Raw genomic sequence first — 72089 nt, 5'->3', positions numbered from 1 at the left:
TTGATATAAAAATGTGGTATAGATGTATACCACAGCTTGGGAATTTATGAGGGAGTGATGACAGGTGCTGGGACACCGAGGAATTCACAGGAAAGACAGGTTGATAAGTTAGATTCTCACACATTTGTAATTGATAGTCTGTGTTGTACTAATAAATAATGAACGCTCAGTGTATTGCGTATAAAAATTTTACAAACCCACCCCCTGGCATGAGTATGCCATGATGAACCATTGCATACAAACCTGGTATCCATTCCAGGAAGCACTACATGTTTACTCCAGTAACTATTAAACTTTAATAGAGCTTATTATTAGCTTTCGGTTCATCTTTCTTGGAAATCTCTCATTATTAGTGATCCTGAGGGCATTTGCCTTGACATTTAACAATCATATAATTGTGTTTGTTTTAATGCTTTGTGGTTTTTTTGGCTTGATTATTTATTTGCTGTTGTTTTATACCACCAGAGGCAACCTTGTTTGAGCGGGGCAGCCTTACAATTATTAAACAAATTATAATAGGCTATGTCTGTAAATTTAAACACATACACACGGACAGGATTGCAACTCTGTTAATGACTAAAGATCCGTAGTGGTATACTAAATCTGCCAAAATCCAAATATTGACTTACTGTTTGCTGAATAGCCAAAGAAATTCATTTTGTTAAATGAACATTTTGGGCCACCCTTTAAAACATCACAGCAATGAGTCTGCATCAAGAGAATCACACACACAATAACGTATTTTATCAGTATTAGAGATTTGAAATTATTTATTTATTAGATTAAAAAAAAAATCATGGAAAGAAGCTGCATTCTACTTTTCCAGAGAAATACAAAATGATTCCAAACAGAGGTCACAGCAATGTGAGAATAAAATACTATTTTTGTTAACAGACTCCTATCAAACCCTTTGAATGGTATCTATGGTATTCAGCTTCTTCTCACTTTTGCTCCCAGTGGCACCTTTTGACTTGTCACTTTTAGTTCTTCTTAATGAACTCAGAGGTATTTTATAGTGGCAATTAAATTAACCTGGCATAGGGCTGGGTTACTTACGGGACCGTCTGCTGCCACCGAATGCCTCCCACCGACCCGTGCGCTCCCACAGGGAGGGACTCCTCAGGGTGCCGTCAGCTAGGCAGTGCCGACTGGCGACGCCCAGGGGAAGGGCCTTTTCTGTGGGGGCTCCCACCCTCTGGAACGAGCTTCCCCCAGGACTTCGTCAACTTCCCGACCTTCGGACCTTCCGCCGCGAGCTCAAGACACATCTATTTATTTGCGCAGGACTGGACTAGATTTTTTAAATTTTAATTGTTTAAATTTTAGATTTGGTTTTAAATTGGGGTTTTATTATTTATATGTCTATTTTAAATATTCGGCCTATTTAATAAGTTTTTTAGACTAATGTTTTACTTTGTATATTTATGTTGTTTTTAGATGGCTGTACACCGCCCTGAGTCCCTAGGGAGATAGGGCGGTATAAAAATATGAATAAATAAATAAATAAATAAATAAATAAATAAATAAATAAATAAATAAATAAATAAAAGGGGCAATATCTGAGGAGACATTGGAAAAGAATGATTTCCCCCCCTAAGAAATCAAATATTTTCATAATCTTACATAGTTATTAACAGCATTTGCAATTACAGTCTTGCTATCCATGTAGTTTTGTTCTGGTGATGACTTTCTGGGGTAAGTTTGTTGCTAAAATCACAGCTTTATTAATGCTCAACTAGACATTAATCTGAAACTCAACTATGTTAATAAATAATCATTCAGTTGAAAGCCCCGCTATTTAATTTAACTTAACCCCAAGAGTGAATTACATACCTCTACAATAACCTCTAAGATTTCTGGGTTTTTTCTCTTAGATTCTCCAAATGATCTCACGTTGAAAGAGCAGATTCTTAGGCTCTGAACAACCTGGCCAAAAAAGAGCAGGAAAAGAAAAAAACGCAGCATCTTTTAAGCTTTGCCAAAAGAGAATGCAGTGTGATGAACTTCTCTTTCATTAGCACTCACACTGCCCAAAAAAGTAGAATTTATAACTATGCTCCTTTGTGACCGCTATGCAAATTAGTGGTCACAAAGCCTCCCAGCTTCGCTTACACTTCATTCACTTCTCTGTTTTCACTTTAAGGTTAACCTCAGTAGAGGAACTTAACTTTCTGCCCTGTGAGGATTGCCTGAAATGGAAGTTACCCTCACATGACTTGGACTACAGGTGACAATGATAGACATCGCCTTTTCAGTCTCATATCAGGACAAAATGGTCCCGGTTTTTAGAGGAAAGGGAGCCTAAGAAGGACTCTTTTAGATCTTCATGTTTTTGGTTGCAAGTTTCCACATGGGGTTGCAGCCACCATCTTGACTGGCTTGACCTCCATGGACTGCACTAAATGGGATCATGTGCATCCTGCATCTGGGCATTGCTGGAAAGCAAGCCTGCTGCTAATGAAATCCCAGGGCCTCCTCACTTCTTCTTTGCTGGTTGTTTTTGTACAAGAGATTGGACAACCATTTGGCTCAAATTGTATAGGGTCTCCTGTTTGAGCAGGGGGTTGGATTAGATAACCTCCAACGTACCTTCTGTAACTCTGTTCTTCTATGATTCTATTTCCTTCTCCTTTTCCTGCACCACACTCTTTTGCTATTGGGGAATTCACCCAATGAATCCTGTTTGTTCAGCTCTTTCAAGAGATGGAATTGGAAATTTTCTAGAAGTGGCTGGGTTACCATTCCCTGAATCCCACTTAACCATTGGCCCGTAGGGCTAATTCAACAGTATCTGGAGAGATCTATATTCCCCTTCTATTTAATGGTGAGCATTTACAACACTTATCTAATATTGTTCATTCTCAGTGACAGGGACTTTATAGGATTTAAAACATTATTTCTTTTTCATGTGAGCAGAGACTTTGGGATATTGTACATGTTCCCTATTATTTTCATACCCACTTCCACCTTTCCACGTGTGCAACTCCTTTTCTTGTCTCTAGTTTGCTAACAAAAGGTCAACTGGAATTTACAAAGGTGAAGGAGTCAGGGCTGTAGTTCCCCTATCACCTGCAAAATTTATTCAAGTGTAATATAGGAAACATTCTCAGTGAGAAATCTGATTCCTTCTAGTTAAAATCTAAGTTTGCTCATGAGACTAAAACAATTGAAAACCCAGGTTTTTTTCACATTGGTCTGTAGGACTTCATATTATATTCTCACAAAAGAACTCATGCATACCACCATCCCTATCCATTCTATTCCCTTCCAAGGTGCACAACAAAAAGAGAAAGAAGTCCTACAATCGGTAAAATTAATTAGAGGCAGGAGGCAAAATGAAAAGAAGTCTACATGCATATAGTTTATACCAGGGGTCTCCAAACTTGAGCTGGCTGAGGAACTCTGGGAGTTGAAGTCCACAAGTCTTAAAGTGACCAAGGTTGGAGACTCCTGATTTATCCTATTCACTATATTGATTGTGTAATAGTGATAGTGATAGTGTGTGTTAGATTGGAAGAGACAGGACTCAGTGCTAACAGTAGCAACAGCTCTTTATTAGTAGATCAATACAACCCAGCAGCTGCCTGGTCTGACTGCTCACCCTTTTATAGGGACCTGTCAGATGGGTCGGCCAATGAGGTTTGAGTATTTTCCCGCCGGATTGGTGGACCTGAGTGAAGCCTGTGCTCACTCAATTTCAATATGTAACAGTGTGGTAATGGTGGGGAGGGAAAGATTAAATCCCATTACTAAGTATACAAGCAAAAAATGAGAACGGAGGAAAATGAAGAGGAAGATCAGGCTTTAGAAAGTGAGAACAAAGACAACATTTTGTATTGGTCAGGTCATAATGACATTTCCTGCTTGAATAGCAGTTGCTAGGCTCTTGTTCCCCTTTCTGATAGGTGTAGCCCTTAGCTCTAATGTTCCTACAAATTGTTTCAACTTTGACTGATGGATGGGACTGGTCTGATTAATTCCCTTTGTCTTGATGATATTACTGGTGTGGGAGATAATTTATGAGAGCCAGTCACATGTACCTGGAGTCTCTTGCCACTAAAGCTAAGCAGGTTTAGACATAAACTGGGAAGCCGGAGGGGTCCAGGAGAGGAGCCTTTTCTGCTGTTGCGCCTGCCCTTTGGACTAAGTGACCAGATTTCAGCGATGGCAACGCGGGACACCATTGACCGGGGGGGGGAGGGGGGCTGTGCATGTGCGCTGAGTCTCGCCACCTGGCTGAAGGAGGAGGAGCGGCTGCTGCTTCTTGGCTCTTCCAGGCAGGCTCGGCTCTCCTCGGCTCTCCTCTTGGCTCTTCCAGGCAGCCTCCAGCAGGTGAAGTCAAGCAGGCAATCTCGCGCCCCCTTCTCCGCCACTCCCCCTTCTCCTCCTCCTCCTCCTCCTCCTCCTCCTCCTCCTCCTCTTGCGTTGCCACCTCCCATTTTCAGAATGGGAGTGAATGGAGTCTGCGTCTGAAGGTGGGACTTTTTAAAAAAAAATTTTTTTAAAAAAAATCGGGACTTTTTTGAAATGCCGCGGGATGCGGGACAATTAAAAAGCAGGACTGTCCCACCAAAAGCGGGACGTCTGGTCACTATACCTTTGGAACATCTCCACCCTCTACCTCCACCCCCGAGTGAGGTTGGTTCCAACCCTCCTGATATTCCCTAAAGACCTGGATCTGCCGGTTAGCTTGGGGCTCCAATGGGGGAGCATCACAGGGGAGGTGGTTGATAGAAGAAGAGATCCCACCTCTCCCTCATCCTGCTGTGCCCTCCCCATATTTTAACTGAGTTGCAGAATTTGGTTTTTCATAGTATTTTATTTATGTCTTTTATCTTGTGTATAGTTTTTATTTTTAGTTTAAGTTTAATCCTGTTTTTTATATAATAATAGAGAATCCTCTGGGTGAAAAGGGGTAAATAGGTTCTTTTTAGGGGATTTGAAGGAGAGTGGGGCATGAACTTATTACATTTAATTGGAAAACAATCTCACCTGGCTTTTTTGGGGAAGATATATTAATTTTAGAGACTGGTCTTATTGCATTTAATCTGTCAGCAACTGATAAGAGATGGCATTAAGAAACAAACATGGATATTTGATCCGGGACCAATTAGAGTTAATTTTGGGGATAATCTGGGATTGAAGCCATGGTAAATTTTCTATGAGTTTATTTCAATAACACTTCATTAAAAGAGGGTTTTGGAATTTCAATCTTGTCTCTCTTTTATTATTAATACTAATTTTTATTACTTTTATATATTTTTATTATTATTGTTTTTCCCATTAACTATATTGTTATTAATATAGTATATAGATGGCAGTCTAACCATTTGTAAACTGATTTAGTATTTTAGTCAGTAGTTTAAAATTATTTTGGCCTGTTTTGCAAGGGATAGGAAACTAATATTGTTGTATTATATTAACCAGCATTTAAGTAGGGAGGCTTCTATGTGTATATGTGTTAATCTTTTTTTTTTCAAAGACACCTTTTCTTTTTAATGTCTTATTTGTTGTGTTTTTTTCTTTTGTTTTTATATATTTTGGTGTTTTGCATTTTAATTTTCTTTGAATAAACTAAATATTATAAATGAATGAATGAATAAATGAATGAATGAATGAATAAATAAATAAATAAATCCTCCTGAATGTTGTTTGAGAAGTTTATCCTGGTTGACGGGGCATGTATATACAGTAGCTTGTGACACAACATCATGGCTAAAGCATTTGTTATGTGATACAAAAGCAAAGACCAAAGACTGAGATTGGGAGACTGCCAGAATGGAAAGAATACAGATGAGTCAGAAAGTAATAGTTAGTGAACTTCACTGACATATTAAATTGAGGAAAAGAGTTATCATGGAAATGCAGACACCAATTATCATGTCACCACCTAGTTGACTAGCATACAAATAAAAGCACACCCCATCCCCACCCCACATTCATGCGAGAAAGGTACATATGCGAAACTCTCAAGCAGAACAGTTCTCACGTGAAACACAAATGACCAGGCTATTTGGCCTACTTTAAACACTATATAGAAAGACCCAGTTCTCTGGGAGAGGACAACCAGCAACAAGGTGGATGGACTCAGGTCAGATTAAAAGGTAGATTGTCATGGAGAAAGTTTATGTGGCCACTAGGAATCAAAAATAACTTGATGGCAATTACCGGTAATAGTCAATCAGTTATGGACTTAATAACCAATGCAAATGGACTTCTCCATGAATGTGTCTGGTTTGTACCTACATCAGTGGCCATCACCAACTCTCATGGTATCAAAATGCAGTTTAACTACAGTAAGCACCGAGTACAGAATTACTTCATTTTAGCCATCTTGCATTTAATTTTTAATAGATGGTCCTGAATCAATATGCACATGAGGGACAAATATTTCTTTTTCTTCACGTTTTCCATACTGAGCATCATTTTACACACATGGGCCCAGTGTCTTGTTAGTGACTTTCTGTTTAGAAGTCCTAAAATCCTATTGGTTTTCCTTGTAACCCTCTATAATTTTAGTAGCTCAAGTGCTTATCTGAAAAAGTATAAAAATTGGGGGAAAGAGATGACCCAATCTGAAGTGATGCTAAACGGATTCTACTTTCCAAATAAACATTCTTAATATCACATGGCTCTACAAATACTTTTGCCTGTGCTTTTTAGAGACATTTATGCGTTGCTCTTAACATCTCCAGGCAAGAAGGAGAAATTCAAGGCCACATGGGGAACTGACACCAAAACAGGGAAGTTATAAAAAAAAGTTTCCAAGGAGAAGAGATGCAGTTATGTTACCACCTGGCAATTATTTTCATCCCCCAGAGGAAGTCTGAGTTTACAGATAAAGGAATAGCCATTTGGTTCTCTAGCATGGGAATGTAAGAAGAATGGATGCAGATTTGAGGGGAAATGTGGAAAGAATGACCATCCTGTGCTTTCAACCTAGCAGGTTTCCCTTGTTAAAATCAGATCCATTTTTTATATTTTCCTATTAAAACTGTACGAAAATAAAGTTGGTTTTGTTTTTAAAATCTGTAATTGAGATTTACAATTCTATACTAGATGTAGGAGGGTCAAGAAGCAGCTATACAGAAGGCATGAAGGCTGTTCCAAAAATAGACTAAAAGCAAAATATGAATAGAAGCAAGCTGAGTGTTATTTTTGACATAAGAAAAAAAACAACGAGCAATAGTTAAAACAAAAATGAACAATAAAACTGGTTTCAGAAGAATTAGAAACGATAATTGTGGAAACTAGAAAATGTTACATTCAGTACAATATTTTAAATTCATATCTTGCCCTTAGATATTAATGATTATTATTGCAGGGTTTTAGTTGCTAATTTGATTTATATTACTGCTTTATAAGTCAACAGGTATTGTGGAGTTGTGAACAAATGACTTCTCATTTTTTTTCTTCCAAAGGGGTGGGTGGAAAATACATTGTTAGTAAGAATAGTAACAAATTCTGTTTCTTAGATAGCTGTATCTAACATTTTACACTACCTGGAGTGCCTCAGGACCTATTTGTATTCAGTAATATTGTGGGAAAGCTAGCAGCTGTTTAAAAACAAACAAACAGTGGAGGGAAAATCTCAGAAATGGTCTCAGAAAAATGTATTGTGAGAAATGTTGCTTCAGATTTACCTGTGACTGAAATAATTGTCTTCATTTAGAGAAAATCTATGCAGATGAACCCTTAGCCATGTTACCTGGAGCTGCTGACAGCCTCTGAGGCTCAGGCTGCTAATGCAGTCTGTTATTAACAGCAGCTGCCTGCAATTACTGCAGGTTCTAGTCCCACCAGGCCCAAGGTTGACTCAGCCTTCCATCCTTTATAAGGTAGGTAAAATGAGGACCCAGATTGTTGGGGGCAATAAGTTGACTTTGTATATAAATATACAAATAGAATGAAGACTATTGCTAACATAGTGTAAGCCGCCCTGAGTCTTCGGAGAAGGGCGGGATATAAATGCAAATAAAAAAAAATTCACAATGGATTCAGGGAACTCCTCAACTTTTATATGTGGGCCATACCTTATAGGAATAACAGGAGTGGTCCGGTGGCCTAGAGGTGGAATTCTTGCCTAACCATCAGGAGCCTGTGACTTTGATCCTAGGTAGAGTCATATCCTGCCAACAAAAGTGTGTATAGTCAAGGCTATGGTTTTCCCAGTTGCAATGTATGGTTGTATAAATTGGACCATAAGGAAGGCTGAGCATCAAAGAATTGAGGCCTTTGAACTCTGGTGCTGGAAAAGACTCCTGCGAGTCCCTTGGACTGCAAGGTGATCAAGCCAGTCAGTCCTAAAGGAGATAAACCCTGACTGCTTTTTAGAAGGCCAGATCCTGAAGATGAAACTCAAATACTTTGGACACTTAATGAGAAGGAAGGACTCACTGGAGAAGAGCCTAATGCTGGAAATGATTGAGGGCAAAAGAAGAACAGGACGACAGAGAATGAGATGGCTGAATGGAGTCACTGAAGCAGTCGGCATGAGCTTAAATGGTCTCCAGGGGATGGTAGAGGACAGGAAGGCCTGGAGGAAAGTTGTCCATGGGGTCGTGATGGGTTGGACATGACTTTGCAACTAACAACAACAACAAAGAGGCAGATATTTCTCTCTCTGGACATGATGAGCATAGATCTGCCGCATATAACTCCGCATTGGCGATAGGAAGGGCATCCGGCCAATAAACATTCAGCTTCATTCAGTTGCCGAGACTTCAGTTGCAAGGGATTATGAGGTCATTAAATGAAGATGATACCTTATATGAATAACAGGAATATCAGAAAGTTTAGGGACCAAAAATATTTAAAGATCTGAAGCGGAGGAGTTGGTTAGTGAGATTTGGAGATGTTCTCAGCTGTAAAAGAAAAAGGAAAGAAAGTAAATTTGATGTTTATTTCTTTACAAAGAAAACTATTCTTGAGGATTAATTTTAAGGACCTAAAGGATTGGATCTGTTAAACCAGAAACACAGATTTAAAATAACACCTGCTTGTCTTCTGGCATGAGTTATAACTTTCATCCTTTATAGCAGGGGTCTCCAACCTTGGTCCCTTTAAGACTTGTGGACTTCAACAGCAAAGCTGGCTGAGGAACTCTGGGAGTTGAAGTCCACAAGTCTTAAAGGGACCAAGGTTGGAGACCCCTGCTTTATAGGCAGGTTGACTGTTGTTGCAGTGCAGCACAGCTAGAAGATTCCCAGTTTAAGGAAAACTGATTTGGAATAGGGTTGCTAAATTGGGGTTAAGAACTCCTCTTTTTTTCCTTAATCATGTCTGATTCATAGAGACTCCCTGGATAAGTCCCTGCAGATTTCCTGGTGAGATTTTTCAAAAGTGATTTTCCATTTGCTTCCTTTCTAGACTGAGAGAATGTGACTGGCTCAACATCACTCTGCCTAAGGCAGGACTAAAATTCAAGGTCTGCCCAAACTAGCTCTCTAGGCAATTATTAGGGATTGCTGCCATCTAGTGGTATCACTGCCCTGATTATCACAATTTAAGGGCACTGGATGGTACAGTGCTTCTGTACCATTGAAAAAAGTAATCTAAGATTAAGGTGCACTTTAGCAGGGCTTGTACAAGATGCTGAACCCTACATCTGGATTAATAAAAGACGGCAGCTTAACATGATGACATAGAACAGGAGTCTCCAAACTTGTCAATTTTGAGACTTGTGGACTTCAGCTCCCAGATTTCCCCAACCAGCATGGCTGAGTGAGGAATTTTGGGAGTTGAAGTCCACAGGTCTTAAAGTTGCCAAATTTGAAAACCCATCATAGAACATTCTTGGAAAATGACTAGAGTCTCAAAGAGTGCAGTATCACACCATTTCATTTTGATCAGGTTGGTACATACAAAAATGTACAGAAAGTACTAAGATCAGGAAGGAAATGTATGAAAAAGAGAGTGACTTGAACCCAAATATGAATGCGTATTTTATCCTGTGGAGAATAATTCCCTATTTTTCTTTTAATTTCTCATCTGCAGTCAAAACTCTTTTATGTCAACATGCTGAAAAGCATTCACTTTATATTCACTCTGGGTGCAGGGACACTATGTGTGGACTTCAACTCTCAGAATTCCCTAGCTAACACATAAAATTCAGAGTTGTCACTTTTTGCTAAATACCATTTAGACCTTAAGGCAGCAAAATGGATAAGACACTTAACTCCCACTTCCCTTAGGGGTTCTGCTATATTAGTGGAAAACATTTTTAAGAAGTATGCACATAGTCCATCAGGTCCTATAGATAGGGATGGTTTCAGTTTGCGAAGAGCTTTTCAACATTTTCTTCAGTGAAATCTATATGTGTTAGGTGGTTGTTGGTGCGGTTGGGGAATGTCGGGTATGAGTCATTACTGTTAACAAAGACTGAGCCGAAGAATGTGTTAAAGAGGTTTGCTTTAACTGTTTCATCATTATTTTCTTTGCCGTTAGATTCTTTTAGTGGTGGGATGGCTCTTGAATCATTAAGTTTGTTATTCACAAAATTATAAAAAGCACGATTGGAATTTGTGTGCAGAAGATCTTCTTCTTGCTTGGTGTGGTAATTGATGCATTCAATTTTATTTGGTTGCTTATATCTCTGTAGCGGTTTTTGAAATTAGCTACATGTCCTTTTTTGTTTTTTCTCCAAAGGGATTTTTTTTTTGATTGAAGCTTTTTTATTGATATGGATAATTTGTTTTTCTTGATTTTTGTGGTGGTTTGTGGTACGTAGAGTTTAATGACTCTATTGACTTAGAGTAGGAAAACTCTGTAGTGGTCTTCAGCAGTGATACAGGATGAGAATAGATTTTGCCAGTCAAGAAATGAGAGATAGGTGTTTGTAAGGTCATAGCTGGCTTTTTTTGAAATTGTAGTTTGGAATGCTATTATTATGTCAATTTTTGTAAGGGCGTATATTGAGACAAAAGTCTATCATGCTATGGTCACTGTTGGAAAAGGGTTCTTTTATTTGTAGACCATAAATCGAGTTTGTGTTGTTGCAGAAGATGAGGTCAAGGCAGTTGTTGATTCTTGTATTGTTAGTTACTAGTTGTTCAAGACCTAGATTTGTGACAGCGTTGCATAGGGTAGTATGGATAGGTTCAGTTGTACATTCGTTTATTATCCAGTTAATATGAGGTAGATTGAGGTCACCCAGGAAGATGAGAGGATATGGGCAAGAGGTAGCCCAAGTTAGTAGTGAGGTTAACATGTTTGCATGTGCGATATCGTAGTCATGGGCTCTGTAGCATAGTAGGAATCGAAGTGTGGTGTTAAGGAACAGGTCGCATACAATAGTTTCAGGGATAGCATGTTTATGTGCAACTTGAACATTTTTTAGATTCAGTGACTTTTTATGAAAGATAGCTACTCCACCTCTTCTGCGGGTTTCACAATCTGATCTAAAGACATGGTACTCTTTGTCTGAAATAATGGAGTCAGGGATGGATGAGTTCAGCCATGTTTCGCATACAAATATAATATCAAATGTACCATTGTTTAACATGAGGATACAAAGACCTTGGAGTTTTTATACCCAATGATCTAAATGCCAAAGCCCATTGCAACTACATCGCAAAAAAGGCTTTAAGAGTTGTAAACCTAATCTTACGTAGTTCTTCTCCAGAAACACTACACTACTAACCAGAGCTTATAAAACATTTGCTAGACCAATTCTTGAATACAGCTCGCCTGTCTGGAACCCATACCACATTTCAGACATCAATACAATTGAACGTGTCCAGAAATATTTTACAAGAAGAGTTCTCCACTCCTCTGAATATAACAAAATACCTTATGCCACCAGACTTGAAATCTTGGGTTTAGAAAACTTAGAACTCCGCCGCCTTCGACATGACCTGAGTTTAACTCATAGAATCATCTATTGCAATGTCCTTCCTGTTGAAGACTACTTCAGCTTCAATTGCAACAATACAAGAGCAAACAATAGATTTAAGCTTAATGTTAACTGCTTCAATCTTGATTGCAGAAAATATGACTTCTGTAACAGAATTGTTAATACTTGGAACTCACTACCTGACTCTGTGGTCTCTTCTCAAAATCCCCAAAGCATCAACCAAAAACTGTCTACTATTGACCTCATCCCATTCCTAAGAGGTCTGTAAGGGGCGTGCATAAGAGCACAAAAGTGCCTACGGTTCCTGTCCTATTGTTTCCTTTCATTATATCCAATTAATATCGTTATTACATACTTACGCTTATATATCTGCTTATATATTGTATAGTTATTTCATGTTTATGCTTATATATACCGTGTGACAAAATAAATAAATAAAAATAAAAAACAGAGGCGGGAGTTGGTTTCGAGATCGCCATAATTAACTATCGCGCCGATGCCCGACGCGCTACCGCAGCACGTCCATCTCTGTCTTTAGCCAACCCACTCGCCTTTTTCTGTCGGAGGGTAAGGAAACCGCGCGCCGGCCTTGCCTTTAACGCACTGCGAAGCCGAAAAAGACCGGCCGAAGGAGGTGGCGGGGAGCAGGTTATTCGTGGAGCTGAAGTCGCTGCAGCGTCCAGGTAGATTGCCGGAGCGTGGTGGGCGGGCACGGCGGGCAGCCCCTCTAACGGAGGTCTCCGCAATGCAAAATAGGGAGCAGGGAGGCTGGCTTGGCTATGGTCAGGGACGGGAGTCACAAAGCAGCGAAGGGAGGAAGCAAATGGATGAGACCAGAGAATGCGCTTTGGCGGCGAGGGATGCCGGAGCGGGCGTTACGCCAGTGGCTAGGCGGATTCTCAGTGTGTGGGTTTTCCCCGGGGCATAAAGGACCCTGGGACCCCCGAGGCCCGGCAGCCACCGGCAACCCTCCTTTGGAAGCCGGGCCGTGGCGGGGGAGCTTCCTCGCCGGAGCCGATTCCCGGTTTCCTGAGCTTTTTTTTCCCACCCACCCCCCGGGTGGCCCCGCCGACCATGTCTCCCCTGTTTGGCAGCGAGTCCATCGCGAGGCAGGGTTTGGCGGCGCTGCCGGATGGATTGGCGGAGACTGTTTAGGCCCTTTTCAGATTCATCCCAAGGCCTTCAAGGGTTAAAGATGCCGAAGCTGGCGCGCAACCTGGTCCGCCCTACTTAAGGAAGCGATCCTGTCGCGCGAAGGATGGGGGTGAGGGGAACCTAATTCCCCCTAAACGTCGCTCGTTAAAGTCTGGCTGGGACTAGTAGCAGGCGCTGCTTTCCTTCTGAAGGCGCAACCGTGTATGCAGGCGAGGCCTCTGCTTAAATTGTGTTAAATTTGTACCCCATGACTATCATTAAGTGTTGTAAATGTTGTTCCTTGATGAAGGTATTTTTTCCTTTATGTACCTTGAGAGCCTATGCACCAAGACAAATTCCTTGTGTGTCCAATCAAACTTGGCCAATAAAAAATTCTATTCTATATTCTATTCTAAAGTTGCCAAACTACTTGGAGATTTGAGGGAACAAAGTCCTACGCAAATCAGGTATAATAAAAAAATCCGGTAAAAAGGTCATGGAGGGATCGTCTACCAAACCTGTGTCGGTACCTAACTTGCTGGGAAGATTTTTATAAAAAGAGCCCTCAAAGTCTGTTCCCACTTAACACAGCCATACTGCATTAAAAACTTCCAATAGAAGAAAATATATGAGTTCAGGGTTGAACTGTGGAGTCCTTGGTGCTCTCTGGGCTTGGTTGTTCATTTACAGAGGTTTCCTTACACAACTAGGAAACCATCCCTATGGTGCTGATGATCTTATCTATTTGGGTATGAAATGTCTGACACAAATAAACCAGGCTCAGAAAGCCTGGAGGATTTCTCATTACATCATCTCCTTACCTTACTTGGAAGGCATTGATTCATGAAGGCTGTTGTGTTTCAGAAAGAAAAAAAAGTCACATAACTCTGTTAACAGACTTAATACCTACGTACAGGTAAGTTAATGGACCTGTATATATTGTGTATCAGACACAATTGGCAGAAAGAATTATAATACCTAACTTATGTTATTCTTAGAACAGCGGATTGTTCTTCCATTGAGAAATGAGTGTAAAGTCCTAAGTATCTCATTTTCTTTTTATGGTAACCTTCCCCAAGTTGGTTGAGATCAGCTGAGCTCTGCAGAAGTCTTGGCAGTTGGAAATAGTTCCAGCTTGCTTTTTAAAGATATTGCTGCCTGATATTATTTTGCATTTAATATAGTTTCAAAAACCAAACATGCTCTGGGTTGTAGGGTTCAGAGATGGTGACCTTTCTTGAAGTCCTCACATGACTATTTATGTGGGAAGGGAAGTTTTTCTTGCTACTGAGACGCACACAGTTCCAAGTAATTAAAAAAACTTTAAAGAGGAAGAAATTAGCTTAATAGTGTAGAGTATTCAGTATAATAATCTTTTGTTTTCCATGTTGCCTCTCTTTTTAAAGTTGTTTCGCTCAGTGCAAAAATTATAGTTGTGCTGTGTTGGTGCTGCCTGTAGTTAACCTGCAAAAATGTGAATACCCAGTGTGTAAACTAATCACATAGCTGTCATATACAGTACTAAAAATTTGATCTAACGAGGTAATGTAATGTAAATGTAATCTCCCCTTGAAGAGCACCCGGAGGCTCCAGTTGGTTCAGAATGCAGCTGTGCGGGTGATATGTGACACCACTCCTGCGCAGGCTGCACTGGCTACCTGTGGTCTTTCGGGTGCACTTCAAGGTGCTGGCTACTACCTTTAAAGTGCTCCATGGCTTAGGGCCAGGTTATCTGCGGGACCGCCTACTGTTACCGATTGCCTCCCACCGACCCGTGCGCTCTCACAGAGAGGGACTCCTCAGGGTGCCGTCCGCCAAGCAATGTCGGCTGGCGGCCCCCAGGGGAAGGGCCTTCTCTGTGGGGGCTCCTACCCTCTGGAATGAACTTCCCACAGGACTTCGCCAACTTCCTGACCTTTGAACCTTTCGCCGCGAGCTGAAAACATATTTGTTCATTCGTGCAGGACTGGCATAGGATTTTAGATTTTATATAGTTTTAATTTTAATGGGTTTTATTGTTTTAAATTTATCTTAATTAGAGCCAAATTGAATAAGTTTTTTAAATAGTATTTTATCTTGTATTTATCTTGTTGTTTGTTTTATCTGGCTGTAAACCGCCCTGAGTCCCTTGGGAGAAGGGCGGTATAAAAATCTAATTAATTAAATAAATAAATAGTGTGTTGGAAGAAATGTCCATCTGGGTTCAGTTCCAAGTGGGGACACTGGAAACATGGAAAGATGGTTTAATGGTGGTCAGGATCACATGGCTTGAATTCCTGAACAGAAAAGAGCTTTGAATTTCCTGGGGCACAGGAAGAGTATCCTGACTGGTTGTCAGACACCCAGGGAGTGGGGGTCTTAGCTAGTCTTACTGGCTGATGTATTCTTCCCAGGAGCCATGTGGTGAGTTTCTGTTGCTAGATGGGTCCTATTGTGTTGCAGATGATGGTTCCATTGACAAAGGTGGGGAGAATGAGTTTCTGCCTCAGACCCATTGACAAAGGTGGGGGGAGGCAGGGAGCTGCTTTGTCCTTAAAACATGTTCTCCATTTCTCATCCAGGGAAATATGTTCTGCCTTTTTAATATTTTCTAAAATATTTCATTTTTCTAGGAGTGGGGTGGGTGCTAACTTCCTTGTAGTGTAAAACTACAATTTTCTGCATAGATTGCTGGATGCACTTGCTATGATACTGTAGGAATTTAGCACCCACCCCCCACCTAGAAGAATGAAATATTTTAGAAAATATTTAAAAAGGCAGAATATATTTCCCTGGATGAGAAATGGAGAAACATGTTTTAAAGACAAAGCAGCTTCCTGACTCCCCCCCACCTTTGTCAATGGGCCATTAAAGCCTCAGCCAAGCTCACTCATTTCCCCCCACCTTTGTCAATGGGTCAGAGGTAGAAACTCATTCTCACCACCTTTGTCAATGGGCCATCATCATCTGCAACATAATAGGACCCATCTAGCAACAGAAACTCACCACATGGCAAGGCTTAGGCAAGCTTGAGGGACAACCTACAATGTTAGCTAAGACCCCTAGACCATCTGGGAGTTTGACAACCAATCAGGATACTCTTCCTGTGCCCCAGAAAGTTCAAAGCTCAGAAAAAGCATAAAGCCAGGGAGCACACAGGATCTCAGCCCCTTTTCTGTTCAGGAACTCAAGCCATGTGATCCTGACCACCATTAAACCATCTTTCCAAGCAGTCTCCATGTTTCCAGTGTCTTTGTCCCCACTTGGAACTGAACCCAGATGGATATTTCTTCCAACAATACGATGGCTTCAATGGTAACAAAATAGTAATGGTTGCTAACTAATGGTTTAGGGTCAGAGGAAGCATGATCTAGAACAGGGGTGTCAAACTCATGTAATCACGGTGTTGTCACGTGACGTATCGGGACTCCCCCCCCCTTGACTAAACTGGGCGTGGGCAGCACGTGATGCATCTGGCCTGCCGGCCGGGAGTTTGACATCCCTGATTTAGAATATCCCTGCAATTGGAGGAGCAGAGGAAGAAGGCTGTTGCTATATTTCTTCCTTGTAGGTTTTCTGAATATTCAAAAACATGAATAATTTGTTTTTGAAACAAGGTTCAAGGTTACACTCACATTTGGGAGTAACCAGGAATTGCGAGATCTAAGAGATAGTTCTGTGTTTTAGTTAAGAATATCTAAGAAGACTTTCCTCAGGCCATTAAAATTATCAAAATTGAGTGATTATTCAGTGTGGCTCTTCCTTCTCCTCTGCTTGCTATTTACATTGGTTATTTTTAATTTTTGTGGTTTTTGTAAAACATCTTTAGAATATGTCAATGGAATTTAAGGATAAAAACCCTGAAACAAAATACAGATAGTCTTCGACTTACAGCAGTTCATTTAGTGACTGTTCAAAGTTACAACAGTACTGAAAAAGGTGACGTGACTGTTTTTTTATACTTACAACCATTGCAGCATGCCCATGGTCATCTGATCAAAATTGAGATGCCTGACAACATTCCACAGATAAATCTGATGATTTAATCAGTTTGTTTTTGGAAATCCCACACTATTTTAACTTCATTTTCAGCTACATTTTCATCTTTATATTCCCACCAATTTTTCATTATTGGTCATGACTGGCCAAAATCAAGCCTTCAGTTTCTTTTTTTAATGTTCCAGTTGTAAGCCATTGCCAAGTTTTGTCCTAATCTATTTTCCCGTCTTTTGTTGAAATTGACCATGTAATGTTTTTCCTTGTCTGCATTCTATTCTTGTTTTTATTGCATAATTTTGATATCGTTTTGTTTCCTGAAAATTTAGTAAGTTCCAATTTTTAATTTGCATCAAATGCTTGTTCTTGGCTGGCTTTTATGTAAACAGCCAATGCATGCTTTTTTGACTTGAAGTAAACCTTTGCTGCGTTTTTGCAGGGCAGGTATAATCTATTTATATTACCACAGAAATGTAATATGTAGTGAATAGTCATCAGTTTTCTTGTTTTTTGGTTTAAACATGCTGGTTCAGTTTGTATCAAGTTAATAATTCCAGCAGTGTATTGTATTACAGATATACCTCAGATATAGTTTTTCCCTGTACTTTTTCTTAAAGTCATGTTCAGGCGCTTTTATCCATGCAGCATTTTCATTATAGTCTTTTTGAATTTTCCATAGACCTTTCCAAACCTGGATTGGTTTCTTTGTGTTTAGTTCTCCATATTGCCATTTATACTTAAGTAGAATTGTCTTATTGAAATAGCTGGTTTTGCTTAAATTGGATTATTTGTACTTCATAGTATTTAATTTTCCCCACTATTATTATTATTTTTTTGTAGTATGATTTCCAAAGGTTCTTCCATTTTTCTAGTGAATCTGCCTGAATATTTTATTTCTGGAATGAATTTTCTTTGATTTGCTAATTCAGTGGTACTTGAGTCTGGATAAATTCTTTTTCAATACTCAAACATTCACTTTAAGTATCCCTGCTTTGGTGGTTTTGATTTATAATTGCCCCGTAATGGTGTGATTTTAAAACACAGTATCCTTTTGTCTTGCTGTGATCGTTGTTCTTCCGATAATCCTACAGAGCTAGAGGCTGTGGTTGTGAGTCCTGTTGCTCACTTGTTGACAGGTGCTCAGGAACTCTTAACATCTGACACAGTCCTTGTTTACTTTGGCAATATTTCATCTGGTATAGGACTCTTTTTCTGTTTTCTTACCATATTAAATGATTGTTGGATATGCTTAGTCTGACTTTTCCATTAAGACCTGTCTGACATGAATACAAATTGATGAAATCTTGGCTCATAACACATCAGATTCAACAGTGGTTGTAAAGAAGAAAGGGTGGATAAAAGATGTGGCAATACCAGAGGACAATAGAAGAGTAGACAAAGAATTGGAGATCACAGAGTATGAAGATCTGAAAATCGAAATTGAAAGATTATGGCATAAAATAGCTGTAGTGGTGTCAGTGGTTAATGGTGCATAATTATACCACCTGTTGCCTAACACCCCAGGCTTAACAATTGTCCATAAAAAAAAATAGTCTGGATAATGGATATGGCAGTACCTGCAGACAGCAGAAGGGAAGAGAAAGAACTGGAGAAAATAACAAAGCAAAGACATTAATTTCCTTAAGAAAGGAAAAGGATTGTGTGACCAACCACAATAATAACATAAAATAGACAAAGTAATAGAAGATGAAGAAGCCAAAGTGCTCTGGGATTTTAGAATTCAACCTGACATATAACACCCTGGATTTAACATTATTGATATGAAAGACAAAAAAGTTTGGAGAGTGGATGTGGCAGTACCTAGAGCAATGATGGCTAACCTTTTTGCCATTGGGTGCCAAAAGCGTGGGAAGTGTGCGGGGTGGTGGTGTTGCGCACGCACGTGCCCACACCCATAATTTTATAAGCCACTAGTAATATAAACATTCCGGTCCCACCGGAAGTTGGCAAACGGGCCATTTCCAGCCTCCGGAGGACCTCCAGGGTGGTGGGGAAGGCCGTTTTCATCCTCCCCAGGCTCCTAGAGAGGCTCTGTAGCCTGGGGAGAGCAAAAAAGAGCTTATAGAAAACTTTCCGGCTGGGAAAGCCATGCTTTACATCAGTTGCATCAGCTAGCAGCTGAATCTGCCTTCCTGAAATCCATCTCCTCAGTCAGCAACCCAATTTGCCTGCTTTGCTGGCTGAGGAACTCTGGGAATTGAAGTCCACAAACCTTAAAGTTACTAAGTTTGGAGACCCCTGATCTAAAAAATATAAATAAAATAAAATAATAAAGTAAAATATTTGTGCAGCTTTCTGAGATTTGGTGTGTTTCTGTAGTGTTTCACTCTTAACTACACAAACACAAAATCTCACAAAGTTGTATGTGGCATTTTGTGTGTATGTGTGAGTCAGTTGTGTTGTGTGTGTGTAAAGTGTGAAAGTTGGTTTTTGAGCTTTTTGTGGCTGTGTGAGGTTCATCCATGTTGCAGGGGCCATTTTGGGTGAAGTGCAGCTGCTTTTACATTGTGTATGAGTCAGTTGAGTTGTGTTGTGTGTGTGTAAAGTGTGAAAGTTGGTTTTTGGTACCTCTTACTGTTTTTTATACTTCATTTATTATTTTTATTATTTATTGTGATTGGCCATGCCCACCCAGTCATTTGACCACCAAGCCATGCCCACCAATTAAGCCACACCCATAGAACCGGTAGGGAAAATTTTTTAGATTTCACCCCTGCCCCAGGCCCTCCGGAGGCAGGAAACAGCCTGTTTCCCTACTTTTGTTGGGACCAGAACGCCCGAAAATCAGCTGACCGACATGCACATGCATGCTGGAGCTGAGCTTGCATGCCAACCGATATGGCTCCACGTGCCACGTGTGGCACGCATGCCATAGGTTCGCCGTTATGGCTCTAGGTGGTTACTGGATGTAGTACCAGAAGCAAAATGAGATGGTTTTGCTTCCCTAAGACTTTCATTCCCATTTTACACTCTTCATCCCTGAAAATGAGTGCCCCCAAATTGTCCCTCCATTTTTTTTTATTTTTTTTTGTAAAAAGTTTTATTTTCATTTTCCAACAACCTATTCAATATACAGTCTCTTATTCAACATTAATCATTAACTTTCATTAGTTACTTATTCGGACCTGCCCAGCTACCACTTCCTTCCTTAACAAACCTTCCTCCTCCCTTCTCTACTTTCTTCTACTTTCTTCATCCTTCCTCTCCTTCGCTTTTCTACATCCTCTCCTCTTTCCCTACTCTTCTCTTCCACCCTTTCTAACCCTCTCTCTTTCCCCTTTCTTCTTGCTCTCCTTTCCCTTTTCTACCTCTCTTCCTACCTGCTTTCTTCCTTCACTCCTCCTCTCCTCTCCATTCCTTCTGAAATGGCAGCTGAGCAGCCCGCTTTCATTTCAAATTATTTCTATTTCTTAATTACATATCTTCAATCATTCCTTTACATTGATCCTTCATCTCCCCTCCCCTCCCCCTTCTCACCCCCCGAGACTTCCCAGAACAAAGTACAGGGTATAAAATTAACAATCATAAATTAAAATACAACATAAGTCAAGACCTTAACTCCCCTTCCAAAAACAAAAAAAAAAACTCTTCCAGTCCATTATATATCAGTCCATTCCACTCCTAAAATCTTCAGAATCTTCCAATTAAGTTAGTATTTTCAGTTCATCAATAAAATATCTTCATCAATTAAGACCAAATATATATCCAATCTTCATCGATCAAGACCAAAACGATATTCCATCTTCCAGTGTTCATCAAAAATTCTTCTATAATATACCTTTCTTCCTTAACAGTGTCCCAAACATAATTCATATTTCCAGCTTAAATTCTTAAATTTTTATCCAATCTCCAAAAGTAAACAATATTCTATCTTCTCATATCTTTAATATCACTTACCTAAATCAAATAACATTGCTAATATTAATATTTCTTCAATTTACCTTACAATTAAACCCTATATATATATATATATATATATAAAAGATACCATCAAAATCACATCTTAAACATTCTCCTTCCCCTTGTCTTCTATCTTACACATTTCCTTACACATTTTCAATCTCCAAAAATATCACTTACATAAATCAAATAACATTACAAATATTAATATTTCTTCAATTTACCTTACATCTAACAAATAACATTATTAAAATTATAACTTATATCCAAAATATATCAATTATAACAATTAAATTCTATTTAACCAAATACCAACATTACATCCATAAATTTTTCTATCTGTCCTCCAAAAGTTAAACAATATTCCATCTTCCCATTCCTTTATACCTCACATATATCAAATAGTGATATACCCAAAATAAGTCAGTTGTAAAAATTAAACCCTATGTATATATATTAAAAAAAGAAAATACCATCAAAATCACATCTTAAGCATTCTCCTTCCCTTGTCTTCTATCTTACACATTTCACACATTTCCTTACACATTTCCTCCATCTACTCACCCAATCAGCTTAACATCTAACAATAAAGACTTTCCAATCTTAATATATTGGTGTAAAATCTCTTATTTAAAAACTTAATAAGAAAAGATAAGCCTCCAAAAGTTCCTATTAAAAGAAAAAAGAAGAGAATAAAAAAAAAGATCCATATTTAAAATAAAGAAGTTTGCAAGATTTTAATAGTTAGTTCTGTTTGCTTAAGAGCCATTCATAAACTGTAAAATCTACCAAAAGAGAAAAAGAAAAATTTCAATAAACTTTTCTTCTTGAACATTGTGATAAAGAAAAAAGTAAAAAGAGAAAAAAATCATTAACAGTTCTTGTTCATTTCATTTTAAAAAGTAGCTTGTTATACTCTTCTTCTTTATAGCTTCGCTTTCCTTTGTATATTGCAAACGCCATTTTAAATCCACTCAAGTTGAAAGTTAATTCAAAGGAAAGTTATTTAAGAGCTGAAGTTAAGATTTATTACTTGCAAATTCTCTATTAAGAAAAAAAAAAAAGTAAAAAATAAAAAATAAAAGTTTCCGTATTTAAAATGAAAAAGTTTGCAAGATTTTAATAGTTAGTTCTGTTTGCTTAAAAGCCATTCATAAACTGTAAAATCTACCAAAAGAGAAAAAGAAACTTTTCTTCTTAAACATTGTGATAAAGAAAAAGGTAAAAGGAGAAAAAAATCATTAACAGTTCTTGTAAAAGTAGCTTGTTATATTCTTCTTCTTTATAGTTTCGTTTTCCTTTGTTTATTGCAAACGCCATTTTAAATCCACTCAAGTTGAAAGTTAGTTCAAAGGAAAGCTATTTATGAGCTGAAGTTAAGATTTATTACTTGCAAATTCTTGCTAGTCCTCCTGCTTTGCTCTGTCTGTGTTGAATTCTCTTTAGGAATAAATCTTGACACAGAGATGGTCGCGGCTTCTCGTTCTGTATAAACAGAAGCACCCTGGGCACGGAGCTTCGTCAGGCTAAAGGGGAGCTCTCACCCTTCGATCCCCTGGTTAAATTCCAGGGGATCCCGGGGAGCTCTACCCAAATCCTGACCACTCTTCCCTCCCCCTTCATCCGGGGGAGGGAATCCCAAACCGTTTGACAGCCCATGTACGCTGTCAGGGACGGTTTGACGAAACCCAGGGCAGACGATCCCAAAGGAACGTCCGCGAAGCCTGCGTTGCCACCGGAAGCCTATCCCTCCATTTTTTTTATGGTGCCAATATAATGATTTTGGGAGACCTTCTAAATCTATGGCCTTTAGAAGATCATAGAAGCCAAGACAATTCCCAGCCTTTTAGAAATTGCCCATGTCTGTCTAAGGAAACACTTTTGAAAGGCTTGCATTAATCTAGAAAACAATCTTTTTTTTTAAATTTCTTTTTGTCACAACAGTATACATAAACAATTGTCATAGATAAAACAACATATCTTGAAGAAAAAATATATATATATATATATAAGTAAAAAAAATATGCATCAACTATATTAATTTGATATAATGAAGAGAACAATAGGACAGGAACGGTAGATTGATTGCAATTGAATTGCAATCAATCTCTTGAAATTGAGTGAATCAAGTTAAGGTTATATGTCTTTTGGATAACCTTTCCTCTTTTCCTGTTTCTCGGTTAGCTTTTGAAGATACTTCTCTAGAGAAGCAATTTTGTTTGCCTCTGTCTTTGCAGCCAAGAAGAGGCTCTCCCAAAACCAAGGATCTGGCCATTTCCCTCTCCTTTTCCAAGAGAAACCCAACCCATTGTTTCTGTGAATGCTTTTGTGGCATCAGTGAGATATGGTTCCAATGTACAGTACCTGTGTTTGTCAATTCAACTGTCCCTCTTTATTCATTCATCTCCTTTATTTTTGATCCTGAAATTTAACTGAAGGAAAATATGGTTATCCTGGAACATTTGAAAAAGAGAACAGATAGATTAGCTCAAAAGTGTTGCCTGAGATCCTGTACAATATCTATTCTACATCTTTGCTTTCAGGCTTTTGTTGTTTGGCTACTTTCAGACTTACATTTCTACTTCTTTTACCCATGCAGGTGAAGAAAGCAGAACTGTGAAGAAGGCAAGATGGATCTTGATGTGTTAAACATGTTTGTAATAGCGGGAGGCACTTTGGCCATTCCCATTTTGGCATTTGTGGCCTCCTTCCTCCTGTGGCCTTCAGCACTGATCAGAATATATTACTGGTAAGCTTTTTATTTTGCTTGGCATCGGTTTCTGTTGCTTTTATAGAAAAATATACAGCTGCTGGTATTTGCTTAATTAAAATGACGAAAGCTACATTTCTTTCAAAGAGGGTTCTTGCTTTCCACCTTGTTATAGCTGCTTTCTTGGCATCGCAAATTCTAAAAACTGGAGGTTTCTGGTGCCAGATGTAACATGATGTTCCTGTGGTGGGAAGATAGTGTAAATATTACTTTGGGAACATGATATCCTTTATCCTCCAATCTGTTCATCAAAGAATATTGAAAAATGTTATTTCACAACTGTAGGATGTGTAAAGCTCATGGTGGTTGGGGAGTTCTGTGGATTGAATTGAATAGATTTCAAATTGCTGAGATTGAGAAACAATGTTGTAAGATACCAATTATCTGGCTGTTGAAACTAACCTAATTAGGCAGTGTTTTTGAAAGTCTGATACATAGATTCACTTAAAGGCAGTTTCCTCAGGGCATGATGAGAAAATACAACCTTATGCCTAACATCAACTGGGCCGGTCACTCTCATTCCAACCCACATCATATGGTTATTGTTGTGGGGAAAATGGGAGGTGGAAGGAATAATAAGTATGTTCTTTGCCTTGAGTTATTTATAAAAATAATAAAGATGGACTATAAATAAACTATTGTGTAGTGAGCTTCAGTAGGCAAGAAGCAGACCAGCATAGCTACAACAGCATTTATTGACTCAAAACTGGAACTGAGGAACAGCGGGCAAATGCCTGTAATTTATACCTTGGGCCCACAGGGCCTTAACCAATCATAATCCTTTAAAAAGGCTGGCCAAATACGAATGTTCTAAGTTTCCCTCCAAACCAGTTGGAGTTAACAGTTAGGGTCATCTAAAGGTTAATTTCACTTTAGCAGGGTGTATCTAATTTTGGAGGGAAAATTAAGAGGGAAAAAGCTCGACGATTATTGGCCAGCACCCTGGCTAAGAGACTATATAGGGAGAGCTTCTCCTTCTGTACATTTGCTGGATTCTCACTGTGAAATAAAGAGCTGTTGTTCATATAGACCTTTCTCCTGTCTCCTCACTCACCCAACTTAACACAGGGCTTAACACAACTATATATAGTCAATACATAACATAAACAACATAACATAATCAGTGACATGCATCCACTGCTCTTTGGAGAGTTGATCCCTGTGTAAAATACCATCGCAGGAAGATGTCTTATATGAGATTGGGTATTGTGATCATTTAATGGTCCATATTATTGTGATAAGCCAGTAATATTCAAGGATTTCAGACAGGGGTCTCCTCTACCATCTGACTCTAAAATTCTTTTATCTCAAGTTGTTCAGGATTGAATGGAGCACCCTTGCCAAGCAGAATAGCATTCTTCCACTCAGCTGTGGCTTATCTGAGGTCGGGTTGGACAATTATTTTACAACTAGGTCTGTATGCATGCATAATAGACAACAGGGTGTTAGAATATTTTAATCTGTAAAGTTATTGTTACTGTTAATGCTCAGTTAGTATAATACAGAATTCTCTTAACAGCATGTATCTCTAAGTAGCAAAGCATGTATTTAGTTTTGGTTGCTAGGCAGTAGATTATTACCTAGGTTACTTTGCCTGATTTAGGAAACTAGATCCCCATGAGTAAAGATGACGGGAGCTTATTTCCTTGAATGGGGACAGATTCTTTACCAAATGGAGCCATCCACAAGCTACTTTAAATGGTTAAGTATAAATAAAAGTTAGGTGGGATAAGAATATCGTCTTTGATGACCTTACCACAAGGAGAATTATTGACGAGGGAAAGTGAAGGAAATGTCCCCATGGACAAGGGGAAAAAGGCAATCTTAACTGTGAACCATGGAATAGAAACAAGGGAATTGGTTTTCCTTCTCACATATGTAACACTCATCAGCATAAATGCTGCTTTGACCATTATGGGTTTCTCTCGTGCCTGGTTGAATCTTCCCTTTGGAACAATTCCTGCTGAATTGTATATCATCAGTAGCTGATTTTTGACTTTTCCCCCCCTTCATTGTTGGTTGGTGCACAGATTTTCTGCTCTTCCATCAGAAAAGAACAAACAGCTCAAAACTAAAACATTCTCTGGAATATGGCTATCTGGGAAATTGGTTAGCTTCGCTGTAAATGCATTACTAACCCCCAGTACAGGTTGGATCCAGACTTAATAATATCTAGATAGATTTACTGAAATTAATAGGCTTAAGGTGGGCAAGATTAATCTGTATCTCTCCAATTTCAGTGGGCCTATTTTTAGAACACCAAGTCTGCATTCAGTCCAGGGTAATGCAATATATTGTCTTGCCTTTTTTGTCAAAATTATGTCCATTATGTCAAAAGAAATCTAAACGACTGCTTTGTTTTCGCCATGATTCTCTGGAAATACATATGGTAGCAAAGTGCTGATTCTTCTGCTTTATCCCCACAAATTCAAGGGCATTGAAATTCCCATTTTAGTCAGATTTGAAACATTTTCCTAACTGGATTATAGATTTCTTTATCTTAGTCACTTCATCTGGAGATTGGGTGAAAGTGAAAGCATGTGTCTATTCTTTGGGCTGGAAGAATTCAATTCCTGGACTGATTGTCCTGGTTTCGGTGCCCTTCGACAATCAAATGAAATTTGAGGCAGAAATGTTCAGTGACAATACCATCATCCTTTTCCTTATCCTACAAAGGCAGATGTGTTTGTGTCCTATCAAAATTTAATTGGTGGCTTCCAGATATGCGGGGAAAACTCTTGGGAGTTTCCAGCCAGGAAATCTGAGAATTGTAATCTGTTATTCTTGGAAGCACTAGGTTAGGGAAAACCTGTTGCAGTGTAGGACCTGCACCAGGGGTGAAATCTAATTTTTTTTTGCTACCGGTTTGGTGAGCGTGGTTTGGTGGGGGGCATGTGACTCGGTGGGCGTGGCTATGTGACTGGGGGATCAGAAGACAGAAACTCACTAGCAAGGTCCTGCTGGAGCAGGGTTGAACTAGATGACCTCCAGGTCCCTTCCAGCCCTGGATTATCCTCTGAAACTGACTCTAATGCCAGGTTTGTACTCCTCCCTCCCTCCCTCCCTCCCTTCCTTCCTTCCCTGCCTCCTTTCTCTCTCTCCCTCTCCCTCCCTCTCTCTCTCTCTCTCTCTCTCTCTCAAATGAACCCCCCACACCCCATTTTTCCTCCCAGCAGGCTCTGCTAGGCAAACCAAAAAATGGGGGGGGGAGTCCATTTTTTCCCCCAGCAGGCTTCCCTGAAGTTTCCCTGAAGCCTGCTGGGAGGAAAAACGGACTCCCCCTTCCCCATTTTTTGGCTAGCACCCAGTTCGGCCGAAGAAAAAATGCTTTTAAAAGTAAAAAAAAAACCCTGATGATCGCGCAACTCAGCTGGACATGGGCGGGGTGGCGGGGCAAGGATTTTTGCTGCCGGTTCTCCAAACCACCCGCTGCCATCACTACCGGATCACGTGATCCGGTCTGAACCAGGACCATTTCACCTCTGACCTGCACCTATGAACAATATTTAAGATATGTGGGTCAATCTTTAATTTATACAGATGGGGAATGGTCATCTATATGAGCATTCCCCATCTGTATACACAGTGAGATGTTTTCTCCCTGCCGCCCCTAGCATTCCCACTGTTTGAGGTAGATGGTTTCTCAGCAGAGATACCTGATGAGTTGGCTTGAGTTTTCTCCTTCTATTTTTTCGCCCACATTTTGGTCCTCATTCTTCAGTGTTTTCCAGTGACTGCTGCATCTGGTAGTGATACTGTGCAAGAGATAATGTCAGCTTTGGATAATTAGTCTGTCCTGTATACTGCTAGTCCATCTGCAGGCCCTGAGTAAAATTTTGATCTGGAACATCTTTCTAAAAATATTGATATAGGACAAATTGTTCCTTGTGTAAAGAAAAACTTTTGGACTCAGAATGTAAAGTTCAAAACCTCAAAGCAGGACCTTCAGGGTACAATAGGTGATGGAGGTCATATGCCTTAGGCAAACTCAGTCCTTTGGATCCCACTTTCATTTAATGGCAGTTCTATCACATATCTCTTAAACTGCCTGTGGAATCCTAGAGATCAGTCAGTTCTGGTGGATAGTATTCAATTGGGATTTGGAAACAGTGAGTTGAGATTCCCACTGATTTACCCTCTAGACAGCTTTATAGTAGCCCTTTGAGCTATTGATTAATCTAACGGCCATTGCAAGGACTAGTGTGCGATGACTGCCAATTAAAGGCTTGGAATATTAGTTTATATTTCAGTTGGAGGAGTGAACTGAGGAGAAGTATCTGGGCTACCTAAGTGGAAGGCAAGAGTTGAGGAAGGCTCAGAGTTTTAATAGGGTATCTTCAGTGACCAGGGGGGCAAAAAGGCCAAGATGTCTATATGATTAAAGCTCTGTATAGGGGGGCGTGGCCATGACCGTGGTGGGGTAAGGACCTTTCCTTCACTTCACAGGGCTTATTAATGAAGATTTATGAGAATTTATGCCGTTTGGAATGCACTGTTATGGACGAAAGTTAATAAATCATGAACTGAAAGTGTTAACAGCCCAGCAGATTGAATTTAAAACTGGTAGGTCATTTGAAACGGCTTGAATTAAGGAGTTTCTACAGCGTGGATTGACCGAGCCGGCAGACAGGATAAGTTGGAATAAATTACTGTGTTCTGTTTTTTCAAAATTAACTATCTTGTTCTGTGTTAAAAATTTTTTATTTTACTGCTGAGGCTAAGTGAAGGACTGAATTTGATAATGAGAAGATTTTTTTTTTTTTGAGCCTTCCGGAAGTTCAGCCAAGAAGAATTTATCTGCTTTGTTGTCGTGGAGGAAAAATGGCGCTGATTAATGTTAGCTGTGAAGTTTTGTGTTTCTTTGTGGAGTAATAAATCATGAACTGAAAGTGTTAACAGCCCAGCAGATTGAATTTAAAACTGGTAGGTCATCTGAAACGGCTTGAATTAAGGAGTTTCTACAGCGTGGGATGGCGGCAGACAAGATAAGTAAGTTGGAATAAATTACTGTGTTCTGTTTTTTCAAAATTAACTATCTTGTTCTGTGTTAAAATTTTTATTTTACTGCTGAGGCTAAGTGAAGGACTGAATTTGATAATGAGAAGATTTTTTTTTTTTTTTGAGCCTTCCGGAAGTTCAGCCAAGAAGAATTTAATTGAAGAGAAGAGAAACTGATTTTTTATTGGATTGTTTGGTAGTAAGAGGATTTTACTGAGCTAATTTTTTCTTTATTTTTTTTCTCTGAGAGCAAATTAATAGCTTGTTTATATTACCAAAAAAAAAAAAAGGATTTTGCTTCGTTTAAGTTGGTTTGTCTTCCTTTCTGCTTTGCTGCGTGGAGGAAAAATGGCGCTGATTAATGTTAGCTGTGAAGTTTTGTGTTTCTTTGTGGAGAATCCTTGAACTTGAGAGATAACAGTGCAAATAAGCCGCTTCAATTAAAAGACAGTCGTCCTTTGATCTTCACTAAGACCCTCTGTAAAATTGGTTTGGAATCCTAGTTTGGGAAATTTTTGGTTTTTTCAAAATGACTCAACAACTTTCAGAACGCAGCAACTTGCTGCAGCTTTAAATAAAATTGGGGAAAAATAGCAGGACTATCAGAGCGTATAGATAATTTGACATTGAAACTGACATCTGAAATGCAGAATTTAAAGCAAGAGATGAATGAAAACTTTGCAAAACAAAAAGAGGAAATGATAATGATTAAAGATGAAATGGAGCAGATGCATGTGCATGAAGTAAAAGTAGATCGGCAAATTGGTAAAATATTTTATAAAAATGAGCAGCAAGATAAGAGAATCTGTCTTTTGGAAGAAGAGATGAGGAAATATAATTTAGTTATCAGAGGAATCTCAGAAGAAAAGGAGGATAAATTGAAACAGCGGGTTTTGAAATGGATTAATGATTTGGATACGCAACTTACGTTCACAATAGCAGACCTGGCAAGTGTTTTTAGAATTGGATATAGAAGGCAAAATGGTTCTAACAGAAACGTGCTTGTCAGGTTCGCAAATCTTGGTGATAAGTTGGAAGTTATGGCCAAGGTGAGAGAGTTGGGAGATGCTTTGGAGTTCAAGGAAGACTATTCAAGTCTTCCGGATATATCAAGAGAAGAAAGGGCATGGAGATTTTTTTTAAAACCAATCACAAAAGTTTTGAGGGATAATGGAATTAAATACAATTGGAGGCCACCACAACAATTGAAATTTTTTTATAAAGGAAGGATGCGTACAATCACCCCAGATATAGATGCATTATTATATTTACGGGAGCTTGGACTGATTGAGATGGAGGATTTAATGGAGATAAAAGATCAAATGCTTCAGATGGGTGGAACATACGCGGAAAAATCAATCCCAGAAGAAGAAAAAGGGGCTATTGGAGGGCAAGACTCCAAAGGGTTAAAGAGGAAAGAAATATCACCTGTGTTGGTTGAACAGAAGAAGAGTCGTGAGGATACAGTAAGAGAAGAAGCAGATAAGAGTCTTGGAAAATCTGAAGCTGAATGCGGGTCATCGCTATCTTTTTTTGAGTGATGAATTTAAATAGACAGCCCGAAAGAAGTGGCCCGGCATTGGCACGCCCCTCTCCCCATTCTCTTTATAGAGGCGAAATCGATGAGGATGTGGGGAAGAAGATTGTTTGTACTTTATTGTTTGTTTTGTTTTTGTTTTTTCTGTTTTCTTATTGTTGTTTATATGTTAAATATGGTAGTTTAATGTCGGGTGGTGGGCACAGAAAGGAAGATGCGGGATAGGATTAAAAATTTATATTTTAAATGGGAGTTATAAAAATAATGTCATGGAATGTGAAGGGTACAGGAACCAGATTAAAAGAAGAAGATTGGAGCTTAAGATTAAAAGGATTTGCCAGACATTTTATTTTACAAGAAACCCATCAGAAATCTGAGAATTGTAATCTGTTATTCTTGGAAGCACTAGGTTAGGAAAACCTGTTGCAGTGTAGGACCTGCACCAGGGTGAAATCTAATTTTTTGCTACCGGTTTGGTGAGCGTGGTTTGGTGGGGCATGTGACTCGGTGGGCGTGGCTATGTGACTGGGGGATCAGAAGACAGAAACTCACTAGCAAGGTCCTGCTGGAGCAGGGTTGAACTAGATGACCTCCAGGTCCTTCCAGCCCTGGATTATCCTCTGAAACTGACTCTAATGCCAGGTTTGTACTCCTCCTCCCTCCCTCCTTCCTTCTTTCCCTCCTTCCTTTCTCTCTCTCTCTCTCTCTCTCTCTCTTTCTCTCTCTCTCTCTAAAAAACCCCACACACCCCGTTTTTCCTCCCAGCAGGCTCTGCTAGGCAAACCAAAAAATGGGGGGGGGAGTCCATTTTTTCCCCCAGCAGGCTTCCCTGAAGTTTCCCTGGAGCCTGCTGGGAGGAAAAACGGACTCCCCCTCCCCCATTTTTTGGCTAGCACCGGCCGAAGAAAAAATGCTTTTAAAAGTAAAAAAAAAACCCTGATGATCGCGCAACTCAGCTGGACATGGGCAGGGTGGCGGGGCAGGGATTTTTGCTACCGGTTCTCCAAACCACCCGCTGCCATCACTACCGGATCACGTGATCCGGTCTGAACCAGGACCATTTCACCTCTGACCTGCACCTATGAACAATATTTAAGATATGTGGGTCAATCTTTAATTTATACAGATGGGGAATGGTCATCTATATGAGCATTCCCCATCTGTATATACAGTGAGATGTTTTCTCCCTGCCGCCCCTAGCATTCCCACTGTTTGAGGTAGATGGTTTCTCAGCAGAGATACCTGATGAGTTGGCTTGAGTTTTCTCCTTCTATTTTTTCGCCCACATTTTGGTCCTCATTCTTCAGTGTTTTCCAGTGACTGCTGCATCTGGTAGTGATACTGTGCAAGAGATAATGTCAGCTTTGGATAATTAGTCTGTCCTGTATACTGCTAGTCCATCTGCAGGCCCTGAGTAAAATTTTGATCTGGAACATCTTTCTAAAAATATTGATATAGAACAAATTGTTCCTTGTGTAAAGAAAAACTTTTGGACTCAGAATGTAAAGTTCAAAACCTCAAAGCAGGACCTTCAGGGTACAATAGGTGATGGAGGTCATATGCCTTAGGCAAACTCAGTCCTTTGGATCCCACTTTCATTTAATGGCAGTTCTATCACATATCTCTTAAACTGCCTGTGGAATCCTAGAGATCAGTCAGTTCTGGTGGATAGTATTCAATTGGGATTTGGAAACAGTGAGTTGAGATTCCCACTGATTTACCCTCTAGACAGCTTTATAGTAGCCCTTTGAGCTATTGATTAATCTAACGGCCATTGCAAGGACTAGTGTGCGATGACTGCCAATTAAAGGCTTGGAATATTAGTTTATATTTCAGTTGGAGGAGTGAACTGAGGAGAAGTATCTGGGCTACCTAAGTGGAAGGCAAGAGTTGAGGAAGGCTCAGAGTTTTAATAGGGTATCTTCAGTGACCAGGGGGGCAAAAAGGCCAAGATGTCTATATGATTAAAGCTCTGTATAGGTTTTTTTAAATACACACATTGCATGCACAATGCACATATAAAAGGGGCAGGGCCAGGGGTGAAATGCTCCCAGTTTGGACTGGATGGGCTGATCTGGTAGCGATAGCGGCGGGTGGTTCAGAGAACAGGTAGCAAAAATTCCTCCCCTCCCCTGCCAATGCCCATTCAATGCCTGGTCGCTCGCTTCCCGGCTTGCCACTTCTTTTAAAAAATGCTTTTAAAAGGTAAAAAAAGGGCTCTGACAATCCCAGCTGAGTTCCAGGTTGGGAATATTTCCCCCTGCCAGGTTAAGGTATTTTTAGCAGTCAAACAGGTTAATAGTGGCAAGATATAGACAATTATGTAAAATCCCTGTTTTAGTTATTCTGCAAAAGGCCATTTGTTCTTTTTTACTTTGCTATCTAAGCATCATTCTTCGGCTCAGTCTTTGTTAACAGTAATGGCTCATACCCGACATTCCCCAACCGCACCAAAAACGACCTAACACATATAGATTTCACTAAAGAAAATGTTGAAAAAGCTCTTCGCAAACTGAAACCATCCCTATCTATAGGACCTGATGGACTATGTGCATACTTCTTAAAAAAGCTTTCCATTAATATAGCAGAACCCCTAAGCATAATCTTTGGAAAAGCCTTCACGACCAGTTCCCTTCCCAAACTTTGGTCACTAGCCATGGTCATCCCTGTCTTCAAAAAAGGAGGCCCCAGCTTAGTTGAAAATTACAGACCAATCTCTCTTTGCTGTGTCACCTGTAAAGTTATGGAATCTATCATCAACCAATCCATTATCCTCCACCTAGAAACAAACAATCTACTCTCTAATAAACAATTTGGTTTCAGAAAAAAATTATCATGTAACTTACAACTTCTTCACTGCAAAAACATATGGACTACAAATCTTGATCAAGGCAAAACAATAGATGCAATTTACATGGACTTCTGTAAAGCTTTTGACTCAGTGGTACATGACAAACTTCTCCTAAAACTAAAATCCTATGGCATCTCCGGACCCCTTCACAATTGGATATCAGCGTTCCTGTCAAACAGACAACAAGTGATCAAAATAGGCAGTGCCCTATCAAATCCTGTTCCTGCCAATAGTGGTGTTCCCCAAAGCAGTGTTTTTGGACCAACACTCTTCATATTATACATTAATGATCTCTGTGACCATATTAAAAGTAACTGTGTTCTTTTCGCTGATGATGTCAAACTATTTAACACTACCAACAATATAGCTACCTTTCAAAAAGACCTTGACTTTGTGTCAGAATGATCAAAAACTTGGCAACTCCAAATCTCAACCAGCAAATGCTCTGTCTTACACATTGGAAAAAAGAATCCAAACCTAAATACAAACTCGATGGACATTACCTTACAGATGACCCCCACCCTGTCAAAGACCTTGGAGTTTTCATATCCAATGATCTAAGTGCCAAAGCCCACTGCAACTACATCGCAAAAAAGGCTTTAAGAGTTGTAAACCTAATCTTATGTAGTTTCTTCTCCAGAAACACTACACTACTAACCAGAGCTTATAAAACATTTGCTAGACCAATTCTTTTTTTTTTTTCAGGGCAAATTTTTTTTAATTTTCCATAATAATTCCCACAATTTGACCAGTGTACAATACAATCACTTATCCAACAATCGATCCTATACTCAAATTATGCTCAATCAGGGCTGTTCGACCGCCACTCCCTCCCTTAATCCTTTCTACCCTTCTCATCCTTCTTCGACTTTCCCCACCATCCTTCTCCTCGCTTTCCTGTTTCCCCTCCTCTTTCCCACTTCTCACTACCATCCTTTCTAACCCTCTATCTTCTTCTCCTTCTCCTCCTCCTATCCTTTCTTCTCCCTTCTTTCCTACCTACCTACCTGCCTACCTACTTTCTTCCTTCTTTACTCCTCTTTCCTCCCTTCGGGAGTGGTTACCGAGCAGTCCCGACTTTACACCATTCCAACTTGTTTAATTCTACCATTATTCCTGTACAATGGCAATCAATCAATTTATAATCTTCCCCTCCCCCCCCCGAGACTTCCCAGAACAGAATACAGGATATTGTAACTAACAAACATAATCTAAAATATAACATAAAACATATTCCATTTCACACCATCACACCATCACACTATCAATTCCCTTCTTTCTTAAACTCTAATACATAGCAATTCCTAACTTCACTCAAAAACTAATTGATATTTTTTAATCTGATACTTATTTTGAATATAATCAATCCACTTTCTCCATTCCAAAATATATTTTTCTTGTGTACAGTTTTTCAAGTAGGCAGAAATTTTTGCCATTTCTGCTAAATTTGATACTTTACTAATCCATTCTCCAATTGTAGGTAAGTCTTCTTTCTTCCAATATTGTGCAATCAATAGTCTTGCAGCAGTTATTAAATTCAAAACCAGTTTTGTCTCTATAACAGTGCAATCTGGAATTATTCCTAATAAAAAGAACTGTGGAACAAACTTGATCTTCTTTTTCAAAATATTCTGCATAATCCACCATATTTTAATCCAAAAGGCTTTAACTTTTTTGCAAGTCCACTATATATGATAATAGGTAGCATCCTCACAATCACATCTCCAACATTTTGCTTTCATATTTGGATACATACATGACAGTTTTTTAGGATCTAAATGCCATCTATAAAACATTTTATAAAAATTTTCTCTTAAATTTTGTGCTTGCGTAAATTTAACATTCCTCAGCCAAATTTTTTCCCATGTTTCTAACATTATAGGTTGTTGAAAATTTTGTGCCCATTTTACCATACAATCTTTAACCAACTCCATTTCTGAATCAATTTCAACCAATACATTATATAATCTCTTTATATGCTGTTGACCTTGATCTTTTATTTGTTTTACCAAATTATCATCACTTTGCCTTATACCAATTTTCTGATCTATTTTCCATCTAGATTGCAATTGTCCATACTGGAACCATGTATAATTTCTCCCTTCATCCCTCAATTTCTCCCTAGATTTTAACTGTAATTCCCCTTTTTCCATAGTCAAAAGCTCTTTGTAAGTGATAACCTCCATTTTTTGTAATATATTTATATTCTCTATCATATGTCTGGGGATAGTCCATATTGGTATCTTTCCATCTAATTTATATTGATATTTTTACTCTTTATATAAACAACTAGTCCATTCTTCTTTTCTGTAGCAGATGCAACAAAATGTATTCCCAATTTTGAATTTATCAAATATTTCTAGTCTAATGTTCTAATATGTGTTTCTTGTAAACATACAATGTCATTTTTAAATTGCTTCAAGTAATGAAATATCTGTCTTCTCTTTTGTGGTGAGTTTAATCCATTAACATTCCAAGATAAAAGTCTAATTGCCATTTATCAGCAATCGGAAACTTTTGAAGCACCAGCCGCAAATCATATCTTTCTTTGGGCCTTGCTCCTCCCAGTGTTTTCGTCTTGGTAATAGCAGATTGAGCCTGTTGAGCCTTTTCTTCTTGTTCCTTGCGTTTGACAGCCACTCTTGTCATCCTTGGCTCTTTTGGAATCTCTGATCCCATCTTAGACACATCCAACACTTGTGAAAGGTCTTCTTCCATTACTATCACTTCTTTTTCTTTAATTTCGCCTTCCTTTCTCCTACCATCCGGAGATGGTGGACTTTTAAGCATAAAACTCTCGTGCTTTACTGACTATATTAAGACGATGTGCTTTCCCTTCATAGTAAACTATTATACCTGTTGGGATGTCCCATCTATACTCAATCTGACGTTTTTTAAGTTCGTTCACCAAAAAAGCAAACTCTTTCCTACCTCTCAACATTTTTGGGGGAATTTCCTTTAGTATTAAAATATCTTGGCCAGCCGCTTGAATCTTGTCTCCTTTAAAAGAAGCTTGTAAAATCTCATTTCTCACTGTTCTAGTAGTAAAATAAATAACAATGTCTCTCGGAAGATTTCTTTGTCTTGCTATCCAGGAATTCACACGATAAATTTTGTCAATATGAAAAGCCACATCTGCTGGCCGAACTGCCAAAATCTCCGCAAAGGCCTCAGAAAAAAATTGTTTCAAATTCTCTTGTCTATGTTCTTTCAGGCCACGTATTCGTAAAGCAAGTTCCATAGCTCTATATTGTACCAAAACAATTTCATCATCAACTTTATCCATTTTACTTTGAACTACCTCAATCTTATTTTCCAATTTTAAATTAACTTTCTTTATTTCTTCTACTTCCTGCTCCAGTAGTAGTAGTACTTCCTGCTCCATTTGATGCCAGACCCTGTACTGCTGACACCAAACCTTCTTTGACTTCTTTATTTCCATCTGTTTTTTCATCTCTGACATTTCTTCTGTAATTAATTTAAACTTATCTTCTATCTGAGAAGTTTGCAAATTCATAGCATCATTAAGAGATTCTTTCATAAAATCTTTCAGATTATCCTGAAGTGCTTCCAAATTTAGTGATTTTGTATCTGCTGTATGTGCTGGAGAGACTCTCGGTGTTGATGTTCCTGGGGTTTTTGTAACAGTTGTCTTTAATTGTTTTGCTGCCATCTCTTAAAATTTCTCTTTAACTTAATGTTACGTATAAGTCTTCTAAGTCTTTTTTTAAAAAAACAGTCTCAATATCTCTTCTCCCTTCTCATTACAATGTTTTAAAAAATCTCCAGCTGGTCTTCAGCAATAAACAGCAAACAGTGAGAATTGTAACACTTTTGTTTTCAACTGCGTAGCTCATTAAAGAACAACTGCCATTTTCGCTTTAAAGTCAACTCCAAAACTTAAAAAACAACAACAGGGAATTGATTTAATTATTTGCTTTTATAGTTAGAGCTCTGCTGTTTCTGTTCAGTCCGGTATTTTCTTCTTTAAGTTAAAATTGGTCCCGGCAGTTGGTCGCGGCAATTAGGTCTGCTGAAGCAGGAAAAAAACCTCAGATCTGGAGCGCTTTGAAGTTCTGAGGGGGCTCAACCCTTCGAGCCCCCTGGTGTCTTCCAGGAGTTCTAGGGAAGCTCTACCTCTGCTTCTTTCGCTCACCTCCTCTTCTTCGCCCTAAGAGGGGGAATTTCGAACCGCTGGACAGCTGATTGTCGCTGTCTTAGCGGTCCAACACGATCCAGAGGTTGGTGATCAAACAGATCACCTCCATTGCCAACGGAGCCAACCAGGAACTGGTTGCTAAACCAATTCTTGAATACAGCTCGCCTGTCTGGAACCCATACACATTTCAGACATTAATACAATTGAACGTGTCCAGAAATATTTTACAAGAAGAGTTCTCCACTCCTCTGAATACAACAAAGTATCTTATGCCACCAGACTTGAAATCTTGGGTTTAGAAAACTTAGAACTCCGCCGCCTTCGACAGGACCTGTGTTTAACTCATAGAATCATCTATTGCAATGTCCTTCCTGTTGAAGACTACTTCAGTTTCAATCACAACAATACAAGAGCAAACAATAGATTTAAACTTAGTGTTAACCGCTTCAATCTTGATTGCAGAAAATATGACTTCTGTAACAGAGTTGTTAATACTTGGAACTCACTACCTGACTCTGTGGTCTCTTCTCAAAATCCCCAAAGCTTTAACCAAAATCTACTATTGACCTCACCCCATTCCTAAGAGATCTGTAAGGGGCGTGCATAAGAGCACAAACGTGCCTACCATTCCTGTCTTATTGTTTCCTTTCATTATATCCAATTAATATAGTTATTACATACTTATGCTTATATATATGCTTATATAGTACATAGTTACTTTCATGCTTATGCTTATATATATTGTTGTGACAAAATAAATAAATAAAATAAAAAGAAATCTCTGCTATCCCACCTATTGCCTACCCAGTTCTATTTCTTAAGAAACTGAAAACAATTTCTAAAGTGGCATAGGGGTTTAATGGCAGCAGAACAAAAGAATAGCAAAGGAAAAGAGCTCCATAACAAGAAGGGTATATAACAAAAAAGTACTTTAAAAAACTAGTGATATATCTAGTGATTAATATTTGCTAATACTGCAGTGCAGATAAGAAGCAGCTATTTTAATTCTCTTTTAAAATGTAAATTAAAAGTACTTTAATTTACTTTAAGTCTTTAATTTAATTTACTTTAATTTACTTTAAGTACTTTAATTTACTTTTAAGTACTTTAAGCCTGTCTTGTTCGTATCTGAATGAACATGACCTCAGTGAGTTAGAAAATCTGTTTTATTATGTAGAAATGGTAGCAGAGGATTATTATATAGCCATACAGAGTGGTAGCAGGGGATGGCCACATAGGATGGCTACATAGCCATACAGATCAATTAAACTGTATAGTGTACAATTGAAGAGTATACTGTGTACTGCTGATCGGTTTTAACTGTCACAGGAAACTCTTCTCAGAAAAACAGAATCATAGATTATAACCATAGATGCAAACTAAACACTGCCATCTACTGGCTGAATGATTCTGTACAGGTAGTCCTCGACTTACAACAGTTCGTTTAGTGATCAGCTGTTCCAGTCTGAACCGGGAGCATTTCACCCTGATGTGTATACAATCTTTTTCTAAGTATTTGATTACTTAGCAAAAAGCTTAAAGGAAAGCTATAGAAGGTCATGCCAGCATACTACCATAATAATGAGCCAAAGGCATGACTTAACCCAGGAAATGAACTGTAAGCCAGAATTCAGGGCTGAAGAACAACCAACAGGCAGACAAATCTGGAAAGGAAAGCATCGAAGGTTCCAGATAGAGAAGCATCCAGTGGCCACCCAAGCAGATCATTTTTCCATTAGTTGCACACTCTGTGGCATAGCAACTAAGTCAGCCAATTGGGAGCTGAGACATTGGAGCCAGGGCGTGCCTTAGTCTGCAGCTTCTGAGTCTGTAAATTGAAACTGAAACCAAGCAGTCTCTGCATGCTGTCTGCTCTGCTAAAAATGAAACTAACTGTTCTCTCCTGCTTGTGTTATAACTAGCTACTATGTCGAAGAAGAATCAGCTATTGGTATTGTAAATACTTCATCTGTTATTATGTGTATAAAGAAGTTAATAAATCCTGCAGAATCAGTTTATCTGTGTGTACTTCTGGATTTGATTTTTGCAAGAGACTCTGACATACTGTATATGTTATATATTAATATTCCTACAAAATTCTCAGCATCAAAGGAACCATTTTTGATAAATGTCAATGAACAACTCCTAAATTTCAGGATTATCACCATGCTGCTTGAACAACATATAAGCGTGTCGGGGTGTGTGTGTGTGTGTGTGTGTAATGTTTGATTAATGGAAAGCAGAAAAGAGGAGAAGGAAAACTAAACTTGGACTGAACTCATTGCATTGCAATTTCTCTCCTTTGCCTTCCCCTTCTCCCCGTTACTAGGTATTGGCGTCGAGCCCTGGGCATGCAGGTGAAATACGTACATTGTGGTGATTACCAGTTTTGCTATTCTTACCGGGGAAGATCCAGCCACAGACCATCTGTTCTCATGCTGCATGGGTTCTCGGCTCACAAAGATATGTGGCTTTCTATGGTCAAGGTATGCTTCTGTTTCTTTGATGTTAAAACAATTTCATCTTGGAATTCAAGTGTCACCTGAACAATGGGTCTTCAATCCTTGTCTGTATGTGTGCGTATGTGTGTAGCTGACTTTCATTGTACTGAATGTGGTTCTTATCTTGTAATGGGATGGCTGAAATTAACATGGAATGTTGATATTTCTGATAGAACAGAACAGCTCCAGGCCCAGACAAGATAACTCCTTCTTGCTTAAAAGTCTGTGCTGACCAATTGGCCCCCATCTTCACCCATATTTTCAATAAATCACTAGAGATGTGTTATGTTCCTTCTTGCTTCAAACGCTCTACCATCATCCCAGTGCCGAAGAAGCCCACCATCAAGGAACTGAATGACTACAGACCAGTTGCTTTAACATCTGTAGTCATGAAAACCTTTGAAAGGCTAGTGCTTTCCCACCTGAAAACCATCATGGATCTGCTGTTAGACCCCTTGCAATTTGCATACCGAGCAAATAGATCAACAGATGATGCTGTTAATATGGCTCTGCACTACATCCTACAACATCTTGAGTCTCCAAAGACCTATGCAAGGGTCCTTTTTGTAGACTTTAGTTCAGCATTCAATACCATCATTCCAGACATTCTCCTAACTAAGCTAAACCAGCTACAGGTACCGGAACAGACTTGTAAGTGGATCACAAGCTTCCTAACAAACAGGAAGCAGCAGGTGAAGCTAAGCAAGATCACATCAAATACTTGTACAATTAGCACAGGGGCCCCCCAAGGCTGTGTGCTCTCCCCACTTCTCTTCTCTCTGTATACCAATGACTGCATCTCCAATGATCCATCTGTTAAGCTACTGAAGTTCGCAGATGACACAACAGTGATTGGTCTCATTCGAGACAATGACGAATCCGCATATAGACGAGAGGTCGAACGACTAGCCTTGTGGTGCAACCAAAACAATCTGGAACTGAACACACTCAAAACCGTAGAAATGGTGGGAGACTTTAGGAAAAACCCTTCCATACTTCCACCTCTCACAATACTTGACAACACAGTATCAACAGTAGAAACCTTCAAATTTCTGGGTTCTATCATATCGCAAGATCTCAAATGGACAGCTAACATCAAAACATCATTAAAAAAGGACAACAAAGAATGTTCTTTCTGCGCCAACTCAGTAAGCTCAAACTGCCCAAGGAGCTGCTGATCCAATTCTACAGAGGAATTATTGAGTCTGTCATTTGCACCTCTATAACTGTCTGGTTCGGTTCTGCAACCCAACAAGAAAAACACAGACTTCAGAGGATAATTAGAACTGCAGAAAAAATAATTGCTACCAACTTGCCTTCCATTGAGGACCTGTATACTGCACGAATCAAGAAGAGGGCCGTGAAAATATTTGCAGATCCCTCGCATCCTGGACATAAACTGTTTCAACTCCTACCCTCAAAACGACGCTATAGAGCACTGCACACCAGAACAACTAGACACAAGAACAGTTTTTTCCCAAAGGCCATCACTCTGCTAAACAAATAATTCCCTCAACACTGTCAGACTATTTACTGAATCTGCACTACTATTAATCGTTTCATAGTTCCCATCACCAATCTCTTTCCACTTATGACTGTATGACTATAACTTGTTGCTGGCAATCCTTATGATTTACATTGATATATTGATCATCAATTGTGTTGTAAATGTTGTACCTTGATGAACGTATCTTTTCTTTTATGTACACTGAGAGCATATGCACCAAGACAAATTCCTTGTGTGTCCAATCACACTTGGCCAATAAAAATTCTATTCTATTCTATTCTGTATTTTCAGAAATAGTGTATGAATTAACCCCAGGGTTAAGATAATACACATTTTGTTAGAATGGTTACTACCAAAATATCTTTTCTGTGTTCACCCATGTATTTAGGCAAATGCACATGATTCTACTAGGACTGTGGAAAATATGGTCATTCTTCCACATACCTATCTTTCAGGTACAGGTGACTGGTTTCTGCTAAGTTGGAAATGAATTATGATGTTGAGCCTGGAAAAGGGATGCACTGCCTTAGTTGTTGGACCAAAAAATCTACTTATTTTTTTATTTTTATTTTATTTATTTTGTCATAACAGTATATATAAGCATTAACATGAAATAACTATATAATATATAAGCATATATATGAGTATAAGTATGTAATAACTATATTAATTGGATATAATGAAGAGGAACAATAGGACAGGGAATGATAGGCACATTTGTGCTCTTATGCACGCCCCTTATACTTAATATGTTTTAAAAACTGCCGTATGTTTGGGCACATGGATTCTCATAAAGAACTTGAAGTTGATGAAGAGTTTGTGACTGTGCTTTCTCTTGTAAGAACATTTATGTTTTACAATTTAAAAGGAGAAACTAAAGGACCACATGTGTCCTCAACCCTAGAATGGAACCTCATGATGGGAAAGAGCTGTCATTCATTACAAGAATGCTTTGTGCTGAGCCAATCTGTGGCCAAAACAAGGCTGTTTACTCCATGGGTAGATTCTTGTGTTGTGCTAGGCCAAAATATGGTTTGCTTAATTTTGGCTTAGCTTGTTGTACAAACCCAGCCAATTACAGTTATTTGCAATAAACTATTGTTGAATGAGTGGTGGCTTAATATAATGTATAAACCAGGATTGTATTATAGTAACGGTCATACTGAAATGTTGCTGAAGTTTGCTTTTGATGATAAAATATCTTCTGCTTATGTTTTCCACAGTTTCTTCCAAAAAATCTTCACTTGATTTGTGTTGATATGCCAGGTCATGAGGGTACCACTCGGTCATCTCTCGATGACTATTCCATATATGGACAAGTGAAAAGAATACACCAGGTAAAATCTGCAGAAGTGCTCCATACATTGTTGCAGTCTTTTGGTTTTTTAGTGCTTCCAGTTTTGAAGTAATCAAAAATGAATGGAGGTGGTATGTTTTCCTTTAAATTTGGGGAAAGATAGCTACCACAGATTTCTCTATCAAGTACTTTCTCTATACATTGGACTTTGTTGGGAAATAAGGGAGTTTAACTATATTAAAGTTGAGTTTAGTACAAGTATCGCAGAAGCAGAGCACAGATTCCAGACTCCGGCTTGTCAAGTTTTTCCTCTGAAGAGATTGCGGCTTTATTTTGTGTGTGTCATAAAATAAACAATCTTTGCTGTTTATTACATACTTGAGCAATATTGAAGGTCACTCTTTCCAACACATGTGCCACGTAGGGCATGTCAAGGTTTTCAGCTTTCAATTTTCAAACATTAGGGCTGCTCAAAAGTTGTGACATGCCAGAACTTCCGGTTGATGTAGTGGCGAGAACGGCTAGAAAATAGTGGAGCTCTGCCCAGGCTCTGTGAAATGCAACTGGCAACTGCTTGCTGAGAGACTGAGGTTAAGCAACCCTGGAGAGATGGTGAAGAAAGGAGAGGTGCTTCGCTGATCATGAGGAAACCACAATTTCTTCATTGATCCAAAGAAAGCTCTCCTGAACTGCAGCAAGGATGATGGCCATTTTTGGTCAGTCACAAGTTGGGACATCCGGGGCATTAAGATCTTGCGCTGGAGTAGTGTGTGGACAGAGCAGTGAAACTGGGTGAGAAAATTCCGAACTGTATCTAAGTTAAAAATTCCAAAAAATGATCTCCAAATGTTAAAAGAAACGTGATTGGATTTATGGAGAAAGATTAACGACTAAAAATTAAAGAGGAAGATTAAAGATTTAGAAGTAAAAGGAAAACCTAAAGTATGATTTAAAACATAGAAAGCCTGGAAAAGCCAAACAACATTATGAAAAGTTACTATTGGGAGAAATTGCTCTTTTAAATCCTATCTCTAACTCCTTTGACTAGATGACAATCAGCTGTTTTTGCCTTTTACACTCTGTGGAAGGTTGGAATTAGGAGCAGCAGAGCCGTCTACTGGAGGAAGAAGATTATTGCAATGTGTAAAATTCAAAGGAAAGTGAAGAGAGAAAATAAATAACATCTAGAAAGTTACTTGACCTTGACTTTATCTTAGTAGGCAATTTGGATGCTGGGATATATTTATTGAGCTTTTTGAAGATTCAGAGGACAAATTAAATTAAACACTATAACTTTATTGGAACTGTACACTGAAAAGCAGATTGGAAAGATTTGAAGAAACTTGGTGAGTTAAGTTGGATTTGGGTTATCAACATCACGTGAAAAAAAAAGAAAAAGAAGAAAAGATAAATAAGACTTTAAAATCTGGACAATTGGGAAGGTGTAATTTGGAAATTCTAAAGACTGAAAGCACAAATTTATATCATCTAAGGATTAGAAATTTAGGGGACTTGGAGGAATAACTTGGGGACTGACCAAACCTTATTAACAATTGACTTTTTCTGGACTTTCCAGATATTGGGATACTGGTATATTAGAGGCATATTAATTTGTTACAAAATGACCCAGCAGAAGAGACAATAAAGTTCTGTGAACAAAATGTTAGAAATAGCGACAAAGAATTATAAGAAGTTGATGGGAATATTTATAGATAAAGACGTGAAAGTAGAAGGCTCTCAACAAATGGTGCAGAAAGATGAATATAACACAGAGAAGACAGCTGAGAAATTAGAAGGAGTGGTGGAGATGACAAAGCAAAATAATAATAATAATAAAGATAAAAATAAGTTAAAATAGATAAAATACAGAAAAACAGCAATAATAAATACTAAAATCAAATAGACAATCCCTAAGAGCTTATAATAGAATAGAGAAAAAGGAAGATCTTTCAAAAATAATGAAAGGGATATGGATGGATATTCAAAAGATGCAGCAGTAGATAAAGGGTGAGGCAGAGGAACAATCAGTCTGTGTAAAAATGCTAGAAAGACATATAGGATTCCAAGAGAGAAACATAAAAGAATCACCAAAACCAATTAATGATGAAATTATAAAGACTGAAAGCACAAATTTATATCATCTAAGGATTAGAAATTTAGGGGACTTGGAGGAATAACTTGGGGACTGACCAAACCTTATTAACAATTGACTTTTTCTGGACTTTCCAGATATTGGGATACTGGTATATTAGAGGCATATTAATTTGTTACAAAATGACCCAGCAGAAGAGACAATAAAGTTCTGTGAACAAAATGTTAGAAATAGCGACAAAGAATTATAAGAAGTTGATGGGAATATTTATAGATAAAGACGTGAAAGTAGAAGGCTCTCAACAAATGGTGCAGAAAGATGAATATAACACAGAGAAGACAGCTGAGAAATTAGAAGGAGTGGTGAAGATGACAAAGCAAAATAATAATAATAATAATAACAACAGAGTTGGAAGGGATGTTGGAAGCCTTCTAATCCAACCTAATAGAATAGAGAAAAAGGAAGATCTTTCAAAAATAATGAAAGGGATATGGATGGATATTCAAAAGATGCAGCAGTAGATAAAGGGTGAGGCAGAGGAACAATCAGTCTCTGTAAAAATGCTAGAAAGACATATAGGATTCCAAGAGAAACATAAAAGAATCACCAAAACCAATTAATGATGAAATTCTAAAGACTGAAAGCACAAATTTATATCATCTAAGGATTAGAAATTTAGGGGACTTGGAGGAATAACTTGGGGACTGACCAAACCTTATTAACAATTGACTTTTTCTGGACTTTCCAGATATTGGGATACTGGTATATTAGAGGCATATTAATTTGTTACAAAATGACCCAGCAGAAGAGACAATAAAGTTCTGTGAACAAAATGTTAGAAATAGCGACAAAGAATTATAAGAAGTTGATGGGAATATTTATAGATAAAGACGTGAAAGTAGAAGGCTCTCAACAAATGGTGCAGAAAGATGAATATAACACAGAGAAGACAGCTGAGAAATTAGAAGGAGTGGTGGAGATGACAAAGCAAAATAATAATAATAATAATAATAACAACAGAGTTGGAAGGGACGTTGGAAGCCTTCTAATCCAACCCCCTGCCCAGGCAGGAAACCCTACACCATCTCAGAAAGATGATTATCCAACATTTTCTTAAAAAATAAATTAGAAAAAGATAAAAATAAGTTAAAAATAGATAAAAATACAGAAAAAACAGCAATAATAAATACTAAAAATCACATAGACAATCCCCTAAGAGCTTATAATAGAATAGAGAAAAAAGGAAGATCTTTCAAAAATAATGAAAGGGATATGGATGGATATTCAAAAGATGCAGCAGTAGATAAAGGGTGAGGCAGAGGGAACAATCAGTCTCTGTAAAAATGCTAGAAAGACATATAGGATTCCGAGAGAGAAACATAAAAGAATCACCCAAAACCAATTAATGATGAAACTCTAAAAAGGCTGAGAGATGATGGATAGAGATATAATATTTTGCAATATAGTAACAATATTGAAAACCAATAGAAATAAGTGGAAAGTTAAAATTGGGAAAATAGTAGCACATACATAGATATATAATATAATTTATTATAAACATAAATATATTAAGTGTAGGAGGTGGAAGACTAGGACTAGGTATATCTAAAGGTATTATGATTAACAGGATGTAAAGCATGTATTGGAAAACATAGTTTTCAAGGACTATAAATTCAGGGGACTTGAGATATATGATAATCTTGGGACTGATTAAGTCTTATTGACAACTGGTTATATTGGTGTTTATAGAAAATTGAAATATTGAAAATATGGTGGAACACTGAGCGATATTTATAATATTAAAATATTAGGGGTTAGTAAGTATATTGTATAAAGAAATGTTATTGATGTTTTCATATAATTTTGGAGAAAGAGAGAAAAAAATCAGAGAATTTAAAGACAATGAGCTAAGAAACCCCAAGAAATGGGAAAAATAAAGAAATAAGTATATATTGGGAAAATAGTATAACATAGATTGATACATAGAAGAATATATTATATTTATAATGAGCACATTAAGGTTAGAAGTTGGAAGATAAAAACTCTGTGTATATGTAATTGTATTATTACTGTGAGCACTGTGTGAAAAATATGTTAACCCAGTCATTACACTGTCCACAAAAAATGTTGGTTGTTTTTTTTTCTTTTATTAAAAAAGTTTTACAATAAAATTTTTTTAAGAATGATCTCCCCCTCCCCCCCTCCCCCCCTCCCCCTCCCCTCCGGGACTTCCCAGAGCAAAATACAGGGTATAGCATCTAACAAACTTACGCTAAAATACTACAAAAACCATAACCCATAATCTCATCTCCCCCATTGCTCCCTTAACTCCCCTTTCCCTTTTAAAAAAAATGTTGGTTGTTAAAGAAAAACTGAAAATGAAACATACACACAAAAAAAGTTGTGACATGCCTTGGGGAGTGTAAAGATATTTTGGTTACTTTAATATAATTTAGATGTTCTTGGTAAGTAACTACATAAATATAATAACTCTTTAACATTTTGTTTGTTTCATTTGTGCCAGTGTCTTCTTCCAGTTCTAATTTTCTGTCACCTCTTCTCAGTTCTCCTGTTCATACAGAATCAATAATTAGACTTCTGGGGAGAACTTGTAGCACTTCAGAAATTACTTAAGATGTCACTGTGGAAGTCAGTCAGTGCTTCTTGGAAGACAGATGAATCTGACATTTATTTATTGAGAAAACCTTTATGGCCATCTAGCTCATGCATAATCATCCTTACAGCAATATTCCATGAAAATATAAATAAACCCACAAAATCTCGCAACAGTGCTGCAGCATCCCACCAACTTTTGCTGGGCTCATTTCTATCCTAGCCAAATACCTGGGCAAAGAGACAGGTCTTAACAGCCTTCTGGAAGATTAATAGCAAATGTCAGTGAGGAGGCTGTTCCTAAGGGCTAGGACAGCCATAGACAAGGCATGTTTCCAGGTCAATGCTATACAGCCTGCTCCAACTTCCTTGAGGAGCTGCTGGGCCAGGACACTATGGCAGGAACCAATGAAATTGATGCACCTCTGAGCAACCATTTTAAATTTCCCACAATGGCTGTTGCTGTTTCCAAACACATCTACCACTAAGGGGTGGAACTGTCATTATCAGAAAAAAATGAGTGGAGATACTTATATGCAGTGAGGCAGGAAGCACAGTGGCTCTTGACTTGAGCACCACACCACTTGCCTGTCAGTGGTGAAATAATCAAATAGAAACATTGCATCTCCCCTCCCCGTATACCCCTTCCTTCATTTTTTTAATGAAAGGAAAAATAACGATCACTAGACAGCATAAGAGTTTGAGGGTGTAGGGGTAAAGGGCCCATGTGGTCCACCCCGGGTATTCTCTGTAGAGTGGCCTTTACACACACAGCTCCCTTTAGTTGGAAATCAGCTATAAGTAAGTATAAATTACACTGTTTTGGATGGTTTCATATTTCTTGTTTATCTGTCACGTGGAGTTTCTTAACCAGAGCTGGATGTGTATCTTGGATGATTACAGCAACCATGATAGTTACTGACTTCAGTTTGAGGCTAATTCTAACTGGACATTGTATGATTGATGTTTATGCAGTGGACAGAAAGAAGCATCTATTTTGAACAGTGGACTAGAAAGGACAGCAACTTGGATTAATTAATCCCCAGCTGTCTCCTAGAGACTCCTTCTCAAAACACCCACAGTTTATTATTTAAAGTCTGCAAAAGTCTCTGGAATGGTTAGCTGACTTTTAAATGCCTACACCAACTTCTCTTGAGTAGATGGCTGGTTTCTGACTTGAGAGTGAGGTGCAGTGGCACGGGGTAAATGGGAGGGCCACAGGGTGGGAAAGAACTGTGCTGGGAATGGTGAGTCTTGCTCCTGGCTTATCAGTCTGCCTTCTTCTGGACTCAAGCATCAGGTCTTCTTTATGCAACATACTGAACCCTACAGATGGCACTGTGGGCCGGATGCGTCACGCACAGGCCACGCCCACCCCAGCTCCATGAATGGAAAAAACTTTGTGAAATGTCACGTGACAGCAACGTGACGCAGCGAGTTTGACACCCGTGCCATAGAGGATGGGGTAAGGAAGAGAATCTCCTTAGTCTTAACAAAGAATGAGAATCCTAATATCTTTACGGTATTTTTAAAAGTCTCTCTCACTAAATAGCCTCCTTGAAATCACATATGACAGTGTTTGTAATGTATCTTTAAAAGTTTTGGAGGGAAAACTGAGCGGGAAAAAGCACGTTGCTGATTGGTTGAAGCCACCGGCTAAACTGTATATAAAGAGAGGGTTTTCCCAGCCCGGGTTGCTGGGTTCACCATATAGTAAAGAGCTGTTGTCACTATCCTGGTCTCCTGCCTCGTTATTGCCCAAATCTAACACTGGCGACGAAGGTGGGATTTCGAGGCTAAGAGCGCCAGGAAAAAAGCTGAAGTCACCAGGAAGACGCAAACCCAGCAAACAAGGGGCGGAAAGCAGCGATGTCCAGCTACACACCGCCAGCGCCATTCGACCCAGCTAAGGAAAAATGGGGTCATACATGGCTCGTTTGAGTGTTTCCTCGAAAACAAGCGAACTCAAGGAGTCTCAGACAACAGGAAGCGGCGTATTTCCTGAGCCACTGCGGTCCAGAGGTTTTCGACACCGCAGAATCGTTGGCGAGCCAACGCCGTACAGTCGATGCCGTGGCAGACTCTACAGACCCTATTGAAAGCCCATTATGCACCAACGCCGTCCAAGTATGTGCAACGGTACGAATTCAGGGAGCGTAGGCAGCAAGAGGGCGAGTCCATCAGCGTATACATGGCAGCCCTGAGGAAAGCCTCAAAACCATTGCGAGTTCCGAGACCTGGAAGAGGCATTGCTGGACCAACTCATTCGTGGGGTCAGGGACATCCGTTTGCGACGGCGGCTACTGTCCAAAAGCAACTTAACGCTGGCAAACACTTTGGATGAAGCCAGGGCTCATGAGATGTCTACCCAAGCGGCGGAAACCCTACAAAAGCAGGTCGCACCAACGGCTGGTGCGAAATCAACCCCGGTCCACAATGAAGAGGTCCAGGCCGAGTCGGACGGTGAGGAGGAGGAAGGAGTCTTCCACACCGGAGGCGGAGAAAGAAGACCGGGGTGACTGCGCGAGTTGTGGAGGGCAACACCAACGACAACAATGCAAATTTAAGGATGCGACTTGTCGGCGGTGCGAAAGGAAGGGCACCTAGCACAGGTCTGTCGAGCACCCCAACCTTCCGCCAAAATTCAAACTGACCAACCAGAGCGGGGAGCGGCGAAGCGGCCCGTGATTGGTCAATTCAAAAAGGCGAAGTTGAATCAGACTGTCGTGAGAGTGGGTCACGCATCAACACGCCTAGAAAAAAATCTTTACAAAGCAAAGATTGAGGGGTGCCGTGCCGATTGGAGGTGGACACGGCTCAGCGATCACGATCATGTCCTGGGACACTCTCGTGAAAGCCTTACCCGCCATCGCAAAGCGCAAGCTGAAACCACAGAAATTAAAGGTACAAGACTACCAAGGGAATCGCATCCCTGTTCGAGGGTAACGTCCGTCCACGTCGAGTATGGACAATACAAGAAAACTCTGCCCATCACCATAGTCGATGGGACCCTGCCAAGCTTGTTGGGACTGGACTGGTTCGAGCATTGGGCATGGGAGTGACTGGAATCTTCAGAAACGAAGTCAACCTCAAAGACGCACTCATGAAGGAATTTGGCGACGTTTTCAGAGACTGCCTGGGCAAGTACACGGGGACCCCTATTTCGTTTAACTTAGACCCACAAGTTGCCCCTATCCGTCTAAAGGCTAGGAGGGTCCCGTTCGCCCTAAAGCCCAGGATTGACCGGGAACTGGACAAGCTAGTAAACCAGGAATTCTAGTGCCAGTTGACCATGCTAAGTGGGAGACCCCTATAGTCACCCCAGTCAAACCGGACGGGTCGGTCCGGTTGCGCTGACTATAAGGCAACGCTTAACAAAGCGTTGCAAAGAGTGCTTACCCGTCCGGTGGTACAGCACTTACTGCACTCAATGGGGCAAGGGCAGGTTTTGCCAAGCTAGACTTGGCCCAAGCCTATCAACAGCTGCCTGTAGATAGCAGCACAGCGAGCGCAGACAATTGTGACTCACAGAGGGCTTTTAAGTGTACCCGGTTACAGTTTGGGGTTAGTGTGGCTCCAGGGTTATTTCAGAACCTAATGGAGCGGCTATTGCAGGGACTACCAGGGTGGTACCATACTTTGACGATGTACTGGTATCCGCTGAGAATCTAGAGGAATTAGGGGTAAGGCTGCGAAAAGTTTTGGGCATTTTCCGGTCTGCGGTCTCAAAGTTAAACTGAACAAATGCCAGATCGGGGTTGAATCTGTGGAATTCCTGGGCTACGGATAGACAGGAAGGATTCACCCCACTGAAAGCAAGGTACGGGCCATCAGGAAGGCCCCGGTTCCAAAGAACAAAACGGAGTTACAGGCATTCTTAGGTCTGGTCAACTTCTACGCGGTATTTTTGAAAAATAAGGCAACAGTAGCCGAGCCGCTGCATAAATTACTAGCAAAGACGGCTGCATGGTCTTGGGGAAAGGCAGAAGCTAGGGCATTCGAAGGGTAAAGAATCTCCTATCGGTGATAGCCTCCTTATCCAATACAATGGCACGCTGCCATTAGTGTTAAGCTGCGATGCATCTCCCTATGGGGTGGGGGCTGTGCTCAGCCACAGGTTGCCAAATGGCACAGAAGCCCCTATTGCATATTACTCCCGAACCATGTCATCAACTGAAAGGAATTATAGCCAGCTTGATAAGGAAGCCTTGGCTATAGTCTCCGGAGTAAAGAAATTCCATGAATATGTATTTGGTCGTGATTTCGAAATCATCACGGACCATAGACCTTTGCTAGGCCTGTTGGCAGGCGACCGCCCAACGCCCGTGGCACTTTCGCCCAGACTGACCCGATGGACTATCTTCCTGGCAGCGTATTCTTACAAACTACTACACCGGCCAGGGAAGGAATTAGGGCATGCAGACGCCCTGAGCAGATGCCCGTTACCAGAGACTATCGAAGACCCCACTCCGGGGACACCAGTTCTGCTAATTGACTCTTTGGACTCTGGCCCAGTCACATCCAAAGAGGTGGCTCGGGCTTCGTACAAGGACATTACAATAAGGACTGTAATTGGTTGGGTACAAGAGGTTGGCCCGCTGCGCGGGCGGCGTTTTAAAGAGTTTGTAAAAACGTGGGAACTCTCAGCTCAAGGGGTGCCTGCTATGGGGGATCGGTGGTGATCCCGGAGAAATTGAGGAAAAGGTATTGGATCTCCTTCACGAAGGCCACCCAGGGATCGTGAGAATGAAGGGTCTAGCGAGAAGCTATGTGTGGTGGCCCTTAATGGACACGGAAATTGCTGAAAGGGTAGGAAATGCCAGGCCTGCCAGGAGTCCAGACCGCTACCCCAACGGCCCCGATTCGGGAATGGGAGAGACCCCAGGGCCCTGGTCTAGGATCCATATCGATTTTGCCGGCCCCTTCCACGGCCAAACCTTTCTGGTAGTAGTCGATGCCTACTCCAAATGGCTGGAAATCATTCTCATGAGATCCATGACAGCCGAGGCCGTGATTTCAGTCCTACGGCACCTATTTGTAACCCACGGGTTGCCCGACACTTTAGTCTCCGATAACGGCCCGCAATTCACGGCAACCCAGTTTGAGGGGTACTTGGCAGAGGAGGGCATCCGGCATGTCCTCTCGGCGCCTTTCCACCCTGCGACGAACGGCCTTGCAGAACGTTTTGCTCGAGCGCAAAGGAAGCATTGTCCAGAATCAGGCCAGGCGATTGGCAAACAAAAATCGATACATTCCTAGCAGTCCAACACAGAACCCCCTGTGTAACAACTGGCCGCAGCCCGGCAGAGCTATTAATGGGTCGGAAGCTTAGGTGCCCACTAGACCGTTTAAACCCAAACTACACACCAGACGGTTGCAAAAGGGCACACGGTAAAACAAGAGGGATGGCAGTAGGCGACCTAGTGTGGGCACACAACTACAGCGAGGCCCGACCTGGTTAGCAGGAAAAATCCTAGAATAACAGGACCAAAATCATATCTAGTAGAGATAGAGGATGGCCGGGTATGGAAGCGCCACATAGACCAAATAAGGAAAGCATAACCGTAAATCAGAATCAGGCGAAACAGGCCCTGACTATCAATGTTTGAATCCACAGCTGACTCAAACCCGGGGTTAACGCGGGACTTATCTGAGTTCCAGGAGGTCCAGCGACGCCAACCGGTTCCTCCTGAAAACAGCAGGGACGACTCTGCAAATAATCCAGGGCCGGATGGCCTAGAGGAGGAGCTGAGAGGAACAAAGAGTCCCTCCGGTCAGCTCGACTCACTCCCAGAGAATGAATTGCGCAGGTCCGAAAGAGTCAGGAGACGCCCAGTCTACTTGCGTGATTACGTTGAAAAATAAGATGTTAATTTTATGTAAATATTGGTAAAGTGTTTTCTGGGAGGGAAGGAGTGTAATGTATCTTTAAAAGTTTTGGAGGGAAAACTGAGCGGGAAAAAGCACGTTGCTGATTGGTTGAAGCCACCGGCTAAACTGTATATAAAGAGAGGGTTTTCCCAGCCCGGGTTGCTGGGTTCACCATATAGTAAAGAGCTGTTGTCACTATCCTGGTCTCCTGCCTCGTTATTGCCCGAATCTAACAGTGTTGGTGAACCTTTTCGGCACCGAGTGCCGGAAGTGGCATGCAGAGCCATATCTCCGGGCACATGAGCCGTCACCCATTGCTCTTCCGGATTCCAGCATGCCGCCCAGGTGGTCTTCATGTGTGCGGGAGCGCCAGAAATCACCGGGAAGATGATGATTGCTGGGAAGAAGATGTGCATGCACTCCGGCCATCTGGTCTTTGTGCATGCATGCATGCATGCCAGAAACTGGAAGACCAGGTGGCTGGTGTGCATGCACATGCCAAAAACTGGAAGAGCAACCTCCCAGCTTGTGCATGTGCATCGGGCAGCTGCTCTTCTGGTCTCCGATGCTCCCGCGCATGTGAAGACCAGCTGGCCAATGCGCCAGAACCTGGAAGAGCAATGGGCGACGGCTTGCGTGCCTGGAGAGATGGCTCTGCGTACTGTAGGTTCACCATCACAGACATATGACTTCTGGTGACTCTAGGAACACGTTCTTGTACTTTTCTTGGCAACAGTACAGAAATGACTTGCACGTGCTCTCTTCCAGGATGTTTTTCTTTACTTCTCAGTTTAGTCCACTGTTCTTGGGGTTCCCTGAAGGTCTCCCATCCAAGTACAGACTAGGCCTGACCTGCTTAGCTTCTCAGCCAAAACTACCTAGCCCAGTGGTTCTCAACCTTTATAGTGCTGCGACCCCTTTAATACTATTCCCCACGATGAGGCGACCCCAACCGTAAAATTATTTCATTTTGAATTTATCGCGCCTGAAGCCATATTGGCTAGCGATCTGAACTGCTTGTGATTGCCTTGAGGACGGAGGCATTAAAACGGAGACTCCTCCCCTATTAAGTTTATCGCGCCTGAAGCCAGATTAGGCTAGCGATTGGGAGTGATTGCAGCTGGCTTGAGAGGGAGACATCAGAGCAAAGATTTCTTTCTTTTTTAATTCATCGCGCCTGAAGCTGAATTCGGCTAGCGATTCGAAGAGCCTGCAGCTGGCTTGTGGAGTCAACCATTGGAGCGCGATTCTTCGACTCGCAAGTATACTTCCCATATTTCCGATGGTCTTAGGTGACCCCTGGCAAATCGTCATTCGACCCCCAATGGGGTCATTACCCACAAGTTGAGAACCGTTGACCTAGCCAGAAGCTGTCACATCTTGAAATTTCAAAAGTCGAAGTTAACAGGATTTTGCTACAGTATTTTAGAATTTGCAGTGTTTGCTCTTTGGGGATATTTACTTCTTCCTGATCCAGCACAAATTTTCATAAGTAACAGCAATTCTTTCTTAATTGAAAAAGAACTCCCGGCTAAAAGCAATTTCTGCATTCAGTCGTGATTTACCTATAGACTGATCTTGAAATAGCTTTCCTAATCCTTCCTAATTTTGGACTAAGAGGGACAGCAACTTGGATTTAGCCCCAGCTGTTGTGTTGTGATCTGCAGGATGCTGATGCCCGGCCTCTCCTTTAATTTTTCAGTTTGTTGAATGTATCAATCTCAACCGAAAGCCATTTCATCTGCTTGGATTGTCAATGGGTGGAAGTGTGGCTGGTGTTTATGCTGCTCAGTATCCGGCAGAGGTCTGCTGCTTGACTCTTATATGTCCTTCAGGTGAGTTCCCCCATTTGTGTTGGATGCACCATTTAAGGCGCTTTTGGGTTGAAAGGATTAGCCAGTGACATCACCGTTGTCTGGGGAAACCCATGGGGGGCTTCTTTCATTTTCCTCTCAAGGAGCTGGAGTGAATGACGGAAGCTCACCCTGCCACGCAGCAGCACCTTCAACCCAGCATCCTAACCACGTGAGCCACTGCTCTTGCAGGTGAATAATGCAAAGGAAATCTGACTTCTGAGAAAGTACCATAGTAAAATGCATTGGATGGGAACCAGAAAATTATGTTTGCATGATAGATCCTAGGAAGAAACAGATGGATTTTAAATCTCTTTGCAGTTAAGTTTGTCCTTGGTTCAGAGAAATCCTATGTACTTCCCCCATCCCCCCTCTGCCTTCTATGTTTTCTCATCCCATCCCCTTTTTAGTGCAATAAATATGTTAAGTCTATTGAAGGATTCTTCCCCAAGTTGGATGACTTCCAAAAATGTGGGCTTTAAATTCTAGAAATTTCACTGGCCTATTTGACTGCACAACTTTCACTGCTGCATTAACAACAGTTAATGCAACAGTGAGAGAAGGTTGCATTAACATATTTCTGTTGTAGTTTTGAAAGGGAAATAACTTACCTCAAGATTTCAGTGGTGTGTTACTGAATTTTATGTCACAACTTGGGATCCTGCTGTAGACTTGGTCATAGGCTACAGGGCCACATTTGAACTGTGGTTTGAATATCATTTGTTGTGATCTGACATCAAGAAATTAAACATTTTGGAGCCCATCTTCTCTCTTCCAAGGGCAGTCCCTCTTTAGTGGAAATGGACACAGGTGGATTATTCTGGATCTTTTTTTCCCAGTCTGGTGCCCTCCAGATTGGATAGGATCAGAATGTTGAGGGATTAGTGTACTGTACTGTACTATTTAGAGTACTATTTAGGGCAGGATATGATTAATAAATGCTCACTGAATTCAACAATAGCGATATTTTTAATTGAATTTTTAATTCCATGCACTTAACTGAATTGCCAACTAAATCCTTAAGTCAAGTTAGGTCTTGTTATCACTTCCTTTTCTTCATTTCCCCCAGCATTTATTTTATTTAATTTTAAATAATAATTCCTTTGGCAGGGTTATTGAGAAAATCTGTTGCTTTGTGATCTTAGCACACAATGCTGCTTCTCAGTGGTGAAATCCAATTTTTTTTTTACTACCGATTCTGTAGGCGTGGCTTGGTGGGCATGGTGTGGCTTGGTGGGCATGGCAGGGGAAAAATACTGAAAAATTCCCATTCCCTCCCCACTCCTGGGGGAAGAATATTGCAAAATCTCCATTCCCAACTCACTCCAGGGGAAGAATACTGAAAAATCCCCACTCCTGGGGGAAGGATATTGCAAAATCTCCATTCCCACCCCACTACCGATTCTCCGAACTGCTCAAAATTTCCACTACCGGTTCTCTGAACTGCTCAAAACGTCTGCTGCTGGTTCTCCAGAACCTGTCAGAACCTGCTGGATTTCACCCCTGCTTCTTCTCCTCTCATTACAGGTATGGCCAATGCCAAAGAAAACACCTTTATACAACAGATGAAGGAGATGAGGAAGAATGGCTGCTTTGATCAGATTCCTTTGATTCCTTCCACTCCGGAAGAAATGGCAGACATGTTAAAACTGTGCTCTTATGTTCGCTTCAAGGTGCCCCATCAAGTAAGCGAGTGACACCATAGGAAAATACCTTTAACTAGAATTTCCCCCCAAATTAGTTGTTTTATTGTAGACTACTAAGAATACATTGTAAAGACCAATGAAAATTAAGTGCAGTGGTGTCTATTTAATAGAAACTGAAAACTGTTAATACTGAGATTAAAGTAAATTAAACTAGCAAATTCATATCAATGTACGCATATGCATATATGTATGAACATAGACTAGCTTATATTGTTTATTTATTTAAGAACATTTGGATGGCTGCCTGCTCTCAGTGATTCTGGGTGACTTGCAAAAATAAAAACCCAATATACAAACAATAAAAAGCAATATCTCTCCCCCCCCCACAATTGTTGCTTAATTTGACATTGATTAGAAGTTGCAAAGAGCATTGAATTATTTTGTAATATGAAAAAAAGTTTATATTTTTGAATGTAATATTATAGCCTCTGTTATTTATGACTAGAAACTAGAAATTGCTATCATTAAATGAGGACCATGCAGTTCATTAAGGACTTCACTTGATTGCAACTTACAACTTCCTGCCAGCTTCCCCATTGATGTTGGGAAAGTTGGAAATCATAGTCATGTGACCACGGCTTACCGCAATGCTGTACCGAGTGTGTAGATTGTGATCCTGTGACTGTGGGGATGCTATGATGGCTGGAATTTCATGGGGTCATTGTAAGTCCCTTTTGCTCAGCACCATTGGAATGCTGAATGAATGTACATAACCTGAGGACTACCTCAGGGGTGGGTTCTACTTACCTTTACTACCGGTTCGCATCGTGCCCATAGATCGCTTTTGATGACGTTCGGGTCAGTGGGCAGAGCCTGCCGCGGTTTTACTACCGGTTCTATAGAACCGGTCTGAACCGGGGGCAACCCACCACTGGATTTACCTGTAACCCTATTTTTGTCACTTGACTTCAGCAATATTCAGTGAATTCCTTCGAGAGTTTATTGTATGATTTCTATAGAATAGAATTATTTATGTCATTTTATGTCTTTCTATGTCAGCAGGCTTGGGAATAGCATACCTTTGTGAGCCTTCTACTCACCTTTCTAGTTCTGGGAGTTTCAGCTATGATATCAAATTCCACGAGAGTGATGGAATTTTCATCATTAAACTGTAAGCCAAAGGTTTGGCAAAGGACATTAAAAGTTTGGCCTGCTCCTCTTTGGATAATAACACATATGAAGAAGAGAATGAGGGCTATAGGAAGCCGCTTTAAATGGAGACAGACTTCTTTGCCAATGTTTCTTCAGAGCTCACACAGGAAAGCCTTTCCCAATTCTAACTGGAAATACCAGAATTAAGTTTACAATCTACTGTGAACTGGCAGCCCTTGGCAACTTGTGAGAGGCATTTCATTTTTCCTCTAATTTCCTGAACATTTAGTAGCCGTATAAGTGTTAAAAAGAAAAGTACCTATTATGGGCTACGTTGGAGGGACATTTAAAAAAAATAAAAGAAAATAAAAGAAATGGAACTATACAAACACTTAAAAGTTAGATTCTTCACTATAAGGGCATGCAAATCTGACTTAAATATGTGAGTTATACAAGATCCACAAATTATAAAAAAAAATTATATAAAATCAAGATGGGGGGATGATTTTTTAATGGATTAAGCCTATATTGACTTTTCTTGTTCCTAGCTATCTCTCTGATTTTTCTTCATGGGAGATATATTTTCATTTTTTAATTACCAGGCATGTGAAACTCTTAGTTAAATTTTCTCTGGTAATACAATAGGCCTCTGTTTTCCACATTTTCCTGCACAGTCCTTTGCTGTCATAAGTCTCTAAATAGTTTATATCTTAATTTAGTTACTTAATACAGACTGCAAATCTGAGTGTTCACAAGTCGGATTGCTTGCAAATACCCAGCCAGCTCCTAGTAATGAATAAATGAACAACATAATCATTATTTTTTTTTTAAAGAGGGAATGTTGTGCCCTGGCCTCATTTTTAAATACCTCTTTTTATATTCATAGATCCTACAGGGCCTTGTTGACGTTCGGATCCCACATAATGACTTTTACCGAAAATGTAAGTGCCTTGCAATAATTTTCTCTTTGATTTGAGCTGAAAACAGCAGCATCTGCAGAGGGGTTCCAGAAGGGAAAATTGCTCTGCCCCTTTTGTACATGACATCGTGGGCTGGATTTGCATTTTGTCATCTTGATGAAATCTTCAGATTCTGCTGATGCTACTGACCGAGGACACTTAATTCATTTATTTACCAATTTTTATCCAGAAAAAAAAATCTACTTTGTTTTTCATTAATGAAACAATGCCAAAACAGAATTGAGCGTTTATTTGACTTCCCATATATCTTGTTTTTTGTACATGAAATCAAGGTGGCTTACATAATGCTCCCTTCTATTTTTTCTCTTGCAATAGCAACAATAACCCTGTGATTGGGCTATGACCAATATTGATAAGAATTAAAACAGTTTACCATATATTTTGGAGTATAAGACGCACCTTCCCCCCCAAAAAAGAGGGTGAAAATCTGGGTGCGTCTTATACTCCGAATGTAGCCCCATCCAGCTTCTCAAACGGAAGTTTCAGAGGCTGAAAAAAGCACCAGAAACGAAGCTTCAGAAAAAAAGCCCCCAAACAGAACTTCAGAAAAGAAGCCCCCAAACAGAGCTTCAGAAAAGAAGCCCCCAAACAGAACTTCAGAGGCTTTTTTCCTGAAGCTGTTTCTGAGGCTTTCAGAGGCAGAGTTTCAGAGGCAGAAAAAAAAGCAAAAAAAAAAAGCAAGGCACAGAGCTTATTCTGGGAGGCTGATCCACCTGCCAATCAGCTTTTTTCTTATTTCCCTCCCAAAAAACTAAGGTGCGTCTTATATTCCGGTACGCCTTATATTCTGAAAAATATGGTAATTTATAAAATGTTTTAGAGTTTTTTTTTTAAAGAAACTTTGCATATTTAAAGGACTAGAATCCAGTAACACTGGATGGAAACTGCATAACAAAACAATAGCCAAACAGAAGCCTTTAGCTTTGAGGACCCAGGTAGAAGTAATCTGAAGTGGGTGTTTTAGTACATTTGATTTCTGAAGCCTCTGCTAACAAATTGCTTGTGTGCTTCCTTTCTTCACTGTAATTTGGTTCTAGCTTTGAGTAAATATCTCAACTTTGCAAATGTTGCAGAGTCTTTTTACATGCAATTTCAATTCCTCCCCCTTGCTTTTCGATTGGTATAGAAATGCATGATGTGCAGCTAAGAGCGAATACCTGAGACTGTGAGAAGATGGAGAAATGGAAACAGCGGTTTGGGTTATAACTGCAGGAAAAAAACGTTTCATTTGTGTTTGTCTTCCAAGGAAATGTAATTTTGCTGCACTAGAATTAATCAGTGAATGAATGGCTGGGTTTGTTCCCTAACCCTCTTAGCCTTAGCATTTTCTCTGGATTTGCCCAATGCATCGAATCATAAGCTGAGGGACCCTCCTCGCCCTGGCACTGTTGTTTCCTCAACTGACCTTGTTAAGTATGCCTTGTGAAGCCAGGCAGCAAATTATCTGAAAAAGCTTTTGTGTCTCTCTGCCTGGGCAGGGTCTCCTCCTGCTAACCTCAGTAATTATTTTCCTTGTTTCTGCTGTCTCGTTGAGAATAGTCTGTTGCCATTATTTTCTTTCTGGGTGAAAATCTTGAAGTCTGTTTCATCATATTTGGAATTCCACGTTGCTTTGGGTGGACTGATTTGCTTCCTTCCCCCTCACTTCTTTTTCTCTTCTGTAAAGTGTTTTTAGAGGTGACAGATGACAAGTCACGGACTTGCCTCTCTGACAACATGAGCAAGATCAAAGCTGCAACACAGATTATCTGGGGGAAGCAAGATCAGGTACATCAGTTTCCCTCGGTGTGTGTGTGTGTTGTTAACCAAGACCAGTTTGTACTATTCTTTTTTCTTTTCTTTTTTTAGTGTAAATTTGCCCCGCTCACTTGTGAAATATATAATACACCTATATTGAGTAAAATGTTGCAATCCCCTTTACCTCAGAAGAAGTTTTAAAATTCCCTTTGGATGTCATGCAATTTGTGGCTTGAAAATTAATAGGTTTGCTATTTCTTTCTCCTTTTTCAGGATATTATTTGCTACATTTTTCATATTTCTATGCTGCCATACTCCAAAATAACTCTGGATGTCTTTATAGATTAAAAACAGAAAAATAGAAAAAAAATACCTGACAAAATATCAAATATAACTGGCATATCAAGGGAAACCCTCCATACATGCTGGTCAAAAAACACACCATGCCTCCATTGCAATGATCAAAATACACATCATATCACCACTCCTTCCCTCCAATTTAGTCTTTTTAACTTTGTTTTCCTACTTGTGAGAAGTTGCATGTGTGTGTGTGTATGTGTGTGAAACCTTGTCTGCTCCAGATCAGCACTTTCCTAGACCAGCTTACTGCTTTCCAAGCAGAGGTGGTATTCAGCAGGTTCTAACCAGTTCTGGAGAACCAGCAGCGGAAATTTTGAGTAGTTGGGAGAACTGGTAAATACCCCCTCTGACTGGTTCCACCCCCATCTATTCTCTGCCTCATGAGTCCCAGCTGATTAGAAGGAAATGGGAATTTTGCAGTAACCTTCTTCTAGACTGGGGAGGGAATGGAGATTTTACAGTATCCTTCCCCTGCCACGCCCAACAACCCATGCCCACAGAACCAGTAGTAAATATTTTTGAATCCCAACACTGTTTCCAAGTGCAGATATTTTCCCTGAGCTATCAGTTAAGAGGATGGCAGGTCATGTTAGTTTCTTCACATAGCATTGCATCAGAAAAAAAAGGTTGGGTTCTTGTTACCATGGGCATTATATTACAATTGCAGAATTACTAAAGGCAAGAGCAGCAATGCCTTGAGAGCCTCTTAAAAGTTATCATACATCAAAAAAGTAAAGTCTACCTTAAGTTGAGGTCCATTCCTGGCAACTATAGTACATGGACTTGCCACAGTGCTTTTTTTTACAAGAACACTAAAGAATTTTAGCATTGTTGTCCTTGGGGACTTTGTGTGACAGCTCCAGTGGATTTCCTGATGGTTTCCTCATACAGTATAAATACTAACCAGGGCAGACCTGCTTTCCAAGATCAGCCAAGGTAGAGTAGGTGCGGTGATCGTTGTATGGTCTCAAATGTGTAAACTAACTACACTTTGTTTTTGAGGTGTTTTTTTGGGGGTGGTGGTGTATAAAATAGTAGCATATGGACTAATGAAAGCCAAACAAAAATCTCCATCTTGCCTGGATAGTTATATTATATATATAATATATAATATTCTTCTAATATATATATATATATATATATTAGAAGAAATGCCACAGGAGAGCACAGCAATAACTCCAGAGAGTGACCCTGATTTGAAGACCCGTGTAGATTCAGTACACCCTTGGAGTTTACTCATTTGAGTGCAGACCGCAGATCTGTATTCGGACATTCTAGATACCTGGAAGGGCAAATATTGTGAAAGTAAATGAGGCAGTCTGGGTAGAAGAGCTCCATAAACTGGAGGAAAACTCGGACACTTTTATTATCCAAGTATATTATCCAGGTTAATAGAGGATAATGTGAAAGAGGGGCAGGATTGGGGAGGATGTCAATTATGAACGAAGGAAAATGTACGTATCCCGGGATAATGTTGCAGGATCCATTCTGGGTTGGTCACCAGAACCAAAGGTTTAATCTTCCAAGCTTTCAGATCCATGCTGGAGCCCCTTCTCAACTTCTCAAGTTTTTTTTATTTTATTTTATTTTGTCACAACAGTATACACAAGCATCAACATAAAACAACAACACATATAAGCATATATATGAGCAAAAGTATGCAATAACTATATTAATTTGATATAATGAAAGGAAACAATAAGACAGGAACGGTAGGCACTTTTGTGCTCTTATGCATGCCCCTTATAGTCCTGTTAGGAATGAGGTGAGGTCAATAGTAGACAGTTTTTGGTTAAAGCTTTTGGGATTTTGAGAAGAGACCACAGAATCAGGTAGTGTGTTTTAAGTGTTAACAACTCTGTTACAAAAGTCATATTTTCTGCAATCAAGATTGAAGCGGTTAACATTAAGTTTAAATCTGTTGTTTGCTCTTGTATTATTGCGATTGAAGCTGAAGTAGTCTTTAATAGGAAGGACATTGCAATAGATGATTCTATATGTTAAACACAGGTCTTGTCGGAGTTGGCGAAGTTCTAAGTTTTCTAAGTTCCCTGAAGATTGGCTCCAGCATGAGTCTGAAAGCTCAGAAGACTAAATTTCTGTCTTCGGTGACCGACCAAGATTGGCTCCTGCAGAATGGCAATTCCCTGTCTATTATATTCTTCTTGGGAGCAAAGATGTCATTTAACACTAAGCTGTACAGGTCTGGATGGGGAGGAACAGGCTCAAACTTAATCCCTCCAAGACGGAGTGGCTGTGGATGCCGGCACCTCAGTACAGTCAGCTGCAGATGCGGCTGTCTATTGGGGGCGAGTCGTTGGCCCCGATGGAGAAGGTACGCAACTTGGGCGTGCTCCTGGATGGTCGGTTGTCCTTTGAAGATCATTTGACGACCGTCTCCAGGAGAGCTTTTTATCAGGTTCACCTGATCCGCCAGTTGCGTCCCTTCCTGGACCGGGATGCCCTATGCACGGTCACTCATGCTCTCGTTACCTCTTGTCTGGACTACTGCAATGCTCTCTACATGGGGCTCCCCTTGAAGAGCACCCGGAGATTTCAGCTAGTCCAGAATGCGGCTGCGCGGGTTATTGAGGGAGCGGTTTGAAGCTCCCACGTAACACCTATCCTGCGCAGACTGCACTGGCTACCTGTTGTTTTCCGGGTGCGCTTCAAGGTATTGGTTACCATCTTTAAAGCGCTCCATGGCTTAGGACCGGGCTACTTACGGGACCGTCTACTGCCGGCCTCTATCTCCCAGCGTCCGGTGCGTTCCCACAGAGAGGGACTCCTCAGGGTGCCGTCAGCCAAACAATGTCAACTGGCGGCCCCCAGGGGGAGGGCCTTCTCTGTGGGGGCTCCTACCCTGTGGAACGAGCTTCCCCCCGGGCTTCGACAACTACCTGACCTCGGGACCTTTCGCCGTGAACTTAAAACTTATTTATTCCGTTTGGCTGGACTGGCTTGATTTTAAATTCTAAATTTTAAATTTTAATTGTGGGTTTTAAATTCTGTAATTTTTATGGGGTATAAGGTTATTTTAAATTTTTGGCTAATTTTGAATCAGTTTTTAAGGGTTGTTTTAATTAAGGTGTATGTTTTGTTTGTATTTTATTTGCCTGTTCACCGCCCTGAGTCCTCCGGGAGAAGGGCGGTATACAAATTAAAATAATATTATTATTATTATTATTATTATTATTATTATTATTATTATTATTATTATTTTATTTATTTATTTATTTATTTCGATTTTTATACCGCCCTTCTCCCGGAGGACTCAGGGCGGTGTACAGCCAAGTAAAAATTCAATATATAAACATTAAAAGAAGTTAAAAAGAAATATTATAATGTGGCCGAAATTTTAAAACCATTTAAAATCTTAAAACATAAATACCCCAATAGAATTTCAATCCAGTCCCGCTTGAATAAATAGGTGCGTTTTCAGCTCGCGCCGAAAGGTCCGAAGATCAGGCAATTGACGTAAACCGGGGGGGAAGTTCATTCCAGAGCGTAGGAGCTCCAACAGAGAAGGCCCTTCCCCTGGGGGCCGCCAGCCGACATTGCTTGGCGGACGGCACCCTGAGAAGGCCCTCTCTGTGTGAGCGTACGGGTCGGTGGGAGGCATGGGGTAACAGTAGGCGGTCCCGTAAGTACCCAGCCCTAAGCCATGGAGCGCTTTAAAGGTCGTAACCAACACCTTAAAGTGCACTCGAAAGACCACAGGAAGCCAGTGCAAGCTGCGCAGGATTGGTGTTACATGGGAGCAACGAGTTGCCCCCACTATTACCCGCGCAGCTGCATTCTGGACTAGCTGCAGCCTCCGGGTGCACTTCAAGGGCAGCCCCATGTAGAGAGCATTGCAATAGTCCAAGCGGGAAGTGACAAGGGCATGAGTGACCGTGCATAAGGCATCCCGGTCAAGAAAGGGGCGCAACTGGCGCACCAAGCGTACTTGGTGGAAGGCCCTCTTGGAGACGGCCGCCAAATGATCGTCAAACGACAGTCGCCCATCCAAGAGGACACCCAAGTTGCGCACCCTCTCCGTTGGGGCCATTATTATTATTATTATTATTATTATTATTATTATTATTATATCTGTCATTAGCGAGAGAGCTATCGCCATGACAATGACAAGGAGTGATGCTCTTCTTTGACTTGTAAACAGACTTAAGGAAATAGCTAATAAATGTGGCCTTGGGAAGGAAATGAGAGGACAGGAAAAAAGTAGGAAATGGTGGCAAATGGAGAAATGATTTTATATGAAGAAAATAGAAGGAAGAAAAGAGGGAAGAGCTGGATGAGCCTGAATGAGCCTGAGTGAGAATGGGCCTAAGTATACAGTATAATGGTACATTGTCACAGTCTCCAGTAACTTTTCTTCAAAATCCCCAATTCTCGCGGAACCCATCTCAAGCTGTAAGAAGCATGGACAATATCCAACAGCTAATGGTGTTTTTGAGCCAGGAGAATTGAGTAGTAAAAGATACTTCATATATCAATTGTTGCCATGATATAGCAACAATTCCTTTTATTAGGGGACCTTGGTGCTCTCTGAGCTTGGTGATTTTCTTGCAGATATTTAATTATCCATAGTAGGTAAACATCAGTGCTAGACTATCCCTGATGATGTTACCTATTTTTGATAAGAAACATCTGCAAGAAAACCACTAAGCTCAGAGAGTACCAAGGATGGTCTCCTTGATTTCCATTTCAGGACAATTTCAACCTTGAGCTACAAATATTCTCCCTTATAGAACTCCATTTATGAAAATAAGTGTGAAAATTGTGGCATTTTTTTTTTTACATTTCTTGTCCGAGTTGTTTCCTTGTACAAATTGATTCCTTTGTGAGCCAAATTTGGTGCTGAGGCAATTCAGAATATCTTGCTGAATTCAAGAATGGCCAACATGGAGGTCACTTTTTCTTGGTTATCTTTTTCTCTCTAGGTGCTGGATGTTTCAGGAGCAGACATTTTAGCAGAATCAATCTCTGGTGCCCAAGTACATATTCTGGAAAATTGCGGGCATACTGTAACCGTGGAACGGCCCAGAAAAACAGCAAAGCTTATTCTGGATTTTGTCACCGCCGTACAGAATGCTGAGAATAATAAGAAACTGGCTTGAACTTTTCCTATGGGTTTGAACCTTTAAGCCTAGATGTTTCAGTTGAGAGGAAATACTGCTAATTTAATCAGTTCTCAGGGATCTTATTATACAGAACTTGGTGATTGTGCCAAAATCCCTGAAGAAATCTGAATAATTCATGTATTTAATTTAGAAGTTTTATCAGTGCAATGACTCTGGGATACTGAACAGCCTTTACATACATATGCTAATGATAATAAAGTCTTATAAAAATCTGCATTTCTAGATATTTCGAGGAATAGTGAAAGACTTACAAGGTAGATGCGGAAAACACTTTTTCCTCAAAAACAATCGTCTGTTTTTGATGCCAATCACACATTTTAAAATGTCCAATTTGAATTGGATAACATGATTATTGCTAGGCAAAGTAGGAAAAAAAAATCACTGTCTTCTAATTGTTAGTGTGCTCCTTTCTTGGTCTGGTAATGTTTCACTGAACTAAACATCAGAGGAAAAAAATGGCAAAGGGCAAATCCTTTTGGGACAGATTCCTATATGGGTTCTATGTAATCAAAAAAAGGTGCATCTTGCCTTTCATTTGGGGTTTACCTATACAGTAGCATATCAGTAATATATAATTATTGATATATTTATAAAAGCTAAAATATGACTGTCAGAAAATTCTGTATCCTGGACTGCATTGGCCTGTTCAAGGTTTATGCAGTGACTTCATGCAATCTAGCATAATACTTAGTTAATTGGAATGTAGATGGCAATTGCAATTGATTTTGAATATGTAGGAAAAATGGCCTAGAGCAAAATTTCATACAGAGGGGGCCAACGTGAGCTTCCATCTCTTAATATAGATGACTTTGTATGAGGAAATGTTGTGACAAAACGCTTGGATGAGCCAGATATTCATTGAAGTACTGTTTGTATTGAGTTACGATTTCAGTCAAGAAAAAATATGCACTACATATTAAACCTATGACAGCTTTCCTGATGCAGTGCAAGTATTCAGTTTGTATTGATTTATGAAAAAGGTGATTTTGTATTCCTCCACAGCTCCACAATTTATATGTATACACCGCATTAGTAGCAAATTGAAATATTGATGTCATCTGGATCGACTATAATTGCAACAGTTGAACATTTGTGAAGTAGCTGGACCCCTTCCTTGAAAGGCAGGTCACTGAGTGTAAAACTTGTGCATATGTAGTTGTATGTGCACACAAACATACACATACACATAGGCTCAAGTCCACTAAAGTCCATGTGACTATTTCCGATGCAAGCGGTTTGCAACTCCCTGTGAAGAGTAATCTTACTGTACAGCTGATAAAATAAATGGAGCTGTCCCAAAGCCATTTCTGGAGCCATTGTTTCAATCTAGATGGGACCTGATCCAAGCAATAACACTATATGTAAATAAATGTAGAAGTGATCAATTTTTGGTTAGAATTGGGCGGAACTGCTTTTTCAGCTTCCTCTGCTGCCCCTTTTGATTAAATGTTCTACTGAGTAAATTATTTACTTAATGAATTCTGTAAATTCTGTGAATTGTTGAGTTCGGGTGGAGGAACAGTAGAACTGAAATGTGTACCAATAAAGTAGAATTGGGATATTCTAAATGTTTATTTGTTATGCTCACCAGACTCTTACAAAATGAATTGTTTATCAATCTTCCACGTATTCTGCTTTTAAATTAATATCTAAAGAGTATAAAGCATACAGTATTCCTTTTCCTGGATATGCGTTCTCATTGCTGAGTGCAGTTCTTTAGCGAACAAAAATTCTGTATCAGATTTAGAAAGTTGGACTTCTTACATCCTTGTAACTACCCTTTCCCTTTTTATATTTATATGGAGGCTTGTGGAAACCCCTTCCCACCAAGAAACATTCAATGAAAGTTGTTGTTCCATTGAGTAACAATTTGTAGCATATTGGGTATATGTAGTCTATACCCAATGCATATTTTAGAATGGCAGATAAATGAGTGAACCGATTCCAAAGTAATTTGACTTTGACCAAAACTTGTATTTGTTGAAACATTAAGAGAATATGTTGATACCAGGTGTGGTTTCTGATTTTACAACCACTTTGGAAGTGAGATATCATTATATAATACTGTAATTTTGTTTCAATTAAAATACTTTATTGTGACTGATTTCTTCCAATCAAATCCTTGCAATTCCTTGTATTTTCAACTTCTATTTTAGGAATGCAATCAAATTATCTTGCAATGCATTTTCATTAGAGAGTCATGAATGGTCTATTTTTTTCTCAAACAGGGTTGGGGGAATTCAACTTTTATTGAGGAAAAATGAGAACCCGTGCATTTTATTTAATAACCGATCAGTATTTCTAGAAGTAGAGATTAAAAACCATACAAAACCAACAGAGAACAAGTCAATTTTTAGTATGGCTCTTAGAAGCCAATGTACTGTACGCAGAAAGACTCAAATTAAAACGTAATTGAAATATCAAAAGTCTTGAATTCGTGTGGTTTTGTTTTGTCCCGTTTTTTTCTTTTATTTCTGGTGTTCAGGCTGTAAGTGCCACTGTTTGATAGCTAAACATACCCAGTGAGCCTGCTAACACAGGTAGGTAGTCCTTGGCTCACAACCATTTCAAAGTTATGGCACTGAAAAAAGTGACTTACAACTGATACAACTGCAACTATCTCAACATCCCCACCGTCAACTGATCAGCATTCAGGTGCTTTGCGATTGGCATTATACAATATTTACAAGAGTCGCAACCATTCCCAGGGTCGCATCACTGGCATCTGAAAGTTTTCCAGCGAAACTTCTGACCAGCAAGTCAAAGAGAGGAGCTGGATTTGCTTAATGATGGTGCTTCAGTTGACTGCAGTGATTTGCGTAAACAACTGTGGCAAAAAAGGTCATAAAACTGGCCACCGCTCACTTAGCAATCACTTCGCCTAACCATGGAAATTCTGGTTTCAACTATGGTTGTAAGTTGAGGGCTTCTTGTAGTGGTATATAACCATCTGCCCTCATCCCACCAAACAATGTAAATTTGACTACCTTGTAATCAATAGTCACAGTTGACCCCAGGGGTGGGGTGGGAGGTAGAGAAGTAAATATACGGGGGTGGCAGGACGGGATGGGACAGAATAAATACAGTGATTGAAGTCCTTCATTAGAAAGTCTCCATGGAATTGCCATTTGTGAAAGATTAATAATGTACTTTTGAATGAATATGGAACCAGTTTCAGATTTTAGACCTCAAGATGCCCTTTACTTTTACATTTTCTTCTCTCAATAGCTTCAAAGAAAGCAACTTGGAAGTTACTGCTACTTTTCCTAACTGCTTCTTAGGTAGCAAGAGACGAGAATTTGAGCAAGGTTCAAGAGGTTAGGTTTTAACAGTTGTTTTCCATCAATACTGACCCCAAATTTTCAATTCAATTGTATAGATGGTGAAGGATGTGTGTTTGTGTTTTATTTTTATCGTTATAATGTACACTGAAGATGGTGTTTAATTTTGTTGTACGAGGTGCAATGACAATAAACTAAACTGAACTAAACAAAGCTTTGATACAGTGCCAGAATAAATAACAACTTGATTTAGCCCAATGGTTTGTCCATTATTTAGTTCCCCTTAGCCATTCATATAGAGGATGTTGATCAAAGTTTTGCTAACAATCAAAGCAAAAACCCTAAACTAAAAGTTAAAATAAAAGATTCAGGCAATTCTTTTGCTCTGGGATTAATTCTTGTGCTTCTGGTGCTACATTGGCCATTCCTGTGCTGATTGATGAGCTGAATTTTGCATTAAGTTGCTTGAGAAACACAAGTCTATTGCTATGTGAGAAACTTTTTTGGCTGTGATACAAGCAAGGAGCTGATAAGATTTGGCTTTTATGATTACAACGATTACAACAGATTTAATTTAAAATTTATTTTGTTCATACCTACAGCCTTAGGTATAGATTAAATTTGCAACTTCATATTCTTTTTCAGTGTTTTTGGTACCTGTTGCTGTTTCAGCAGAAGAATGTAAAAAACTTCCTTTCATCTTTAATAGTCTATTTGCAATGACCAATATTACCATCAATGATTAACAATGGTTTAGCCTGTTGTGTGAATCCAATCACTGTGGTTGCCAAACCATGGGTTTACAGCTTACTGCAAATTGTAAATACAACCAATTATTTCTTCTATAAAAACAGGTAGAGGTTTGTTCTGAGTTTGGGAATTGGTGTTTCCCAAAATTAAACAATGGACTCACCTCAGCCCCTCTGCTTGCTTGCTTATTGATTTATTTTGCTGCTCATCTCCCTGATAAACATAAAGGGTAGCTTTTAAGGAAACTGTTTAAACTAACTTGTGCCTTGCAATCTCTCCCACCACCACCCCAAGATAATGGATCAATGTTCAACCCCCTGACTGGGAAAGCCAAATAAAATAAAAGCTATCTTTATGACTGTCAGTAAATGATTGGATGTGCTATTAATATTATTCTAATATTACATGAATGCAAACAGGTCACCAGAAAATTACTTTGACATAGAACAATAGTTATTTCATAACCAAAGCTATTAAAAGTCAATGGCTTGTCACTAATAGAGGGGGTTGTGCTGTGGAAATAGCATTTATGGTAATCTTGTTCCCTTATCCCTGTGCACTTACACAGAAAACTCCTGTCCCAGAGTTCCCTTTGAAGTTTTCCGCTCGCTGCAGGTTGGCAGTCTAAAAGGCACTTCTGCTTCTTCTTGTGCCATATCCATCATCAGACGTTGGCAATCATGTTGGCGATCCTATTTTTATCAACAGCCGCACGAAAAAATGCTGTTGAGTTTTGTCCAAACCAGTCCCTTAGATTTCTTCTTCTGCCTGGACCTCATTTGTCTTCAATCTCTCCTTGAAGGATTAAGGGAAGTATGCTGTATTTTTCTGGGTGTCGCATCACATGTCCAAAATATTCTAACTTTCGCTTTTTTATGGTTTTGATGGTTTCCCTTGGCTTTCCCAGGTGGCTTATCACCTCCTCACTTCTGATTTTGTCAGCCCAGCTTATATGTAACAGCCACTTGTAAATCCACATTTCAAATGCTTCTGGTCTCTTCCAGTGGCTTTCTGTCAGAGACCAACTTTCCACTCCGTAGAGCAGGATAGAAAATATGTAGCATCTGACAAGCTTGATTTTCAATCTTAGGCTTATGTTGTTACTGCAGAAGACCTTTTTCATTTTGAAGAATGCTGTTTGAGCTTTCTCTATCCTTGTTTTGACTTCAATGCTCATGTTCTAACGTAGTGGCATAGTGGTTAAATGGTTAAATTAGAAACCTGAAGACTGAATTCCAGTCCCACCTTAGACACAAAGCCGGTAACTCTAGGAAGAAGGCAAGGGCAAACCACTTCTGCAATATTGCCAAGAAAATTGCATGGACTTATATAGGCAGTTACCAACTGAAGGCATCTGCTTGCACGTGTGCATACACTCCCTCCATTTTACTAAATAGATATTCACTCTATTGCTTAATCTTTCCCTCTGGGTTGACTCTCATTTCTCCCTCTTCTTCTTCCATGGATCATCAAAGCAGTTTCACTGTTGCTCTTCACCTCTCTGATCATAATCTCTTCTCCATCACTAATAGATCCCAGAGTATTTTACGAATGATGGTGAATTGTGTGTCCAAGGAGAATGTTGCAGGATCCAATCTGGGTCAGTCACTGGGACCAGAGATTTTGCCTTCCGAGCTTTTGGACTTGTGCTGGAGCCGATCTTCGAGGAACTTCTCTCTAGCAGAGTGTGTGGTTTTGTGTGTGGTATTTATAGTGCTTGTCATATGTAGCTTTTTAAATGTTGTTTAATGTTGTGTGTTGATGGCTGGCTTTTAAGTCATTAGCTGTCATTTGCTTGTGCTACCCAACTCTCACCTGAGTACTCGATAGGCTGGTGATAAATCAGCAGTCTTGTTGACTGATTGTTTCCTGGGGCCTGTTTCCTAGGCTTCAATCACTTCTCTGGCTGTTTTTGTGCCTGCTCGTCCAACAATCTTAGTAGCTGCGAAGTTGAATGAGTGTCTTCCTTGCTGATTCTCTTTCCAACCACTCTCCTCCTCCATAGGCTGAATTGTGTCAAGTGAAACTGTCTATTTCCTTGTGCTCAGAAGATTGTCCCTGCTTCCAAATTCATTAAAGTGAGGAATCCCTGCCATGCAGTTTTAT

General features: G+C 39.8%; 2 protein-coding genes across 5 annotated transcripts in view; one reads left to right on the top strand and one right to left on the bottom strand.

The window, feature by feature from the left end:
* The window catches only part of DNASE1L3 (deoxyribonuclease 1 like 3), a 14832-nt gene extending 12799 nt beyond the window's left edge, over window positions 1–2033 (bottom strand). For all 3 annotated transcript variants that reach the window (XM_058172601.1, XM_058172599.1, XM_058172600.1), the window contains exon 1: window positions 1834–2033. In XM_058172601.1, coding sequence (XP_058028584.1) covers window positions 1834–1965 — 132 coding nt within the window. In that variant the 5' untranslated portion in view covers window positions 1966–2033. The remainder of the gene's footprint in view (window positions 1–1833) is intronic.
* A 10382-nt stretch (window positions 2034–12415) lies between these two features.
* Window positions 12416–68451, top strand: ABHD6 (abhydrolase domain containing 6, acylglycerol lipase). 2 transcript variants are annotated; one of them, XM_058172597.1, is made up of 9 exons: window positions 12416–12537; window positions 23484–23633; window positions 39529–39685; window positions 42431–42544; window positions 54783–54915; window positions 56461–56618; window positions 58618–58672; window positions 60378–60478; window positions 65752–68451. In XM_058172597.1, the coding sequence occupies exons 2-9, from the start codon at window positions 23515–23517 to the stop codon at window positions 65926–65928; spliced, it is 1014 nt and encodes a 337-aa protein (XP_058028580.1). In that variant the 5' UTR covers window positions 12416–12537; window positions 23484–23514; the 3' UTR covers window positions 65929–68451. The 2 variants fall into 2 exon arrangements, with proteins under 2 accessions (XP_058028580.1, XP_058028581.1); XM_058172598.1 differs by lacking the exon at window positions 12416–12537 and adding an exon at window positions 13783–13904.
* The last annotated feature ends 3638 nt before the right edge of the window (window positions 68452–72089 follow it).

Source organism: Ahaetulla prasina, chromosome 2 (assembly GCF_028640845.1).
Source record: "Ahaetulla prasina isolate Xishuangbanna chromosome 2, ASM2864084v1, whole genome shotgun sequence".
In the NCBI taxonomy this organism is placed as follows: Eukaryota; Metazoa; Chordata; class Lepidosauria; order Squamata; family Colubridae; genus Ahaetulla; species Ahaetulla prasina.
The sequence above is the reverse complement of the archived record's forward strand: the minus strand, read 5'-3'. Positions and strand labels throughout refer to the sequence as shown.

What these genes read in the sequence shown, in the direction of transcription:
- ABHD6 (XM_058172597.1), top strand. Translation starts at nt 23,515, where the DNA reads ATGGATCTTGATGTGTTAAACATGTTTGTAATAGCGGGAGGCACTTTG. An exon ending in TGTGGCTTTCTATGGTCAAG is followed by an intron (nt 39,686 to 42,430) that starts GTATGCTTCTGT and finishes TGTTTTCCACAG; the next exon opens with TTTCTTCCAAAAAATCTTCA. An exon ending in GACTCTTATATGTCCTTCAG is followed by an intron (nt 54,916 to 56,460) that starts GTGAGTTCCCCC and finishes CTCTCATTACAG; the next exon opens with GTATGGCCAATGCCAAAGAA.